This window comes from Balaenoptera musculus, chromosome X (genome assembly GCF_009873245.2).
Source record: "Balaenoptera musculus isolate JJ_BM4_2016_0621 chromosome X, mBalMus1.pri.v3, whole genome shotgun sequence".
NCBI classification, from domain to species: Eukaryota; Metazoa; Chordata; class Mammalia; order Artiodactyla; family Balaenopteridae; genus Balaenoptera; species Balaenoptera musculus.
In genome coordinates, this window is record NC_045806.1 from 126760153 (window position 1) to 126823515 (window position 63363).

Consider the following 63363-nt stretch of genomic DNA (forward strand, 5'->3'; position numbering starts at 1 on the left):
AGTTTCAATCACCTCTCAATCCCCTCCAACCTGCCATGTTGGTCTCCATGTCCCAGTGATGACTCAGACAGGGCCCTACCCTCCCCGAGCTCACCATCTAGAACAATAAAAGGTGACAGCCACTATGCTTGATTGATGTAGTCAGAGGGAACTGGGGGAGCACACAGAAGGAAGTGATCTTCCCCCCCGCCCCACCCCGGGTGGCCTGTAGAGTCAGGAGAGGATTTACAGACACTTGAGTAAAGTTTTGAAGAATGACTATGAGTTCACTAACCAGACAAGGGGACAAAGGACATTCTAGGGAGTCTGAGTGGTGCCAAGAGCAAAAGTCTCAAGGAGACAGGATGCATTCAGAAGGCGGAAGGAGGTGAGCGTGGCTGGAACGTATTGAACCGAGGGAGAGAGTGGCTGGGTCTGCAGAGAGAGGCCGGCACAGCCGAATCCTTGAGCCCCTTAAAGAGTTTCCTTTTATCTCCAGAGCAATGGGAAGCCACGTGTAAAGTCTTAAAGTGACTTCCGTGTGGAGACTGGATGGGGAGGAAGGCAAGACCGGAGGCAGGGAAACCACGGAGGACGCTGATCCTGGAGCCCAGGCCTGGACTAGGGTGATGGCAGTGGGCATGGAGAGAAGTGGATGGATTGGAGGGCCCTTTGGGACATCGATTTGGCAGGGATCGATGAAGAAGAACCTGTTGGTCCATCGTTTTGATCCTGTCATCCTCATAGGCCAACTCTGTGCGGTCTCTTGGACAAGCCCCACAGGTAGGGTTAGGGGCTTCTTCTGACGCTCCCTCCATCCTAGCCCCCAGCCCAGTGCCTTAACCGTCACAAGTACTCCACAAGCATGACAATGACACAAGTACTCCAAAAGCAGGACTGAATGACACTTATCAAACTGCACTGGCCCTCGGGGTCTGCCTGTGTCTCCCCACCCAGCTTGTGGGGGTGGCCTGGCTGGCTGACAGGGTGTTCACTGCAGTGCCTTGGGAACCCCAAGTCCCCCCAGGATGGTTTTCCAGGGTGAGAACTTCTCAGGCGCGGCCGGGGAGCAGGCTCTCTCACTTTCTTCTCCTTCCCGGCCTCCGGGACTTCCTGCATGATCTCAGCCGACAGCCCCCAGCCCCCCTCCCCGACCCTGTCTGGGATCTCCATCTGTAAAATGGATCTAGGAACAGTAGTTCTCGACAGAATTAACCCGCAGCATCTGTGCAAGTCATCGCCCCGAGCGGGGGCCAGATCGCGTCGGGCGCGGGCAGGGGCGCAGTTGGGCAGCCCGGGCCCTTCACGTGGCGGAGGCCTCCCAGCCCGGGGCCGCGAGCCCGGAGGAATTTGCCTGGAAGTTTTCCACCGCTGCAGAGCCTTCTGGAGCTCGCTTTGGGCTCGGTGCGGGGAGCCCCGGCCTTGATTTCTCCAGCAGCTCCGCGGGGCGGGGCCGGGAAGGGGCGGGCGGGCCGAGGACACTGGCGGGAGAATGCGTGGAATGTGCCAGGCGCATCTACCTACCCCGGGAGAGGGCAGAGGAAGGGGGCCGGCCGAGGGGAGGGGCGAGGGGCGAGGCTCGGGCGCAGGAGAAAACCTGTTTGTTCTCCTGCGGGCGGAGGCCAGTCCGCGTCTCCTCGCCGCCCTGCGCGCTCCCCGCCGCGCCTCGCACCCCGCGTCCGCTGCCCGGCCCGGCCCGGCCTGGCCCGGCCGGCGCTGCCCACCTGAGGGAGCCCGCGCCCCGCGCCCGCCCGACCCTCCGCCCGCCCCGCGAGCCGGGCACCTGTGCCAGGTAGGGCTGTCGAGTCGCCGTTGGCGCGGACGGCAGAGTCAGCGGGGGGAACCCGGCCAGTGATGAGCCGGGTGACAGGGACAACTCGGGACCTCAGTTTCCCCATCCATAATCTTTACCCTCTCTAAGCATCCCTCCTGGGCTTCCGCCGGCTGAGGCAGGGTACTTAGTTTTCTGGTTTTCACTTTGAGCAAAGAGACTAAGGAGAGAGGCACCTAAGGCTGGCCTGGTCCCGGCGTCCTCACTCTTTCTGGAAGAGAGGGTTTGATTGTTAGTAAATGGCCTGGAGCCAGGGTGCTATCTCACATCAGCTAGTTCTCCCTGTGTCCATTTTATAGATGAGAACACTGAGACCCAGAATCCAGCTCACCCTGGAGCCCAGAGCAGGAGGCTCACTGGTTGCTTGTGGTGAGCATGTGCTGGGCACAGGGCAGTCCCTGAAGGGCCACTGGGAAGGTAGCTTCTCAGACAGAAGGCGCCGAATCAAGCGCCGCTGGGTGTTATCGACGGGATCTGCAGTGAGCAGGCTCTGTGGCTGGATTGTTTCATGGGGGCAGGGGAGCCAAGAGCCTCGTCCTCTTTGGAAAGGCAGAGTGATACCTCTGCCTTGGAAAGAGACTGAAAGCTCAGCTGCTCTGTCCACTCTGCTGCTTCTGAGCCGGGGGCGCCCAGGCAGCAGCTCCACGGTCCAAGGGGGTAAGACCCAGGGCTGCTGGGGTCTCAGATGAGGTCGGTGGTGGTTGTGCCTGGGGTTTGGGACATCTGAGGCACAATAGGAATTGTGTTCGCACTGGGCCATTTGCACTTAGTCTTGACATCGTGGAAGGCCGCATCTCAGGACCACTCAGCGAACCCTGAGAGAGAGAGCCCCTCACAACCCACCTAGCGGTGGTTCAGGCCTCTGGCACCTGGACCCAGTCGTGCCTGGGCCTCATGGCCTTTTGGACTTCTGATCGTGGTACCTGGCTGGGGACAGGGGGCAGGGCCCCATGTGCCAATAGGCCTGGACAGTGGGGAGGGGCTCTGGGTTCCCACTCCCTCCTCACCAGGTCACTTAGAGCTGTGGTGGAAGGTGGCGGAGGGTGGGGGAGAGTGTCCTACCTTCCCAGGGTCTCCACTGCCTCATCCAAAAAACCAGGGGCAGCTCAGAGGCCAGCTCAGAGGCCCTGCTCACCACTTAGAAGCAAGTGGCCGGGAGATGGATGCACAGACCAGGAGCCAGCTTGCAGGTTGGCCTTGGTACTTGGCCTGTTCACCTCATCACCCCTGGGCCACCCCAGGATGAGAAGGAGCAGATCCACCTCACCTGCCCTACCCCCACTTTCCATCAATTCCCAGCCCCAGCCCGTGTGCCTTCCTGGCCTGGCCTTCAGAAGCCGGGGCCAGGCTGGGGGCTCTGTACTCAGCTGTGGGGAGCTGATGAGAGGCACCCAGCACAGGGCCAGGCACACAGTAGGTGCTCTGGATCTGTTCATTTCCACCCTCTGGACACGCATAAGTCAGCGACAGAGGTGGCATCAGCACAAGGGGCTGTGGGCGTCTGGCGTAGGGGAGGATCAGAAAAAACTTCCTGGAGGAGGAGGACTTGGAAGCAGCAGGGGGCGCTCAGGAGCCGCCCTGTCAAGGCCCACGCGTTTTGTTTTGTTTTTTTTTTATAAATTTATTTATTTATTTATTTTTATTTTTGGCTGTGTTGGGTCTTCGTTTCTGTGCGAGGGCTTTCTCTAGTTGCGGCGAGCGGGGGCCACTCTTCATCGCGGTGCGCGGGCCTCTCACCATCGCGGCCTCTCTTGTTGCGGAGCACGGGCTCCAGACGCGCAGGCTCAGTAGTTGTGGCTCACGGGCCTAGTTGCTCCGCGGCATGTGGGATCTTCCCAGACCAGGGCTCGAACCCGTGTCCCCTGCATTGGCAGGCAGATTCTCAACCACTGCGTCACCAGGGAAGCCCCCCCGCCCGCGCATTCTTTGGGGCTGCTTGAGTCTAGCCTCCCCCTTGTTCCCGAAAGACCAAAGCCAGTTCTTCCTAAGCCCTCTGTGTTCCACCCAGAGCTAGGCAGCGGGGCCCTGGAGAGAAATCAGGTGCAAGCCTTGCCCCAAGGAGACAGGCCACTCAGTAAAGAAACTGTCCAACCTCCCTTCCTCGTCAACTCGAGTCCAGATTCCAGACGGAGTGCAGCGACCCCAGGAGCAGCCAATGCTTCACCTCAGCCTCCTTCAGCTTGCCTTGCGTTTCTGCTTAGCGCCCCTGTGGCCTTCTAAGACCAAGCAGAACAGAGACTCTGGGCCCCCAGCAGCGGGCCTGGGACCTGGCTACATAGACATTGGCACCTGGTCCCCAAACTGCCCTCAGTTGCATGTCCAAAAAAGTTTCAACTCTGGCCCAGTGCACTCTGGAAGCTGGAAGCCTGCCGTCTCGCATCCCCACTCAGCCTCCACGGCTGACTGATCCCTTTGGTCGGGATCTTGCTTCAAGCCACAGCTCATAAGGCGCCAGCTCATGCGTAACACCAGCTTGCTTTCTGCTTGCTGAGCAAGGCTGCCCCAACTGCCAGGCCCCCCTGGCATCGGACAGGACTGTGGCTGGGGGAGAGGAGAGCTGCTTTCCATGGCTCCAGAGTCCTGAGCAGCAACCCACATGGCGCCCCGGGTCTTTGGGCACCTAAGGTTGGGATCCATCAGGGATTCTGCATTCATTCCTGCTGCGCCCGCAGAGAACTGGCTGATGCCAGGACAAGAGCAGTCATGCAAGGACCCATGCGCCTGAGAGTGACACTCAGGAGAGGTTGGCATCATCGCTGCTGAGGGTTGTGAAGTGGCGATGGGAGATGGCTGGTCGTAGGGTATGAGATGGGACACAGAGGCGCCTTTACAGCCTAGCGGTAAGAACGCGGCTCGGAGGTCAGACTGGGTTAAGACACCAGCTCGGCCACAGTCTAGTTGTGCAAACCTGAGCGCATCACGAAAGCTCTGGAGGCCCCAGGTTGTCACCCGTATGCTGTCAGAGCTGTCCTCCTCCAGGAGCCGTGGTCGCCAGGGGTGAGGTTGAGGCCAGATTGGGAGGGTTGTGGCCTCCCCACCTGAGGAGAAACTGTTTGAAAATCCCTGGGTCATTTCTGGATGCCTACTAACACCTGATTTGATTTCTTTGACAATATTCAATGTTTTTGTTTTTAACTTTTATCTTGGATTAATCAAAAGCTCACAGAAAAGTGGTAAAAATGGTACCAAGAACTCCCTTATCTGCATCCCCCACGGTGAACATTTCTGATCGTTTTCTTCAGGAAGGGGGAAGTTGACGTGGGAGCACTTGTGTGACTGTCACCTTCCAGTGGTCATGGCAGGGTCAGGAGGTGGGCAGGGCTGGTGTCAGTTCATTTTTCCAAAGGGAAACTGAGGCACAGAGAGGCACTCAAAACTCATTTGAGGATTAGGAACAGAGCCAGGCCACCTTATCTCACAGCTACGCATGTCCGTATTTGGCGCTGGGGCCCAGGGCAGACTGAGGGCTGAGGAGGGCAGGGGTAGGGAAGCAGGAGGGGCAGGGCTGGGTGGAGAAGGGACTGGAAAATGAAACGACGAGAGGCCCTGTGGGTGTCATTCTCAAAGTCTAATGGGGGTGGGAGAGCAGGAATTCGCAACTTAAGCACACGTCCCGGGTGACCTGGATGCCAGAGGGACCCAGAGGCCACTCTCAGAAACACTGCCTAGGCTCACTTCCCATTTCAAGAGGGAGCCGGGAACTGGGGCTGCTGGTGGTGGCAGCCAAGGTGGCTGTGGGGCTCTGTGGCACACCCTGGGTCCAAGAGGAGGCCTGGCCTCCAGGGCCAACGGTGGGCAGGCCCCACGCTGCTGCTGGTTGTCTCTGGCAGTCCCTGGCCCCGGCCACGTCTGTGGGCACACCTCGGGTGCTCGGTCCAGTGGCCTTGATCTGGTCCCTGTGATCACTGGCTCAGCTCGCCACTTTCTGACGACTAGGTCAGTTTCCCACGGAGCTTGATGTGGCAGAGAGCAGGCCCGAGGATTCCCAGCAGCAGAACGGGTATCCCTGGTGTCAATGCTTACATCAGGCAGCGCCCGGTTTAAGACTGAAAAAAACAAAACAAAACAAAAAACCAGGACTTGCCTTATCACTTCTGCCCAGCGAGCTCCTACTCATTCTTTCATTCTTTCAGAAGGGCCCGAGCCACGGCACCTTCCTGGGAAACGCAGTGCTGCTCTAGGCTCCCGCCTGTCTGTCTGCCCAGCACCTAGCCTGGCTTCCACTTTGTCTAAAGGCTTATGGAATAAATGAATATGCAGCCTTGGGCAAACACTTTCTCCTCTCTGGGTCTCCATATTCTCATCCAAAAGTGAGGACAGCGATAAGAGGTGGGGGTGGAGCTCAGGGAACTCTGGGTGAGAAAGGAGGGGACGGGGAAGGGAGAGGGCAGCGTCACTCGCGAGCACCTGTGACTAGGACAGAAGGAATCAGCCTTGGCCAATGTCAGTCAGGGGCAAATGGAGGGGACTTCGCTGTCACTGGGCCTGCTCTGGCAAAGGCTGAATGGGTGGCAGTAGTGAGGGTGCAGGGGTATTCCTGGGGTGGGAAGAGTTGTTTGGGGTGGAAGTGGGCTCCAATGACCCCTGGGTCCCTTTCAACCCCCTTCACTGTCTGTGTGCAGATGTGGACAGCATCTCTGCCCCACTGGGATGAGCTTAAGACCACCTTGGTTCCGGGCTGCAGAGACAACTGGGATGTGTGGTGGGAGGGACAGAGCTGGCCCAGGCCCCACAATACGGCTCCCGGGCTTTGTCTGGGCCCCTTCTCCTGGCACAGCAGGGGAGGTCGCGGCCCTGGGAATAACTCATGTACGTGGCTCCGGCGAAGGGTCCTGTTTAGGGTGAGGCCCATGCATTGGCCCTGCTGTCTCCAGCATGTTGGCCCCGCCCAGCCCCCTGGCCTCCACAGAGACATCTCAGAGGGTCCTGCCAGAAACCCTTGCTGGACCTTGAGGCCAAGCCACCTCTGAAATGGCCCAGTTGCCCAAAGCAGTTGCTTGTATCTGGCCGGCTGAGAGCTAGCAAATGGGCACAGGAGTGATGTGTGGCTGGGTGGCTGTGGCTCCTTTTGTCCTCTTGGGGCTCAAGCTCCCCACCGCCTGGAGGGAGCCAACCAGCCTCAGATGTCTGCCTCCCAGGGCCCCTCTGGTGCTGACGCCGAGAAGTGTAGATTCTGGGGTGTTGGGGGTGGGATGAGGGGAGGTGAAATTCCAGACTTTCATGCAGAAGTCATTTACCTGTAAAGCACATTTACAAATACTCCCCCCAGTCAAGGCATTTTTTTTCCATATTACATTTTCCCTCTCTGCAACCCAAGTCTCCTCCAGCTCTTTTTTCCATGTGGTACGCCTCCTTCCTGCCACCCCTTGGCTTCCAGGCAGGAGGCCTGGGACTGGAGCATCGCGGGCCGGCAAGATGCTCCACTCTGTCGCTCGCACAGGCCAGAGAGGCCGGCCAGGGCTCCTGGGAGCTGTGTGCTGTGCAGCCAACTGAGGGGCTTGGACATGACCCAGCTGCTCAGCCATCGATCTGGAAGGCCTCTGAAGGGCCCCTTCCCCCTGGACTGCTGCTGAGAATCTCTGGATCCCAGGAACCCCTGGAGGAAAGCAACCCGTCTGCTGGCTGTCCTCTTGCCAGCTGCTGAGACTGGGAATCAGGATGTCCTCATTCATGAGACTTGGTCTCAGGAGACTGCCTCATAAAATGGGACGTTTGATCGTTCCAGCCCTTTTGGCCTGGGGAATCAGGTCAGCTGACCCAGTGCTGGCTTAAGTCAGTCTGGGTCCAAACTTTGACACTCGGCCAAGTGTGTGCCTTGAGAAAGGACTGGACGAGGACACCAAAACAGGGGTCCCCAGCCCCCTCATACATCCTGCCTGGGGCCTCAGCATCGTTCATCTGGGTCCAGGCCTTTCTTAGCCCAGCGCCACCTGGGCCCTCCCTACGATGCTAGGCCTCTGACCTCCGGGGATGTTGCCGAGGAAGGACAGGAGGCTGTGGCCCTGGTGACGAGCTGCAGTGAAGCCTGTGCCTTCCCTCTACGGCCAGGTGCAGGGGTCAGGGAGCGCTTTGAAACTGGGGCTCCCTCCTCAGCCAGAGGGGGCAAGTGACATGTCCAGTGACCTTTTCTGACAGAACAGGACTTGGACTCCGTGTCTCTTGCTCTTTCCTTTGCGCCTGAGTTGGAAGAAACGGCATGTGTGCCCCTCCTGTGAAGTGACAGATGATGGGCCTGGCGGGCTCATCTCTGAGCAAGCAGTGTCCCCACTGCCTTGTCAGCTTTTGTTTCTCCTGCCCCCTTCAGGCTCAAGGGGCTGCCAGGCCAACTGCGGAGGGAAGCTCTCTAAGGAAGGCACCTGCTGCCCGTTGGGTAGAGGCAGGGCTCTCCAGCAGGTGGGCTTTGACCACCTTGGTGTCACCCGTCCCCTGGTAATGCAGACTGCCCCAATTCTGGGACACCTCATTACCCTGAAGGACCTTGAGAGGGGCCTCTCACGGGCACTTACACACTAGGGAGGACCCTTATGTTGAAGCTTAAAGGCATTTGCTTGAAACACACCCAAAGAGGACCCAGGTGTCTATTCTGGGAGGTGGCCACCATCGGCGGGGCAAGTCTTCCGGTGGGTCGAGCTGTTGGACAGGTGAGGAGGGGCACGGCCTGGGAGGTCATGCACAGGTGTCCTCACTCCCTCCCTCCCACCCACTTCTCGCTGAGGGTGGCAGCCCCCAGGCTGAATTGGGCCAGGAGGGAGGCATGGAGGGACTCTGGCCAGGGGAGCAACGCAGGCTCTGGCAGCCTGGAGCCTCAGGCTATTTGTCATAAGAGGGCCAGAGGGGACAGGTGTGACGGCTGAGGTCCCCCTTGCAGGTTTTGTCTTTTCATGGTTTAGTCATGACACCCTCATCCAATGGTGGGGAGCCAAGGCCCTGTGGAAGGAAGGAGTCTCCTTCCTCCCAGGCCAGCTGTCTTCTCTGAGACCCCCCCGGCAGCATCCAGCTGAAGCATCAGAACTGGCTGGGTCCACCCGTCTCAGGAACAAGCTGCTGGGAAACAAGGGACTTTTCGCCACTTCACCTCTTCCCTCCCGCCCCAGATAGGAGTGCTGTGTCTCTCCTGAAGTGATGGGGGAGGCCATATTCGGGACCCTGCGGCTGTTAGCAGTCCCTGCCCCAGAGCCGCATAAAAATGCTCGCAGACACAGCTTTACTGAAACGTGGCCTAAAGTTGGCCCAGCAACCAGCCCCTGGGTGGCCCAAAGCCTCAACGACATCTTCCAGATGTCCTCGTCACATCGGTACTTGGTCACTGAGCTTGGCTGCATGCTTCCCCACTCTGACTCCTTAACCACACCTAATGAGTCTGCCCAGAGCTGAGCCGTGGGCTCTGGTGCCAAGAGACAGAATTGCGTCTGATCCCTGCCAGCCAGAGATGGGGTCCCGCAGAAGGTCGATACATGTGAGGAAACACAGCGGGCTTCCTGTGAACTCCCCGGGTGCAGAGTGTCACAGCTCACCTCTGGGGAAGAAGCCCTGCCCCTCGCTCTTCTGCCAGGGGCGCGCCCACGCCTGCCTGCTCACAGTGGCCGGCGCCCAGCATACACACATGCAGACAAGCCCCAACACCCGTGCCCTCTGGCTGCAGCTCCTGCGTGTGAAACGATGTTCTGTGCTCCTGGAAAGCACGGCTAAAGGTCTTTTGTTCCTCTTCCCTCCCAGTTTACCTAGGGGGTCCCTGCCGTCTCCTTTCACACAAGCCCTTGCCACAGGGATCCTGGGCAGGGACCTGGGGGCTGGGCTGCCTGTGGTCTCAGGCCCGGCCACCTCGCCCCGACCTTGGTGTCCTTCCCGTTGTCCGGAAGAAGCCAGCCCGTCCCAGCTGTGCCGGGAAAGGTGTGGGGACAGCAGCACCAGAGGGAGGGCCCCAGGGGAACTTGAGGGCGCCTCTGGGAGACGCCTCCTGGGCTGAAGCTCGAGGCCATTTGTCAAGTTGGTAGCTGCAAGGGGAGACACACAGAGGCCTGCTTGGGAAAGTGGATGTGCACGACGTGGGGAGTCAGGCAGGTGGGCGATTCTAGAAAACTTTCTGTGAGTTAGTTTTCTCATTTTGGAGGCACAGCACGTCCTTGCGGGGTGACAGGGTGAGCCCTCCTCGCTGTCTCTCTCTCCATCTCTGTCTCCTCACACATCAGCCAAGCATTTGCATCACTGTCTGCCAGCATCAGCTCTGTTGGCCTCTGATGCCACCAGGCTCGCTGTGGCCGGGACCACAGGCTCCGTGCATGCCCCTCATTGGCTCCTTGCTTCTGTCTATCCAATCAGGGCTGGAAGCCCTTTCCCTGGGACTTAGCACGGGAAGGGGTCCTGCCTAGTGGGGCTACATCTAGTGAGGATCCAGGGGTGTGCCATGAGGGATAGCTGGGGTAGAAGGTGGCACATAAGCCACCCGTTCCTTTGGTGGCCCAGGCCAGGCCCTTGGGCAGGGCAATGTGGGAATTCCTAAGGAGTCAGAAGACTTCTCCCTCTCAAGGTAGAAGTGGGGCCACAGTCCTGAAACGGTGCACAGAGTGGCTGCCCTGACTAGACCGGTGCTCACATGGGCCATTTGGGAGGTGAGGACACCCACCAGCATCCAGACACCAAGCCATGGCATGGGACAGAACTGGCACCAGATGCCAGCGAGTGGCACATGCTCTGACTTGGAGGCGTCCTGCCAAGAGGAGACCCGGCGAGTAGGTTCACAGGCCTGGTGGCTCAGCACCGCTTCACAGATGCAGCCTGTGAGGCCCCTTAGGGACGAGGAGCAGAGCTGTGAGCCTGGGGGGGGGCGGTGTTTGCTCTCAGGCTGGGTGGCCCTTCCTCATGGCAGGCCTCGTGGGCCAGGAGGGCCTAGGACGGTTTGGGAGAAGCCCAAGTGCCCAGACGAAGAGGAAGACTGGAAGGCCTGGGCAGGCGGGAGGCCTCCTGCCCCACTTTTGAAGGCAGCTGGAGATGGAACGTTCCAGTGATGTAGCGTCCATCTCGCCTCTTTCGCCACCTTCTGCGTGGGGTGAGTGGGGAGGTGCAGAACAGTTTCTCTCTTCCCATGTCTTCTTGAATTTTGCATCCTGCATCTCAGGTGCAAGCCCTGGGCATAAGAGACCTTGGCGTGTTGGACGTGGAGAGGGTAGAGTCTGGGGCTGCAGGGTGAGGGCTGCCCACCTGGAGAGGATGCTGGGGTCTGGAGCTCGGAGTTGGTAGTGAAGCTGAGAGTCCAGGCAGGCACCGTGTGCATGGCTGGCCTGAGTCCAAGAGTCTCCTCCCTGCAGCAGGTGTGAGCCAGCTGCTGGGGCCAAGTGCCTTGCTTTGCAGGAACCATACTGGTGCTGAGCTGCCTGGACCACAGGATTTTGCTCCAAGGAGCACTCCGTGACGTCATGTGTGGGGTCAGCAGGGCTACTGTGCAGCCACAGCTGGGGCTCAGATTCTAGCTGGGCCCACCACCCTCTGAAAGTGTTGGAAGTGTGGCCTGGGGCCAGTTGCCCAACCTCCCGGATCCCAGTTTGCTCACGGTGAAGCAGGACGATGGTATACTTACCGCTGGTGGGTTGCCCTGATGCCTGGACTGGATGCTGGCAGCCCACATCCCAAGGCCCCACGGATGGGCCGGGCCAAGGCTACAGTCAGCCAGGCTGGAGGGGGGTGGTGTGGCTCCTCGATGCCTGGTCAGTTCTCCCCAAGTGAGGGAGGGAGCAGAGAGCCTGCACGTGCAAAGTGCGTTCATTCTCTGCTACTGTGTCTCTTGTGTTTTTCAGCCTGCCCCCAAGGGTGCTTCTGCAAAATATTTTTGTATATGTCCTTTCAGTTGTTTCTTTTCCTGTGCATCTTTATGTAAATGTATTTTTAAGGAAATGGAAACGTCCTACACATCTGGTTTCAAAAGCTGCCTTTCATTTAATGATATATGGAAACCAATATACCTGAAGGCTCGTTAAATATCGCATATATCATTATCATTTGTAATGGGCGCATATTATTTGCTTGAACAGTAGATCATAATATGTTTAAATACAACTATTGGGAATTTAGATTATTGCCAAATTTGCACCATCATATTCTACACTGGGATGACACCCTCTTGTATACTGTGTTCTACTTATGCACTTGAATCCTTAGGAGAGGTTACTGTGAGGGGAACTGTTGGATCAATGGGCTTGCCCTCTCTAAAGCTTTCGACACACACGGAGACTTGTCCTCCAAAAAGATGCCCTGACTGACCTGCCCGCCAACAGTGTTTGAGAGCCGCCCAGGAAATGCCCTCCTGAGTGGTCCACCCCCCATCCTCCAAAGCTGCTCTTGTCTGCAGTGAGGGTTTTCTGATTGCCCACTGATTGGGCGGCTACTTTGCCCTGCTCTCTGAGAAGGGTCAGACGAGGGGAGTGGATGGTGGGTCTGAGAGGAGACCTGGCTCAAAGGAGTGGTGGCGCTATTGGGTAAGTCAGGAGCACGGCCCACGCCAGCCTCCAGCCCAGCGGCATAAGCAAAGGCGCAGGGATTGACTTGGCAGGGCCACCTTCCAGGGATGCTGAGGCATGGGGTCCGCTTGGAGCACACTGTTGACATTGAGGTGTGAAAAGTGGCTGGGTCAGGGGACTGGGGAGTTTGCCCCCAGCCTTGGAGACAGTAGGGGACCAGCAGAAGCTGAGTGAGAAGCACGGGTTGATGTGGGCCAGGAGGGATCAGGGGCCGATGAGTGCTGCCAGAAGGAGGCACAGATGGAAACCGGTGGACCAAGGAGGAGGGCAGAAGTCACTGCAGCCTGAACCATGGCTGTTGGGGGGAGGGAAGGCAGGCGGTGAAGTGGAGGGAGAAGCCAGCTGTCCAGCTGGGACATAGATTCAAGTGTCATGGTGCATCCGTCTGGCTGGGACTCACTACCTTAAAGTCTCCTTGTCCTAAAGCGCTGCCTTCTTCTTCAGTCCCATGAGAAGACTCTACTTCCTGACTCAGATTTCTTGTTCCATGAAAAAAGACATTTGACTTCTGAGATGAAGCATCAGTCCTGGTCTTTGTCTGGCGAGGCGGGACAAGAAGCTGTAAAGCCACCCCTTGCTGTGGGCTCTTGGGTGCGTCCCTGCCCCTTTGGCTTGGGAGTCCCCAGTGGCCCCTCTGCCTCTGTCATTCTGCATGTTCATGCATCTACCCTGATTTTGGAAGTAAGTGGTTTATTTGCTTCTGATCTGACAGAAAATTTCTAGGCAACGTGGCCAACAGGCTTGTTGAGGGGAAACTGATGAACCAAGGCCCAGAGGAGGCGAGGGACTCCCCCAAGGCCACACAGTCAGTCAGCAGCACCAGGAGACGGAGGGACCAAGATCTCAGGCGGCCCGGTGGGGCCATTCCGGGGGCTGCTGGGATGGGACAGTTGGGCAGTGTGGTCCGAGGATCACCTACGGGGTGAGCTCTGCTCAACAGAACTCTGACGTGGCATCCTTGGTGCAGGGCTAGGCACGCGGGGCTCCCATTCGCAGTGATGAGGTGCCGTTCCTGGCACTCAGAGGGCTCGGGCCTGCTGGGCTGCTCATTCGGTGCAGTTTATGGGAAATCCAGCTCTTGCTGACGTGGCAAATTGGGTTTCCTCTTGGCCCCCTGCCCTGCCCGTTTTAGTGTGCCCATGACCTCCATGAAAACATGCCCGGGACTTGCCAGCTGGCAGCATGGCCCGGCTGCTCAGGGCCTGGCCCTGGAGGGGCCCAGAGGGTGGCAGGCCCCTAAGAGGGAGGTCGCTGTGCCTTAGGACTGTGTGGGCAGAGCCAGGGCCCCTGCTTCCTGTCACGCCCCCTCGCTTGAGCCTCCAGCCCCTCTCCTGAGGCCCAAGGGGCCGGCGGTGGCGGGTCAGTGCTTTGACTAGACCCGTGCTGGGCCAGTCCCATCCTGGAGAGCCGGCTTCCTCACCCCAGCGCCTCCTGGAGCTGGAAGGTGTCGGGGACCATGACGGCCCACCCTTCACGGGCCACAGAAGGGCAGCACCTGGCTCAAGGGCAGAGAGGAGACCACAGGGGAGGGCAGGGCGAAAAGACAGAGAGAGGAAGAGAAAGCAGAGCACAGGACGCTCCCTGCTTTCCCAACATCACCTGGTGCCCGAGGGCCACTAGGAGTTGGCAGTGGGGCCCCAGGCTTTCCCCACCAGAGATGGACCCAACCCCCGAACCACATGGGGCTGACACCCTCGGGCCGTGCTTGTGCTGATTAAGGACCCCCGACGGTCCCCTCTCCCAACAAGGACAGGTTGACAGTCACTGCGATCTTTGCTGTGCTGGGTAGTGCTGGGCAGTTGCAAGAACATTGGTGCCTTCTGTCCTCACAGCAGTCCTGAAGGGTAGACTTCTTTTTCAACTCCCATTTTATAAATGAGGACACTGAGGAGGCTGGAGAGGTTAGATGACCCGTTCAAGGTCTGTCAGATGGCGACTAAGGAGTGAGAGAGATGGTCCCCCAAAGCGACCGTCCCCCAGCCTGTACCCTTCCTTCCCCCATCCCTCCTCCTGGGTCCACCAGTGTCGGCCACTGCTGCCACCCCTCCCCTACGCTCGCTGGGCGGGAGTCTGGCCATCAGAGGTCTCTCTCTAAGTGGGTTGGTGGTCATGTTTCCCAGCGGCGGCCTCTGCCCAGACTCCACCCAAAGGACAGTCGGCACAGTCTCAGTTTGCCAAGGACCGTACGGTGAGCCACGAGCCATTATAAATGCATGAAGTGACAAGCCGTGTGCTTGCCTTTGCCCCCAGGAGCCCTGTTGAATCCACCGAGAAGGGACGTTCAGAGCAAACACCATGAGTATCTCAGCTCTCGGAGGAAGCAGCAAAGGTGAGGCCCGGATGCCCTCTTGTCCTGGGCTTGGCACGCGGCTGCCTCCTTCCAGGCCTGCCCTGCGAGGCCACAGCGCTGCCTGGGCAGCAGAGTGACAGCAGTGTATTGGGAGGGCTGGAAAGGAGGCCTCGGGGCCCGGGGGCTGGGCTCCGCTTCTGACGCTGCCTGGCCTTGCCGCCACCAGGGAAGCCTCTCCCACCGGGCGAGGAGGAACGCAATAATGTCCTCAAGCAGATGAAGGTTCGGACCACGCTGAAGGGGGACAAGAGCTGGATCACCAAGCAGGATGAATCAGAGAGCCACACCCTGTAAGTCCAGGAGGCCAGGAGGGCCGGCAGCGAGAGGCCGGGCGTGGGGTGGCGCTCCACGGGCCGCACTCAGCCTAAGTCAGGGGGTGAGAAAGGCCCGGCTGCCAGGGCGTGCGTGGGCACACGTGCCTCTGCAGTGTGGACACAGGCCGGGGAAGGAGAAGGTGAGACGGGAACGGCAGGCCGAGTTCCTGGGGTACACGTAGTGCCCGCCCTCTTTTGTGTCCCCTCTTTCCTCAGTGAGCTGCCCTCAGGCCGGAGTCGTGCCATATCTTTTTCTTCAGCTGGGGAGGTCCCGAAGGCCAGGTAAGAAGTGGCGCCCAGATGGCTGGTGGGTGGGCCCTGTACTGCAGCCTTTGGCGGACACTGAGTCATTTGAACTCCACAGGAAGGATGGCTTTTCCACTTTGCTCCTTCTTGGGAAAAGGAGTGCAGGAGTCACTGGGTCCAGGTCCATGGCTCCAGCTGTCAACTGGGATCAAAACTGTCACTGAGCATAATAAAGTCTTAGCTCCAAAATGCTAAGTTTTGCCAGAGCATATGGGATTATAAAAGCAAATGCGTATTCTGCATAATACACATTATCAGGCACATTTTTTTTTGTACATAAATGTTCACAGCAGCTTTATTTGTAATACCCAAAAGCTGAAAAAAAAAAAAACCCCTCAAAACGTCCATCAACTTGTGAATGGATAAACATAACATTGTGGTATATTCATACTCAGCAATACAACAGAATTTCAATACATGAAGTCAATTAAAATATGAAACACCGTGGGTGGAAAACTGCAAAATGAAAGCAGTCAGAGACAAAAGCAACTTATACGATTCTATTCATATAAATTCTGGCTGGAAAAGGCAAAACTATGGTTCCAGAAAAATCTGTAATCACCTAAGTCTATGGATTAAAGGAGGACAGGTTTCAAAGATGCATGAGGAAACTTTTTTTTTTTAGAAATTATATTACATTTTATTATATTATATTAATTATCACACATTACATTACAGGATGCTATATTACATACATATCTCACTAGGGCAATTCATTCACCTGTAACATTCTTTTTTTTTTTTTTCACACACACACACACACACTGTATTTTATTTTTACAAGAGATAAATAGACTGACACCAAGCATTGTACATGGATGACCACAACAAAAGCAACAATGATTGCAATTACCAAACACGAAACACACTCATACTATGTCATAATATTGACATTCAGTCCAGTAATCCTCCACTGTAACAGCTCCTTTACTTTGCAGTGAAAATTGATTTGTATATTCTTTGCCTCTGAGTCCTTGTAGGATTTTTTCTTTTTTTTTAATTCAAACAGAAAGTCACAAAAATTATACTCATCCTCATCAGTTCACTCAGTCCCATGTAATTAATTATTTTTTCATCTTGATCTTTTGTTAGCACTTTTATGAGCTCATCAGTTTTTCATTAGAGTTCTGAAAATGCTTATTCATTCAGTTCAGCAGTACAGTCAGTTACCAGAAACCTGTACTTGTCAGAGTCTTTTCCATGAATTTCCTGAAGATGAAACCCTTTTATAGGAACATATTTGCAAAAGCATCAGAGTACACCCAGAACTGTCTGTAAATGACAAAAGACTTAAAAATGACCACGGTTAAAGATTTGATGAAAGTTCATAATAATGCAGTTGACAAGAAAATTAGTTATTTCTGAGATATACATTCTAAAGTAATAACTAGGATTATGACTTATAACATTATACCAGAACATATAAGATTTATCAGGCACATTTTTAAAAAGGCAATACTCACAGGTCTGGACAACTTCGGTTTTATGCAAATTCTGCAAGCTCTAAGACGTGCTTACTTGTCACTTTTTTGTTGTATCAGGACAGCGTCCCAAGTGCCAGGGGAGACTCACACACTTGCTCCAACTGTCTCCCAAGTTCAAGATGACATATTTTGACAGCTGGCCGAAGGGAACCAGCTCTTCTCTCTATTTCAAGGACTTTTGCATAATGGCGTCCAGGGAGGCTCTGAAGGGTGGGCACATCCTGCCCTTATGGGGAGGAACTACTCCTGAGAAGTACGGGGTTTAGGGTTAGGGGGACCACTAAATTCAGGCTTGATCCTTGCTTCAAAGAGCCAGCAGTTGGCAGTTGAGTGCAGGGCCAGTGCCTTCCTGGGGTGGTGGTACAGGCAGTGGCAGCAGCTGGAAGGCAGGGGTCCAAGTTCACTGCTAGCCACAGGGGCTCCCTCCGGTAACTATGCCCTTGCCCGTAATCTCTCAATGGCTCAGCCCCTGTTACCTGCCAGGTCCTGTGTTGGGCACAGAGGACACAACCCTCTCCTCGGGGAACTGACATCCTAGTCGGGAACGCGGGCACGTCCTGAGTAGAGAGATGACCGTAAAGGAGAGAATTGCCGATTGTGATAAAGGCAGTTGGCCAGAGCCCGAGCACAGTTCAAAGATAATCTATTCGTTGGGGAGTATGTTTACTTTGGGGGTGCAGTTCTCAGCCTGGGCTTTGGTTTGGGAGTATATTTGGAAAACACGTGGGATAAGTGACCTTTCTTTCTCGGGTTCCACTCCAAGTGTTCCTGTAACTTGGTCACCTCCAGGAGGCGATGCCCTGTTAAGGACAGGTTCCATGGGGATGGAGAACACTGGGGCTCTGCACTGCCCCTCCCAGCTGCCTGTGAGGGGTCCCTTTAAGACCCTCTCACGCTGCTCCAGCCCCAAGCTCCTCTATTCCTGGACAGAAGAGCCATCTGCCGAGTCTTTGTCTCCTGCCTCTGATCCCAGAACTCACAGCCCTGCTTCCCCAGCACTCCCAGCTCTTGCCTGCCCACAGCCCTCACCCGAGTCCTCTGAGCCCCCTCCCAGGCGGAAGGTGCCCAGCACATGGAGTCTAATGTTTTCCAGGCACTGACCAAGCCCTGGCCGTGCCCTCCAGTCCCAAACTTGCATCAAGACTTGTGATGTGGGCATCGCACGGGCTGGGGGAGGGAGGCTCAAGCAGAGCGGGAAGGAAAGGGCAGCTGGCTCCTGCCTGGGCTCTGCCCCTTGGGCCCTCGTGAGTCTTCCTGGAGGGGGCTGGGCAGAGTAGGGGGTCAGATCAGGTTAGGGGCTCTGCCTGACATCGCTTCAGCCCCAGACCTCTGAGCACAGAGCCTCCAGCCTGAGCTGGGTCAGCTCTGAGAGTGGAGGTGAGGAGGGCTGTCAGAACAGGGAGAAACCGGACTTTGGAGGGGACACCTCTGTATAAATGCCCAGCCGTGGAACATGCCTTCCTGGGCACCTGCTGTGGGCCAGGGCCCAGAAGAATCGGCCTGGGGTACCTTTCTCGGGGAGCATGAGGGAGACAGGCAGAGCAGGACAGGCATCCCGGCTAGGGGTGCAGGCGTGGCTGGATTTCTTGGGAAGCACCTGGCCACTGTTGCTCCGCTTGTTCTGCCTGCGCTGGGACACCCAGCAGCCAACCCGCTCTGCCGTCATTGGGCAGCCTGGCTTCACATCATACCTTCTTCTCCCTTGGCAGGCCCCCGAGCACGAGGGCTCCCACTGGCTATATCATCCGGTAGGTGACCACAGGACCCTGCCCACCTCCCCATGCCCGCCCGCACCGCCCCCAGCTTCTCCCAGGGGGGCTCACGGCACTGCTTCTCCCGGGCTCTCTTTTAGGGGTGTGTTCACCAAGCCTGTAGACAGCTCGTCTCAGCCCCAGCAGCACTTCTCCAAGGCCAATGGAGCTCCAAAAAGGTGTGTTCGCAGGGTGCTGGCCAGTTGGCCCGTGGGAGGTGTGAGGGCCCAGGCCACGCTCAGGCCAGAGAGAGTCCTCTGCCTGTCACTGAGGGGGTGGTGGGTGGCAGGTCTCTTCCTGTGTAAGGCAAGGCCCTGGACCACTACCAGTGCCCTTGTCCTTGGGCCAGTCCTGACTGGCCCTGGTCACTGAGACAGAGGCACTGGGAGGAGGCTGGGCGGGAGCCCTGACTTGCTGATCAACTGCACTGAGCTGTGTGCTTTAGGCCACCTTCTTCCCAACAGGCTGCGCTGGCACCAGGCTGAACCTGGGCTTCATCAGAAAAGCAGGACCAAGGTGGCTGAGTCTGTCTGTGGCAAGAGGGCTGCCCTGCGCAGATGTTCTGGGTATCTGGCAGGGCTGAGAGCAGAGAGGAAAGGGCACCAGCACCCCTTTGTCCACCTGCCCGCTGGGCCACGTAGGCAAATCTGGAAGCAAGAGGGGCCCTGCAGGTAGACTCACAGAAATTCCTTGCCTCTGCAGCGCTGCCGGTCTGGGGAAAGCAGCTCCTGCTGGGCCTCCCCGCCCCTCCTCCTCTGGCTACAGGATGACCACAGAGGATTACAAGAAGCTGTGAGTATGCAATCACAGACGCAACTTGGTTCCCTCCTCCAAGGACGAGGCCAAACACTGGGCCCGCTGAGGGTGCTAGTCCTGTCGCCCTGACATCACTGCCAGTTGCCACTGTGGCCTGGAACCCACCAGAGGTTGACAAGCTCCAGAAAATTGGACAGTGTGCACATCGTACTTCCGATCTGAAGCAAAGCAGGGGCCGTAGGAAGCTTGTAGAAGGAGCTAGTGGGTCTGGAGAAAGTGTCATGGGTCATGGCCCTAGCTGTTTCCCGGGCTGGGCCGAGCTGGGCTGGCACCTGGTGAGCCCAAGCATGCTGCTGGCCCTGGCAGCCTATCACCTATGGGCACTTTGTGCCTAACTCTGGCCTGCTTCTTGGATATCAATCTTTGGGACTCCCTCTGGAGCTCCCCTTGTGGCCCCTGTGCAAGCCCCTCTCCTGTGTGCCCAGGCCCTGCGAATGCAGGGCCCCACATCTTTATATTGTTTGTCCCTTGTCACCATCATCCAGTGACACAGAGCAGCTAGGAAATCTTTCTGGAGAAGGGGTGAGGCTTGAACTGGGTCCTGGGGTACAGTAAGGGTTGGAACCGGGACAGATAGCAGCCTGTGACAGGGAGCAGGGGCAGACGTAGAGGGAGGAGGGCCCATGACTGCCAACTTCTTCAACCCCCCCCTCCCCAGGGCACCCTACAACGTCAGGCGCAGCTCAGCGTCAGGGGCTGCTGAAGAGGAGGAGGTGCCCTTCTCTTCTGATGAGCAGAAACGGAGGTAACGGTGCCTGCTGGGCGTCCCATGGCCAGGGCGGGGCCCACGTCTCTGGTGAGACAGGAATTGTGCACAGCGCGTGGAGCATCAGTGCTGGTCTGTTGGCTGGAGGGTCGCTGCCAGCACGGGTGGCACTCCTGGAATCCCAGAACTACCCGCTCAGTGCTGGGCCAGCCCAGGGGACCCTCTTATGAACCTTCTAAGAGGGCAGAACCTAGGTAATGAGGAATTTCTATAGTTTGTTAAAAAGGTTCCTGAGCAAGTTGGACCAAAATAGGCAGTGCATGGTGCCCTGGGAGAAGCCTCCTGTGTGTGCCTGGGGGCAGGGCCGGGCTCCAGAGGTGCCCATGCCCCTTGTCCCAAAGTGAGGGTTGGATGCTTGGGCAGCAGCTAGGCCCCGAGCTCAGCCTGCCCTCACTCCCAACATCTGCTGGCCCCTCCGTGACTTAGGAAACACACCAAAGCCCCCCACGCTGAAGGCCCAGCAGACAGGCAGTCCTAAGGGCAGAGTCAACAGTAGCAGGGGTCCCCAGGCCTCGGAGGTACCGGGGAAGGGCCGAGAGCTCCAGAGCCAGGCTGCCGGGCGTTGACTGCCCGCTCTGCCGCCCTCTAGGTGTGGGGTCTCGGGCAGCTCCCTAAAGCTCCCCCTGCCTCCCGAGTAGCTGCCTGGCTAGGCTGGCAGAGCAAGCCCCTCCTCATGCCATCAGATGCCCCCTCCCTGTGCCACCCCAGGTCAGAGGCTGCCAGCAGCGTGGTGAGGAAGACAGCTCCCCGGGAGCACTCCTACGTCCTGTCGGCGGCCAAGAAGAGTGCCAGGTGAGCTGCACAGCAGGAGACCCGTCAGGGCCTGGTCTCAGGCCGGCTCAGCCACCAACCCGCTCCCTGCTCTGGACCAGTTCCTTTCCCCTCAGGGCTCTGGTCTTCCTCTGGCTGGTGATGGGTGGGTTGAGAGGGCCCTCCTGACCACACCTTCTGGGACTCTCAGATCTACTTTCTGGAAACCTGAGAGGTCTGGCTGCTGCCATCAGGGTAGGCAAGGTGCTGGGAGTGATGTCACCTGTCTGCGGGTTCTGCCCAACTCGTCACCTTTCTGCCTTCTTCCAGCAGCCTTGCCCAGGAGACACAGGCCCCGTTCATCGCAAAGAGGTAAGTGTCGGCACAGGGAAGGTCTTCCATTGGCAGGGGTGGAGTGTGGGGAGAGCAGGCGCAGGGTGGGGTGCAGTCACCGTCCCTGAGTAGAGGGAGTCATGAGGGGCTGGTGGCTTCTGTTTGGAAGCCAAGGAAGCACGTGGGTGGCTGTGGTGGCACATAAGACCCTGGCAACCAAAGCTGCATAAGCAGGAGCCTGGCTGAGAGAACCCGGCCCCCGACCCAAGATGGAGCTTTAGTGTTTCCACGGCCTCTGGGGTTTTGCAGCAAAAGTAGCTACTGGGCTACAGAGAAGTTGTTCCTTTGCCCTCTTGCCCACCCTACCAGGGGTGGGCTGGACAGTGCCTTGGTAGGACGGATCATTGGGCTGGAGTCCAGAGGCTTGTCATTGGGAGCCCCTGCCTGACCAGGCCCTTGGAAGTGACCGTGACACTGGAGATGGGCCCTAAAGGGTGAACAGGGTTCAATGGGCCATGATCAGGATATCAAGACACTCCAGCTGAATGAGGGAAGGGTGGCACCATTAGTTGACAGGACGTCTTCTGGGAAAGGGGAGTATTTGGGGAGGACAGGGAAGAAACTTCTGGCCAGTTGAGAGTTAGGGGTATTCTGTTGGGTAGAGAGGGAAGACATCCATGACGAGGTGAGGACTGGAGACCAAGGAGGACTCGGCATGCCAAGTGTTCCAGGCAGAGGGCCCAGCTGTGCGAAGGCACGGAGGGGGGAGGACCAAAAAGGCTGCCTAGAATACAGCCGGCAGAGGGTGGTGGCAGCGTGATGTCTGCATGAGGCTCCTGGGACTGCGATATCAAAGTACCACAAACCGGCACTTTGTGGGAACTGGCACAAAGTCCAGGAACAGATTGTCTCCCGGTCCTGGAGGCTCCAAGTCTGAGACCGAGGTGTGGGCAGGCTTGGTTCCTTCTGGGAGCTGCGAGGGAGAAGGCATCTCGGGCCTCTCTCGGCATCTGCTCTTGCTGGCAGTCCTTGACTTGTAGACACATCACTCCTATCTCTGCCCCCATCATCACATGACCTTCTTTTCTCTGTGTGTCTGTGTCCAAATTTCCCTCTTATAAGGACAACAGTCATTGGATTTAGGGCTCACCCTACCCCGGTGTGACCTCATTGTAACTTGATGACAAATTGATTGCAAAGACTCTATTTCCAAATAAGATCACATTCCCAGGTTCCGGGAAGACATGAATTCTGGTGGGGTGCTATTCAACCCAGTGTTCTGTCCTTATCCCAAGCTGGAGTTGCTAAGCCATAAACACCACTGAAAGAAAGCATGTCCTTCAGGGGCAGCAAGCTCCAGGGCAGCTTCGCAGGCCAAAGGTGCCCTGAGGACAGCGGTGCATCTGTTTCTCTTCTTGCCCAAAGGGTTGAGGTGGTGGATGAGGACGGGCCTTCCAAGAAAAGCCAGGACCCACCTGCTCTGGCACGATCCCCTCCCGGCTCGAGCAGGTAATCAATTGCTCATCTCTGCCCAGGGCTGGTGACTGCCAGGTCACCTCCCTACAGGACCTCAGGGTCAGTGTCCCTGTATGCCCAGTGACAGGATGGGGCACAGAAATCAGTAAGGGCCTCTCTGGCTGGATGTCCTGGGGTTGAAAGGAGCAAAACAGCCTGGTCTCCTGGGAGAGAGTGCTTCAGTCTTGTCTGTTTAGTGCTTATCTGTGTCAACTTAACCCTTCCACCACCGAGTCCAGTGGCAGCCACAACATCCCGAGGAAAAGTACCAATTGTGGGATGTGAGAGGGTCTGTGGCCAGGGCACTAGCCGTGCTATTCTTAGGTTTGTTCAAGGCTCTCCTGTAAGTTGGTCAAGTTCAACCTGCGAATGCTGTCCTCCGCCTCCTTCTTTGCCAGTGCGGACGGGGGCAGAGCCAAACTGTCTGGGTGCCAAGAACTGGCTCTGGCCTGTGAGGCCATCAGATGGGAGGGTCTGGCAGCGGGGTGACAGGGCAGGGACAGGCTGAGCGTGGTGATCTCACTCCAGGTGGGGCTCTGATTTGCCCTGATTTCTGAGCCCCAGAGTGTCCGGGCAGATAATGGCTCTCTCTTGTCTGCAGGCAAAAGGCAATCAATACCTCCTTGTACTTTGAGCTGAATCATGCTAAGTCCTGCCGACAGTGCCACTGCCTCTGGGGCTGTTACAGGTCTTGGAATTGCCACTGCATGTCCTACACGCCCCTCCCCAACTCAAGCCCCACAACCATTTGTATGTGACCTCGGTCCTTGGGGCCACCTCTTCTGTGCCAGGAGGGAGACAGGACACCCTAAGAACTTTTGAACAAGTAGGAAAATTTGAGAGCTCTTCACGAGGTAGCATTGATGGGACATGGTGATTGATGGAATATGGGGGCTTAGTTTGCCAGAGCTGCTGTAACAAAGTACCACAAACTGGGTGACTCAAATAACCCAGTTATTGTCTCCCAGTTATGGAGGCTGCAAGTCCAAGCTCAAGGTGTTGGCAGGGTTTCTCCTAAGACCTCTCTCCTTGGCGTGTAGATGCCTGTCTTCTCCCTGCGTCTCTTCACAAGGTCTTGCACTGTGCGTCTGTGTCCTGACCTCCTCTTCTTATAAGGATATTAGTCATATTAGATTAGGGGCTACCCTACTCAAGAACGACCTCATCTTAATTATATCTGCAACGACCTTATTGCAAATAAGCTCACGTTCTGAGGTGCCGGGGATTAGGACTTAAATATATAAATTTTGGAGGGGACACAATTCAGCAAAAACAATGCACATCTCTGAATTCTCCTTAATTTCTCTTTTGAATAAAAAAAAAAGCAAGGTTGGTTTCAGATGCCTTCTGAAAGAACGTAGGAGGAGAAGTAGGTTGTGCTATATTATCATTTGAGAGGCATTTTAACATTTATTCCAGAAAGTTCCTTTGGATGTTTACTACCCATCACCTGGCTGTTATAGCAAGATGGCTGTCTGTCTTGCTCAGGCTGCCGTAACGAAGTCCCCCAAACTGGTGGCTCAGACAATGGAAATGTATTGTCTCACAGTTCTGGAGGCTGGTTTATGGCAAAGTAGGAAAGGAGAACTTCACAGCGTGGTCCCCAGGCCCCTCCCCAAGCGTGTCCCTGCCCCATCCCCCTTGGCTTGGGTCTGAAGGTCAGCTTCTCAGCCAACTAGGAGGGGCGCCCCTGTCTAGGCACCAAACCCTTTAGGGACTTCAGAGAGGAACAGAAGGAGTGCCACACAAGGATGCCCCGTCTTCCTCTGGACTCCTGACTTGCCTGGGTGCCTCAAAGGCTCCTCAGCACCAAGTGTACAAATTTGAGCTCCTGTCTCCACCATCAGCCCCCTCCCCTCCCCCCTCCACTGCTCACCTGTGGCAATGGCCCTCCCTCCATGCACCATGGGGCTGGTTTCTTGGGTTCATCTCATTTCCCCACCTTCCAAACTGAGCTCACTCAGATACCTTCTCTCAGAGAAACTGGCCTGTGTGAGAGCCCCGGGCCTGGCTGCTGGCCCCATCACAGCGCCGCTCAAGCTTTCTTGGCTCTCTGCCTCACCTGATCAAGGTGGGGCCTGGAGGCTGGGCCCCAGCATGCTGCCTGGCAGAGGGGCTGGGGAGCAGTGAGTAAGAGCACAGCTTCTGGCACAAGGCAAAACCCTGGCATTGCCCTGTACTGGCTGTGTGACCTTGAGCAAGTCACTTTACCTCTCTGTGCCCCAGTGTCCTCATGTGTAAAAGAGGGAGCAGTGATACGTACCTACAGAGGCTGTCCCAAGTACACATAAAGCCCTTTGCGCATTGCCTGGGTGCTGGTATGGTTGGGCGCTTCCTGATTTGCTGGGCCCTTCAACAAATGGAGAGACCAACGTCGGCACCTGCTGGTCTCAGAGGGAAATGCCGCTGTGGGCGCCTGAGAAGGAGCTACTGCCTCTGTGTGAATTTGCTGGGGCTTCCGTGACAAGGTAGCAGAAACTGGGTGGATTAAACAGCAGAAAGTTGTCCTTCCACAGCTCTAGAGGCCAGAAGTTAAATGAAGGAAGGTGTCAGCAGGGCTGTGTGCTCCTCCGAAGGCTCTGGGGTAGAATCGGTTCCAGGCCTTTCTCTCAGCTTCTGGTAGTGCAGTCAGCCCTTGGCGCCTCTTAGCTTGTAGATGCAGCCCTCCAACCTCTGCTTCTATCATCACGTGGCTGTCTTCCCTCTGTGTGTCTGTGTTCAAATGTCCCCTCTCTGTAAGACCCCTGGATGAGGTGCCATTTGAGCTGGGCCTTTAAGAAGAAATCGCTCAGGAGCAAGGCGTTGAGGGACAGGCGCCAGCTGGGGTCCCTATTTTCTCTCTGACATAGCTAGAAACGCCAGGGAGAAGGTATGCTTTACTCGCCTGTGACGTCCCCAAGTGGGACGTGTCCTTGCTCCCTGGCACCATGTGCTTTAGATGGGACAGAGTAGCGACAGCGGCCCGGGGCTTTCTGCTGTCTTCGTGGTTATCGTGGAGACAGGCGGAGATCAGAGCTACCTGCGTGCACCAGGCCCTCGCTGGTCTTTCATGTGCAGAGAGGCCCTGTCTCTGGCAGCGCTTCCATTTCCTCTGGTCATCTGCAGTGTCCAGGAGGGACACAGAGGCGCCGCCCACTGACCTGGCCCCCACGAGCTCCCAGTCTAGGTTGGAGCCAGATGCCACGGTCAACTCCAAGGTGACTGAGAGCAGCTGAGCCGTCTGGGCTCACTCAAATCGGGGACTACTCGGGCTACTCAAGTCCCTGCCCCCCCCCACCCCTCCTCCTCCTGGGACCCCGGAGTGTCCTTTCTAACGTGCCAGGCTGATCATCTCAAGACCCACCCCCCAATCCCCACTTCAAGCCCATCTTGTGGCTTCCCTTTGCCACACTCAATCTGGTCTCTGCTTTTAAGACCCCCGCCAGCTTCCACCTCCTCCCCTTATATGCCCCCAGTTGCCCGGGGCTGGCCTACTCCTCCATGGAGCTTTTCGGGTGCCTTTGGGGCTGGATTTGTGCACAGCCCATGCCACTCGGCCCTCATCCTGCCCCCTGCTGGGCTGGGGCTTCACCAAGGCAGACCTGTGGCTCACCCCCATCTGTAGCCCAGTGGCCAGGTGCAACAAAAGGAAAGAGTGAGTGGCTGTGATGTGGACCTGGGTAGATGTGGTTTGGAGTGAAGGGGAACCCCAGAAAGCCAGGGAGTTCTAGATTCTCTCCGGCCCTAGCCATCACCACGGCCCGATCCTGCTGGGTGTCAGGACCTGCAGTGGGGGCAAAAAATACACTGGAACTGGAGGGCTGTGTACAGTCACCCTCGGACCAGCCTCTGAGCGCAGGAACCCTCAAAGGGACCCTCTGAGGGCTGAGACTGTCTGATCCTCCCTGGTCTCAAGCTCACAGGCACCTTCTCTCCGACCTTCATCGCCTGAGTCTCCCACATGCCCCATTCCACTGGCTCTCACTCCAAATTCGGTCTGTAGGTTTCCTGGGCATCTTGTTCATCACCCGTTCCCATCAGCCCCTGAACTCACAAATAGCCACTTTGGATGCTGCAGTGCGGCCACGGGCAGGGCGCACCTCTGCAAGTGATTAGCAGCACCGTCTGAAGGGGGCTGGGGTCGAGGATGGGAGACTGGTGAGGGGGTCCTTCAATCCCTTTCCTCTGGGACGTGGAGGTCAGTGGCCCGAGCTCAGCCCAAAGAGGAGACAAGAGAGAAAAAACAAGGGGGAGGGGGGAAGGCAGTGGGTCTGGGTGTCCCACCGCACTAGCCAGGAGGCTCCTGAGAGAGGACACCCTTGGATCCCCAGCACAGATGGAGAAGCGGAGGCCTTTCTTACCACCGACTCTCTGACTCTCTCCTTTGGTCGCAGTGCAAGAGGCGAGGAGACTGCCCGCCTGCGGATCACGACACCCGGGGCGGGACTCCGCCTGGTGGCCCCAGACCTGGAAGAAACGAGGTGCAGGGCCTGCTGCTGCCGGGGCTTCTTACACACGGTTCTAGAGTTGGGGGCAGCAGGGTCAGGGTGCAAGTGATGAGGCCTGGGGGCTGGTTGATGGGAGACATGAGCCACCTGGGTTCTCTGCCCCCATCCCATTTCACTCCACAACTCCTGGGGAGCGAGCACTTGGTCCATGGGAGGCCAGACCCGGCCCTGGGGACCCAGTGGCGACCACCCCCCGCTGAAGTTGCTTACTGTCTGCCTGGTGGGGGAGGCAGACGCAGACACGAGTGAGATGCTGAGCGTGTGCCAGGAGCCCCTGGAGGTGATGGTTCACCCTGCTGGGCCCTGTGGATGGGATCTGGCTTTGCAGAGCCCCGTGAAGCCACTGAAGCAGCTGTGGCGGGGGGAGGCACCAGGAACAGGGCGGGGTCACTAGGTCAGCCTTGACAGTTCAAGGGACAGGGGAGGGGGTCGGGGGGGGCACAACCAGCAGGGAGCACGGCAGGCCCAGCCCCTGCCCCGAGGTAGGGGGCAGACAGTCAGGTAACATGCAGGCAGGGTTTGGGGGGGCTGGGAGCTGGGCCCCAGGGAAGCTTGGGTGGGGGCAAAGGGGGATGTGAGCAGGGAGGGGCCGCTTCTCCCCAGAGGGGCTCTGACTGCTGCTCATTTAGCTACTCACCCAGCTCACAGCAGTGAAGCCGACAGACTGGGACCCCACCTTGTGAAGCCAGAGTCTGGGGAGGGAGGCCAGGGCACAAGCCCAGGCTAATCCTTGGGGCAGTGGGAGCCCCGATCTCTGGGGCCCTTGACTGTCTGCATTGGCTCCTCCGTCTCTACACCCTCGCCGCAGTCGGGCACTGAGTCCTATCCATTCTAGTTTAGAGATATCTCTGTCCCTAGTGCCTTTCCCCTGGGGCCAGGCCTCCTTCCTCACTCGCTCCATCCCAGAATCTCCTCCATATTTCTACCTGTGTGCCATTTCTAAAGGGCAGCGGTGGTCCTATGCCAGTCCCTGGGGAAAAACCCTGCAGTGCCCCCTCCCCTTTAGGCTCTGCAGCCTGAACTCTCTACCTTGCCTGGTGGGGCTCATCCACCCCCTCCCCAGGCTCCCCTCATACACCCTTCCTCCCTGGGCCCTCCCCCCCCAGCCTCCCCCAGCCCCATTCGTCTGTGCAGACTGTAGGCTCTGCCGGGGATGCTCTTTCCCATCTGCATTTTTCAGTCTCAGCTCAGATGTCTCCCCTTTGTAGCACCTCCTTTGCTTGTGTTTCTTTCTGAGGCAGCTTCTGTGAGGGGCTTTCCGCGCTGAGCTCACACAGCGCTGTGTTCATCCCTCCACCAGAGTCTTCCACACGGAGTCACAGTTGTCCACTCACAGATGGCTCTGCCCCAAGGACTCCAAGCTCCTGGAGCGCTCAAGGCCTGGCTGGCCCAGAACAGGACTGCAGGAGCATTTATTGCTGGAATGACTGAGAATCACCCAGTGTGACAACGTCTTTAATAAGGCAACACTGGAAGCTGCTTCATTGGTTTCCCTAAGGTGACCAGTCCCTGAGAAACAGGGGCAAAATGACCCTGAGAGATGCAGGAGGAAGCCAGGCTGTCTCTCAGGAAGGTCTGTGCTGTGTGCCCCATAAGGCCTCCACAACCCATAAGGCCTCTGGCATTTTGTCTGGGAGTGACAAAGCTATAACAGCCCTTGGAGATCCTCTGGAGCACCCCTCCCCCACTTTCCAACAGGAAAGTCAAGTTGGAGAAAAGGAAGAAAGAGGGAAAGCTAGAATTCACTAAGCCCTGCCCTGTCCCAAACAGCCTAACACGTGTCCCCACGCAGGATGTAGATGCAATCACTATGTCCATTTTACAGATGAGGAAACTGAGACCATGAATGCTTAAGTAACTTCCTCAAAGCCACACGGCCAAGAGCAGGCAGATCCATGACTCCCACCCCACTGCCTGACTCCCCCCCTGTAGTGACTTATGGAGCAAAAAGCGCAGGGAGGGGGCAGGAAGGGGTGCTATAAATACTTAGTACTTTACAAATGACTATATGATGAGTTTATTTGTAGGCATCCAAATGCAAATTACCACGAGGCTTTTGAGGGTTTCTGGTTGAGCTTTGGGAGAGAGATCAGGGCTCAAGAGATTTCCATGCTCTATGCAGAGGGATGAGAGCAGAAATAATGGGGTTCAACGTCGATATTTACATGGGGTACAAAGTCAAGGGACTCGAGGAGAGAGGAGCCAGCAAACTGAGCACAGATAGTATCGTGGAGGTGGCAGCTGCCTGGTCATTCCCCTGAGGGCAGCTGGTGAGGGTGGTTCAGTTCTGGCCACGTTGAGGGTGAGGTGCCTGAGGGCCAGTCCCGGAAGCAGGGAGGGTACGGGTCAGAGCACAGAGGAGAGCTGGGAACAGGCAGACGTCACTGGCTTAAGAATGACAGTTGATGCCATGGGAGCAGACGAGGTGACCAAGGTAGGTGGCAGAGCATGCAGGTGGAGAGGGATGCCAGGAACACCAACATTTAAGCCAGTGACACAGAGTCATGATGGACGGACGGGGGAGAGAAGGCGGGAGTGGCCCACTGGGTCAGTGGTCCTGAATGGTGAGAGTGATGGCAGTGTCTCTGCTGGGTTTGACACCGTGAGGCTCCCTGATGACCTCAGAGACAATGGAGGGAGGTTGAATCAGGAGTTAGGATCAGTCTTACACCATAGAAGATTATAGTCTGGAACTCTGAAGTCAGACTGCTTGGGTTCAAATCTCAGCTTCTCCCCTTGTTACTTGTGGAACTCGGGGCAAGTCACTCCAGGCTCTCTGTGCCTCAGTTTGCTCATCTGGAAAGTGGGCATGGATAAGAACAGTGACCGTGTTGTGGGGTTGATGTGGAGAGCTAATGCATTCAGAGTCATGAGAATGGGGTCTGACCCTCAGTCAACAGCAGCTGTCAGTAGATTTTGATAATTTGCCAATCCTGCAATATCAGGATTTGCGCTCTTTGGAGAAAGCTGGCATTTGGGGATGGGGTAACTGCCCCCACCTAAGTATGGTTGGCTGATGGGTAGTTAACTTATGTTTCTTTCCACCATAGGTCTTCCCCAGGCTCCAAAGACAACGAAGCCCCCAACCCCAGAGAGCCCAAGAGAGACTTGACTGGTGAAAGGGCCTTCAAGGGCCTTGATGCAGACTCTGAAAGGTAACTCAGTGCAGGGACACGGAGCCCATGTGGCCCCCCCATCCAAGGTCAGTGGATGGAGCTGGGACCAGGACTGTCCCATTCTTCACTGTGTCCCCAGTGTCGGGGGCAGTGCAGGTCCTCAATGAATATCTGCCGAAAGAATGAATGAAGGAATGCATGAGGCCTGGAGAAGGGCAGGCCCCTGCCAAGATTCCTCAGGGAGCCAGCTGCAGAGGAGGACAAAACTCTAGGCCAGCAAGGCCGCCAAGCTGGAGGTTTCGGGAAGTCAGTGACCAAAGGATTCATGGACCCCAGCAGAGCATCTAACAGGGCCTTCCAGGGTGGCCTGTAGACGAAGGGAGACGTGGAGGGGGTGCAGGGATAGGAGGCAGAACGATAGCAGGGGATGCTGAGTCCAGAGGGGCTGGTTGTGCCCCAGCCATCCCGCAACCATCCCACTGACCTGTCCTTCAAGCCAGACCAGGGGAGCCTGGGTATGGTGAGCAGTCGCTCACAGTTGGGCACTTCCTGAACAGGAAGTAATGGATAAGAGCCCACAGCCTTGTCTACCTGCCATTGTCTTCTTAGTGCGCAGCCCTAGACCCTGTGGAGCCCCAGCACTGGAATGGGGGAAGGGGACCCAGGATTGTTTGGGGAGCCTTGTCTCTGCCCTGGGCTGTGTTGGTTTATTAGTGGCCCCAGATGCCTTGTCTCTTGTTCCATTGGTCATTGGCCCCCCATTGTGCCACCTTGCTCTGTTTCTTGGCTCCACCTTGCTCCCAGCCCATCAAGTTTGGAAAAAAGGCAGAAATATTGTTGATATCAGCTTGGCTTCAGTTGGAGCAGTGCAGGGTGGCAGCTGAAGGCCTGGGCTTCTGGTCCTTGAGGCCCACTCTCAGGACATATGAGTTAAATTAAATCAAAACCCAATCAGTCAGCAAATGTTTCTCTTCCCATAACAGATCAAGTGCACAGTCAAGTGACGGCAACGTAGGATCCAGACCCACGGGCTCCACACCTGAAGGCTTGGCTGGAGCAGACATCAGCTCTGGGAGAGGAGGGTGAGCTACCTGGGGGAGGCCCGTGGCCCCAAGTTGTTGATTCTCTCCTGTTCCTGGTCAAGTCGCCACAGCTGCTTGGGCTGCTGGGGGCGGGGCCCTGGTCATTTCCCATAGTCCCGTCTACTGCTTCTCCCATCTCCAGCACTCCCGCCGCCGCCACATCCTTTGTCCCCGGACTTCCCACTTCTGAGATTTACCTCTGCTTCAATCTTGCTCCTTCTCCTACCCTCTTCCACTGGCTCTCAGGCTCCTCCCAAGTAGGCATAAGGGCGGGCCTGGGCGGGTAGGATGAACGTGTGGAGAAGGAGGGAATGATGGCTGAATCGCTGCCTTCCTGCTTCTTGGCTGAGCTGGAAGGAGGTCCCGCATCCCTCCCAGAAGCCCCAGAGCCTCCTCCACCTTCCTCCTCTGGCCAGCTCTGCCCTCAAGTTCAGTGAGCGGAAAAGCAGTGGCCCCAATGAGACAAAGTAGGAGACAAGCGTGTCTAGCTGGGCTCTGACTTCTTGGACCTGGGTGGAGTCAGGGGCCATTTTCTCAGGTGATTTGGGGAGTGGCAAGGTCCCACTTGTCCCCAGGTGGTTCCAAACCAAGCATGACTCATCCTTGGGGACAAAGGTTAGGTGTACAGATGTTGGCACAGATAGTTCAGCTCCAAGCTGTTCTAGAGCCCTTATGGTTCAGAACAGATGGCCAGAGAGGAATGGTGAAGCCGGTGTCTACAGAGAGCCACCAAGGCACGCTGCCAGCCGGCACCCCTGCCCTACAGCAGTCTGGCCAAGGAGGGAATCTCCGCTTTCCCAACTGGCCCTCTCAGCTGCCTCTACTTGCCCAAGCCCACCGGGAGCCTCTTGCCCTGACTAACTTTACTAGTTTGCAACTGATGCCTGGACCGCCAAGGCCTGACTTCCAAATCAGTAGCACAAGCCAACATGGGAAGAGGATGACAGGCCCCAGCGTCTGCCCACTGTGCCTCAGCCGGTGCCAGGAAACGCCACGGGTCCGGGGCCTCGGTTCTCTGAGCTCCTGCTAGTGGGGAGGACTGTGCAAGAGCCCGACACGCGCAGCCTACATCACGGTGCTGGCCAGCACGGTCCTGCAGGTTGACTCCATTCTCTGGTCCAACATGACTGGGCTTGGTTCTTGACTGCTTCGTCTTCGAATATTCATCCAGAACATCCTTCTTGCCTATGTCCCCCTCGCGAAATGAAGTCTTTGCTTTCTGCTTTCAGTTTCCTTAAAATGAAGCCAAAGCTCATATTAAGTTGCAAAATTATCTGAATATCTTCTAGACTTTTATGACTTTTAACAGTCTTTTACATTGTCTCTTCTATAGACAATGATTTTTAAGAGACTTGCTTTTATGGTCTTTGCAAAGAAAAGGTTGTTTGTCATGAAAAAAACACCCACTCTCCTTTTCCATTCATTTTTTAAAAAATTATTTATTTTTGGCTGTGTTGGGTCTTCGTTTCTGTGCGAGGGCTCTCTAGTTGCGGCGAGCAGGGGCCACTCTTCATCGCGGTGCGCGGGCCTCTCACTATCGCAGCCTCTCTTGTTGCGGAGCACAGGCTCCAGATGCGCAGGCTCAGCAGCTGTGGCTCACGGGCCCAGTTGCTCCACGGCATGTGGGATCTTCACAGACCAGGGCTCGAACCCCTGTCCCCTGCATTGGCAGGCGGATTCTCAACCACTGCGCCACCAGGGAAGCCCTTCCATTCATTTTTATGAGTTTACTTAATAATTGAATTCAGTGATTATGGTTGCAAGTACAACTGGCGTAAGTGGGTGTGGAAACAAACATGAGGAACTCTTAGCATGCTACTCAAGTGGAGGGTGCAGGCTCGCACAGGTAACTGCTCGGCATGCTGTGAGTCACAGAGAGACATAGAACTCAGCCTATACCTGGGAAGGCTGCATAAGACAGCACCCACTGAATCTGTATCAAGTTGATGGGCACAGACGGACTGCAAAGGGTTGCTGCTCCTACAAATGGCCACAGGGCCCAGTAATAATCACAGGAGAACTTTAGCACATGTTGGGGCCCAGGCATTTTTCTAAGTACTTGGCATCTATTGACTCATTTACTCTTCTCAGAAAATGTATGAGGCATACACAGTTGTCACCCCATTTCACTGATGATCCAACTGAGGCCCAAAGAGGTCAGTTGATGTGCCCAAGGTCACACAGCCAGAAGCTTAATAAAGCTGTGATTTGAAACAGAGTCATGTGCCCCCCCCAGGGAGTGTGCCCTTCACCACGAGGCCACGCTGTCCTGGTGTCAGTCAGCTGTAGGATGTGAGTGAGTACTGTGCTCCAAGCATCCATCTGAGGAACTCCTTAGTGCCCATCATCTGTTGGGAACAGAAGCCACCCTCTCGGGGGGAGCAGACATAAAGACGCAAAGTCCTGAACCAAGACCGGGCTTGGCCTCCTTCCACAGGCTGTCCTCACCTGCTGTCTTTACCCCTCTCCTGGATGATCAGGAGGTGCCCAGTGCCAACTCACAGCCTCATAAGCCTGGACCAGCAGCCACCAGGTAAGGGTGGGGCAACTGCCCAATGACCAATCCCATTGCCAGACGGCCTTAGGGTTCATCCTCACGTCCAGCACCCCAGGGTCCCCCTTGAACCTCTCAGCTCCATGCCTTCTTCACATCAGGTGATCACTGCAGGACAGAGAAGGCTGGGAGGTGAACCCACCCACCGGGGGCAGTGCAGGAGTGGGTACAGGTGATAAGTCAGGGGACCCAAGCTGAGGTGGCAGAGAAGAGGGCATTGAGAAGTGTAGCTTGGGAAGAGACCCTGCTAGGAGAAGTCAGTGGGAAGAATCCCAGGGACAGCCAGCCAGCAGTAGAGGGCTCAGTCCCAGGGAGCATGTGGAGGTGGCTAGGGAGGTGCAAAGGTGCAATGGGAAGAGGTTGTGCATTCCCACGCTGCAGGCTTCTGCCCTGTTTCATCTACCAACCCACCAGTGGGAAGTGGCCATTTTGCTGTGGGTGTGTGCAACATTTAGTAAGGAACGATCGTTCTAGATTCCCACAGAGCCCTGGGAGGTGTAGGTCATGCAAGGATGCTGGAACCCCAAACTAGGAGGACACTTCCCCAGGAATTCCAAGCCGGTCACGGCCAGATGTAGGTCCTCCTTTCCTGTGAGAATGCAGCTGGGAAGGGGAAGACCTGGGCCCCAGGTCTCCTTTGGTCTGAGGCTTCAGAAGGTCTGTGTGTTTCCTCCTTCAGCTCTGGTGCCACTTCTGCCTCTGCTGTCCTGGCTAACAGGAAGAGCAACAGCCCAGCACACCTGGAGGACATGGAGACGGACCCAAAGGGGTAAGGCATCAGCCAACAGCGCTGAGCTTGTGCGGTGGAGAGAGGCGACTCAAGTGTACATTAGCCTTTGGCTGGGAAGGTGAGGCCAGTGAGCTGGCCCAAGGGACGTGGCGAGGGCTGAAGCCCCAGCTGGAAACCTCTGGCCTCCTCCAGGAAGTCCTCCATAGTCAGGAATTCACCCACTCTGTCAGTCAGCAACCACTTGGAAGGCACCTGCTCTGTGCTGGAGACTGGAGCACACAGACAAATCGGACAGGGCTAATGGGGGGCAAAACCTGGTCCAGACTGGAACAGGGGAAGGGGGCCCCAGGACAGCCTCATGGGAGAGGTGACTTTTGAGCTGAATCTTGAAAGGTGAGTAGGAGTCCTCCAAGCAAAGGGTACAGGATGTACAAAGGACTCCAAATAACCTGGTGTTTACTGGCGTGGCACATGAGGTTTGTCAAGGTAGGCAGGGGCTGATTGGCCTTTTGTATCAGATATCGTTAATAATCACAGCAGCTACTTCACTTTGGGGCACCTACTGTGTGCACAGGCCTGTACTCAGTGTCTCATACGGCCCTCCCCACAATCATGTGAGCTTTGTGCCTAACTATAATGAATAACAAAGGACTGGAAGTCAGGTCTCTGTGACTCCTGGGAAGAACAGTGCTTTGAAAGAAATAGCCGGGGTGCTAAGATAGAGAGTAATGGTGGTGAGGAGGGTACTACTTAGATGAGTGGAGGAACGAACAACTCTAGGAAAGCAAGGAGTAAAGACCTGCAGATAGGGAAACACAAACTTAAAACCCTGCTTTGGGAACACGCTTAGCAGGTTCCAAAGCATAAAGTAGCCTACCCGGTGAGGGGGACCATAGATGGAACCGTGCCCTGCTAAGCCATGAGAGGGAGATTGGATCTTCTTTCAAGTTTTAAGCCAGAGAGGAACACGGTCTGATTTAGGTGTTTAAAAAGTGAGTGAATTTTTGCAATTTCACACCACATTACAGCTACTTTTTTACATTTGTCACCCCTACATAAACTGATGCTGGGGGTGGGGTGGGTAACGGATCTCTAAGGTATGAGGCCCTATTATGTGACTTTTTTGTTTCAAATTGCCCTGACAATTAACAGAGTGAAAACAAAAACTGACACCTATAGTGCGCTCTGCCACGTGCTTTACTCTTGCCAGCAACCCTGTGAAATGGATAAGATGGGGAAACTGAGGCATAGAAAGGTTACCTGACTTGTCAAGGGATTCCAAATGGCAGAGCTGAGTCGCAACTGAAGAGGCTCTAAGAAAAACCCCAGGAAAAACTTTGAAAAGCTAGTTTATGAACTCTGTTCTTTGCAGCCTATTCTCAAGACCCAGAACCAGTAACTGTCAGATGGTTAATGTGTACAGCATGCCATCTGCACAATCGCATGTAATATTCCCCAAACCCGGGGAAGGATCTGGCTTCTTATTATGCAATTTGACAGTGGAGGAAACGGAGGGCTCCTATGAAGAGCAAAGCTAGAAATAGAGCTCAGATCTGGTAACTGTAGAGCCCAGGCTTACAACTAATTTTCTCTGATTAAAAGTTTGCAAAATCAAAACAAACTTTCTTGATCAGTGTTTCACAACTCTGGCTGCACTTGATAATCACCTGAGAAGTGGTTTGTTTTTTTTTTTAAAGTATCCTGTGACCCACGCGGAGAGATTTAGATTCAATTGTTCTAGGGTAGTGGTTCTGAAACAGGGGCATCTCCCCCACCTCCAATCCCCCAAGAGTCACTTGGCAATGTCTGAAAACACTGTTGATTGCCACAACTGGGAAGAGGGTACTACTGGCAAATGGTGGAGACCAGGGATGCTGCCCAACGTCCTACAGTGCAGAGGACAGCTCCCACCACAGTTATCGAGTCCAAAATGTCAATAATGGTGAGGCTGACAAACTCTGTCCTAGAGCTGTCACGATGTCATGGGAGGCCAGGAGATTCTACAATGGGAAGAAAAAAAGGCGGACAGAGTCGCCACCTGCTCTGCAGGGAACTGCGCAGCCGGCACAGAACGTGTACGCCTGCGCACGCGCGCCGGCACAGAACGTATGCGCCTGCGCACACGCGCCGGCACGCAACGTGTGTGCCTGCACGTGCGTGCCCCGGGAGGGTGTGCCTTTGCGTTCGGCGAGTGTGCGCCTGCGCGCACCGCCATTTTCTGCAGTCCCGAGCTTGTGTCCGGTGCCTATCGGGAAACGCGACCGTCCACACAGCGAAATGGCTACCGTGGGCGTGAGCGGCCTCGGCGGCGCTTCTCCCGCGGTCGTGCCCGCGCCTGCCGCTAGATGGCGCGCGAGGATCACACTTGGGCCGGGCTGCCCTTCCCCCGTGGCCTGGAGGACATGGGTGGTTCCACCGTCCTCGGGGCTGAAGCAGCCCCCCCGACCACGTGTGCACCCTCGCCGCAGTGCCGGCGGAGGCGGGAGAGAGGAAGGGAGCTGGGTGCCCGCAAGGAGTCAAAGGGGCCGTTTGGCGGGGTGCCCTGGTGTCGGCGGTATCTGGGCACTGGGCGCTGGTCTTCAGAGCTGGCTGGGGCCGGGAGCTGTGGACACGCGGGGAGGGCGGCTCGACCCTCCAACCACGAGGGCCCGCGGGCGGAGATGCCTGCTCTGGGCGCTGGGGCTCCGTGGGGAAGCGGCTTGTTCCTAAGCGGCGGGGGAAGGAGGGGAGTGGGGTGGGCAGGGACCTCCTGCAGAGCGGTGGAGCTGTCCCAAACTTGAGGAGCTCTACCCTACTCTAACTTGGTTTGCTTCATCACAATACAGGTACAGGAAGAGGTGGTAGAGTATAGTGAGCACGGACTCCTGTGCCTGGGCTCAAACCTAAGCTCTGTCAGTTACTTGCTCTGCGGTTTTGGGTATCGTACTCATCTATGTGCTTCAGTTTCCTTACTTGTAGAATAGTGGCCGTAATAGATCCTACCACGCAGGGTTGTTGTGAGGGTTAAATGCGTTTGCATGTAGGACATTTCCTGGCACAGAGTACTACGTAAATGTTGGATTCTCCTTTTATAAGAAGTTACAGCCAAATAAACCAGTCCCAGAGGACTATCTCTTTCCACCAGAACTATTTAAGGACACTCAGAAAGGTGGCCTCTGGTCCCCTTTACCAGCCGTATTGGCCTGACTTCATTTAATAAGATAGATAAGCTCACCTTCTCCCCACTAAATTTGTGTTATTAGACTTTACATCTAAAGCATATGCTGTTTTCCTCTGTGTTGCAAGTCTGGGCTTTTCAGGTTTATGTTCTCTCTGCATTAGGAACAGGTGAACTTTAACCACACTTGTTCACCGTGGACAACTGCTGTCAACCATTGGAGGAGTGTAATGGAGGTAGCACAAGAGTCGAAGGGGCTGTTTTCTTCCACGTAGAGAGTGTGATTGTGTCCAGGCTTCTGGATGTTTGATCTGGTTACAGCCAGAAGTATTACCTTCCCTATCTCTAAACACTTGACTTCCAGGCAATTCATTAGGGGCCTGGAAGACCTCTGGGTTGTTACATTGCTCAGCAAGACTTCCTGTGACTGTTTTACTAAGATTTCCTTTTTATGGATTAGGTGGGTTATACCGCCTATGATTGTAGTGACTCTGCTCTGAGGCCTAGGGTGAAGGAGCCTTATTCATCCACTTGGCCCTGTGTCACAGTGGACATCCAAATTGCTCTTTGCTGAGAATCCTGGCTTTATTCACAAACTTGGTGAGGATAACTTCTATTACCGTAATTCTATAGGGGATAGGGGTTTGTACAGGACTCCGATTAAGTCCATGGTAAAGCTAGCTCAGGGCTTCCAGAGTCGGGAAACAAACTCTTTAGGCCTTCTTGGTTTGCCTTTAGCTCAAGCCTGTATGTCACAGGCAGAGGTGGGGCGGGTGTGTCAGGGCATTCTGCTGGCACTATCTGAGGAGAGCATACTGTCCAGAAGGTATGAGCTCCACTCCCCTTGTTATTCCAGATTGAAGGCAGCGAGCCTGCCTGCCTACTATGGGATTAACTTCCATGAATAGAGTCCCAGGGCTGGAGGTAGCTGGTGGTGTGGTCTTCTCGTCCTAAGATAGCCCCACCATCCGGAGGCAGGCTGCTAATTTGGGGAGGCTTGAGTTCGGGATGGGCCAGGATCAAGGTGATGGTGAACGAGATATTCATCTTTTGGAATGCTAGGCTCATGTTCTCAATAATCTCACTCAGTCTTGGCCCCGGCCAGTGTACATGTGACATCTTTGGTGCTTGAGGCCACCAGGCAGCAGCACCATCACACGGGATGTGGAGGAGGCACCGGCACTGAGAACAAGGCCCTCCGAAGCACCTCAGGATGGGGATGGTGATGGGAGGGATGTGCAAGGGTAGCCGTGATGTGAGGCTAGGACGGAAGGAAGGTCTCCCAAAGAGCTTGATGCCGAGGACAGCAGGGAAGGCACTCCCTCCTTGCTGGACTGAGGGGGTGACAAAAGCATCTGGGCTCACGCTTCATGTAATACACGTGGGGACAGCCTTTGTTGGTGGGAGAGGAGCAGTGGTGCTGGGGTCCCCCTGAGGAAGACACGAGCTCTCCCCGAGGTGGGGGCCATGCCGGGCTCCTGTCTGCCCCACCTCCCGGGAGAGGAGCCCGCTATGGCCACGGGAGAGGATATCGGTGTGTAGTCGGTAACCAAGGGCTTATTCTTCCTCAGCACCTTGGCTGATTTTGAGGACGAGAATGTGGTCACCAAGGTGGGAGACTCCTGGCAGGGGAGGCCTGGAGCCCAGCAAGATGACCGGGGAGACCCAGCTGCACCCACCCAGAAGCTGGCAGACCCCAGCAGCCCCGAGCAGCAGAGCAGCCCCAGAAATCCTGAGCAGCACCTGGAAGTGGACAGCCAGGCCAGCAGGTAAGGGCCACTCTGTGCTGGACTCCTGCCTGCCTGAACCTGACTTTTGTCAGGGCCCATAGCCCAGAACAAACCCTAACACGCTAGGCATGCCAGCTACTTTCTGCAGGTGTGATGGGCTAGGAGCCCATCGGAGGCTGACAAGCAATGAGTATTCCAGGGGTAGATCTCTGTGGGCTTGGGTTTGGAGCCACAGCACCAAATCTGTTACACCAAACCTGGCAGAGAGAAGGTGCCCAGAGAACCGTGCTGTCTGACAGCCACATGGAGCATGGAGACCTGGCTTGGCAGAAGGATGCGGGGTGCCTTTGCCATTCATGGGGCTGGAAGATTTCTAAGCTGTGCCTTGTATGGCAGCATTTCAGTGTTCTCTTAGCTCTCCAGAGATCTTTGCCCAAAGTGGTCATGAGTTTGGGAATAACCTAGAGACGATATACAAGTCCTTCATATGAACCAGTTGTAGGTTGCCGCCATACACACGCTGAACAGGATGGCCAGGCCCCCCAGCACGCCCTCAGGAAGCACACAAATAGCCCAGCAGTAACACCACGGTAGCAACCACTAGCATTTGCTGCGTGCTGAGAATGTGCAGGCGTCCTTCTCATGCTTTATGTGTCCTCACTCGTTTAGTTCTCACGCCAACCCTATGAGAGAGGTGCTATTATTACATCTGTTCTATAGTTGAGAGGCTGAGGCGGAGGGAGGTTGCATGGCTGGCCAGTAGCCACCCAGCCAGGCAGTGGCCTGACAGGGCTTAGAAGGCCGGCAGGCAGCCCAGAGCCTGCATTGCGACCCCTGTGCTGTGCCCGCTGCCTCTCCATTTTGGTAAGCCGGCTCCTCCTTGTGCTTCAGGCCTCCTTGCCCCCCAGAGGATGCCAGACACTTGCTAGCTGTTCAGTCAGAAGTGGATGCTGTTTCCCTCCCCTCGTACTCAGTCCTCTTCTGACTAGCTGCTTCTGTACTTTATCCCCCGCCTGTCTCTCCAGGTTCCCATTGGGCCTCCCCTCCCAGCCACTCCACCTCCTTCAGTCTGCATCGTGCATTCCTGTGTCCTAGAGTGACATAGGACTAGGCACAGGGTGACTGGGCACATTGAGGCAGGGTACCTCACCCAGCCTGGGGTGAGAGGGCAGGTGCTCTGGGAATGGCTTCCCAGAGGAGAAAGCGGTGTCATGTGCAAAGGTACGAGAGAGATCAGGTACACGTGACATAGTCTGGGAAGATGAGGCTGGGGAGCTGGGCAGGTGCTATCATGCTTGTTCTCTACCCTCCCCACTCTTAAACTAGTTGAAGTCCTGGGCACTGGATTCCAGACCAGGGGCTGTGTGCTACACCAAGGGGTGGAGATTCAGAAAAACCATTATACCTGTCAGTCTCCTGCTTCTTCTTATGGTAGGTGACTTCCAGAATGAGGTCCATCCACATCTCTTCCTTGGTGACACCTAAATTCATTTGTCCCTCTCTCCCTCAGCCTTGTGTTCTCCAGAAACTTCACTGGAGGATGGGGGCAGGGAGCTCATTCCAGGAAGGGGCTGCCCCACCCATTGAGGAGGTGAGCGGGGCTGTGTCTGTCAAGTCCTTGCTAGCCCCATAGCTCTGCTGTAACCAAGTGAGTCATAGGCCAAGACCCTTGGCTGCAGGGGTAGTTCTGGGCACACACTGGAAGGTTGGGGTCTTGCCACCAACTTACAATGTAACCTGGGTTTTCTCATCTATAAAATGAGTACTTCTATCCATTGATCTCAGGAGCCTCAAGGAACAAACAGCTCAGTGATTTTCAAGGGTTGTTTAAAAAACGTCAGCGTTCTTTTAAACTCTTTGAAGTGGCGGTCTCGGCATTAGCCCCTGCTTGACCCTGGAAGACATCAGCTCTCAGTGTTGACACGGCGGCTCCTCCCTCCGCTTCTTTCAGGATGAGGAACCCCTCAAGGTGTACGGTCACTGTTGCTGTCACTGCCACCTCTGAGCAGCCTCGTGTTTATGTGCCAGCCTCCCCGAGTGAATTGGAGTCTAACTCAACCGGGTAAGAAGGGACAATCGGGAGATGTTCTGTGAGCTATTTCCTCCCTGGAGCTAAAGGACTCGGCTTTTGGCCCACGTTACTTCCCTGATATTAGCTCTAGTACCTACTCCAGTTCTCAGCAGCCCGTTGATCAAGGGGCCACAGAGTGTAGCCCAAGTTCCCCTAATATAAACTCCTGTGTGTGGGCCTGAACAGAGTCTCCCAATGAGAAGCTGAGGTGGCACTTCTAGGACTCTGCCATCCTTCGGACCTTGCTAATGTTTCTTGGGGAACATGCTTGCAGAGTCCAAAGAAATCCCTTTGAGGCCAGGGCCTGTGTCTGTCTCTCTCACGTTATCTGTTGTGAGAAGAGGCGCATAACCACTGCCTCACCTGAGTTCCTGTCCTCACCTGCCATCGTACAGGGCAGGAAGGGAGCCGTTGCAAGGAGGCTGAGTGAACTGTGTGTGTGTGTGTGTGTGTGTGTGTGTGTGTGTGTGTGTGTGTGTGGAGGAGAGATCAGAGGAGCGTCTGGTACCATCAAGCCAGCAGGCTGGAGTGCAGAGCATGTAAATGGGGCCAAATTTGGTGTCATGGTGAGCCCATCGTGAGGTAGACCTTGTTTCCAAAGTTGCCAGGGGCTTGTCCAGGGTGAGGCAACTACCTGAGCTCACCCTGGAGCTCCAAGAGTGGGAAGGGAGAGGTTAGATTGCTGATGGAGATTTGACAGTGTAAGATGAGGCTTAGGGGTGATCTCGGTCCCAGGCAGAAGGGAAACAAAATGTGGTCAGAGAGGAGAATGGAAAGTCCACTGGACTGAAGTCTCTGGAGGGTAGCGTCCCACCACTGGCTGCAAGGAGCGTCTTTCTAGCGCTCTCAAATCCACACACACCAGGCTGTACTCATGGGCTTTGATTTCAGCCCGAGTCCACAGTGGGCTCAGCAGCCTAGCAGCTCGTGTTTCCTGCTTTTGTTGCCCGGCGGGGGGTAGAGGACCAGCACCTCTGCCCCCAGGCATTCCCATGAGCTCCTTCACTTCCTTCAAACAAAATAGGGGTCCTTCCTGTCCTGGACCCCTGCCTTAGGTCAGGCCCAGTCCCCTGGAATCTTCCAGCATACCTCTTTCTGTTCTGCTATGCTTTTTCTACAGCAAAGGGATTCTCTTTATGAAGGAGTACGTGAATGCTCGTGAGGTATCTTCCGGGAAGCCACTGTCTTCATTCTACAGCAGGTGAGAAGTCCCAGATCTTTCCATGTCACGGCCTTCTCCTGCCAGGCCCTGTGTTGTCCTCATTCCTGCATCCCCAGTACCTCATCAAGTACTTCGCCCAGAGTACCTTCTGTGTAACCATGTATTGAATAGGTAGACGATTTAATTGCTCACGGACATGATTTATGCCTTTCCAGATGTTCTACCTGACTCGGTGCCTTTGCGCTCCCCTTTTGTCGTTAATTCATCCTACACTCCACTTCCAGCACCATCCGTTTCTGCCTGTATTTGTTTCTTGGTAGACTTGGTAGACAAGCTTGCTTTTGTGAAATCCTGAGAGCATCACTCTTGATAGAGCTGGTGAGGCCCTTAAGAACCATCTAGTTAATTCCATCCTGTTCCAGAACTCAGGGCTCCTCTCTTCAGCTCCCATGCTCCTTCCAACATGCCAGGTTGCCTCATTTGAACACACATTTCACTCATCATCTCTTTGGCTGCTTGCTTCCAGATGCCATATTGAAGGGTACCTCCATGCCACCTCAGCTAAAAACTAACCCACACTGAGACAGTGTATTCCTGGGATTTTTTTTTTTTATGACACATCCATCACCCCACTGCTAGGGTGAGGATTTTAGTAACAGAGAGGTGCATCCTGGCCTTATTTCAGGATTGGGCCTCTGGGGACTCCAGACCAGCTTTCACTGCTGCTGTGGAATGATGATCGTGGGCGTAGGGGTCAAGTTCAAGTGCCTGCTCAACCCCCATTTATTGGGTCATTTTGGAGAAGATGCTCAACCTTTATGAGCCTCCGTTTCTTCACTTGTAACTCCTCAGAGTGATTTTTCCTAGTAGCTTTGTTGAGATATAATTAATATATCATAAAATTCACTCTTTAAAGTATACAGTCCAGTGGTTTTTGGTACATTATACAACGTTGTGCAATCATCACCACCATCCAGTTCCAGGACACTTTTATCACACAAAAAGGGAACCCCAGACCCATTAGCAGTGCCCCCAGCACCACAAGGCACAGCCCCTGGCCACTACTATTTTCTGTCTCTATAGCTTTTTTCAGGGAGGTGGTTTTTTGTTTTTGTTTGTTTCTTTGGGGTTTTTTTGACATGCCACGCAGCATGTGGGATCTTAGTTCCCTAGCCAAGGATCGAACCTCTGGCCCCTGCAGTGGAAGCTCGGAGTCTTAACCACTGGACCGCCAGGGAAGTCCCCTCTTTGTGGTGCCATCTGGTGTTTGCCTCTCTGAACTCTGTCCATCTCCCGGTTTTTCTTCTTCCGGTCCCAGCAGTATTTTGTTTAATGGGACACTTAGAGTTGTGTAGTCCAGTGTTTTCACCTTTTGCTTTACCTTCCAGGAGGCTTAGAGGTAAGCTTAAATCTCAAAAGAAATCAGAAGCTGGGCTGAAATTCTGGCTCACCCCTTACTCCAAGCATGACCTTAGGCAGGTCACTTAACCTCAGGAGGTCATCACACAGCTCCTGTTAGCATGACAGCTTCACTAAACCATATCCCAGAGCTTGTAGCTAGTTGCCCTTCCCTGGAAATAGTTTTTTTGATCATTATTTTTTATCATAAAAAGTCATATTATTGAAAACTGAAGATGCGAAAAGGAAAAAAAAAAGTCACCCCTAATTCCACTGTGTAACCCAGCACGGTATTATGTTGGAATGTTTCCTTGTTTTTTTTTGTTCCCATTCTTAGTTGATTCCTGCTGTGAGTGGGCTCCTGGCGATTGTCACATTATAACCGAGGCGCATATGTGGGGAGAAAAGCCATGGACCTTTCCCCCTGGTCCGTGAAACTGACAGTTCTCCAGAATCCTAGCCACCCCCTTCTCATCTTCCTCACCACAGCAGGTCTTCTTTGCCCCCAGTGTAAGAGCTCTTCTCTGAGAGAATTATGCCTCGTTGGCACCAAGTTCATTTAGCATAACAGATGATGGCTGGTCATGCAGAGTCCTGTGTTAATCAGAAAAGCCTTCTCCACTCATGACTGCTCTCCTCTCTCCCATCACACTCACTGCAGCGTCGGCAGCACTGAGGACTCAGGCCACATGGAGAAGAAACTCCCACGTGACAGCACTCCATACTCTGAGAGGTAAGTCTGCTGTGTTACCAGGGAGCTCACAGGTCTCCAGGAGGAGAAGCAGGTGAGGGAGATTTACACGCTAAGTCCATTTGCTTTTGTCTGCCGCTTTGCTACTTCTGGCCCATTTCCAGATGGGATGTGTCACACCACAGCATAGGGCACTGCTTCCCTCATTGGGCTGTCACACTTGTGGCAATGAAAGCCTTTGAATCCAGCTAAGACCAAAGGGCAAAAGCAGTGAGTTAGTGGCAGAGCCAGGGCTAAACCCCAGGGCCCTGAGTACTCCGAGGTAAGGGACGTTTCCACTCTGCTATCTGACTAACTGTGAGCTGGGGCTGGTGGTGGTAAAATAGGAGGGAGGAACAGGGCTGTGACGAGGGCAACACTGTCAAGAGACTGAGCCCCGGGCCAGCAGCAAGGCAGGCAGGGGCTTTTGACAGGTTCTCTCTGAGGAGGAAAACCAGGGGGTGACTTGAGGAACAAAGGCAGGGATCCTGGAACTGGGGAGATACTCAGTCTACAAGTCGGTATCTAGGACTTCAGTCTGAGGTCCCAGCAGGCTCTACAGCCACACTGACTTTGTGATAGTCCTTGGACCCATGCTGCCTCTGTGATACTCCAGGTAGGACTCAGTGCTCCCAGGCATGAAGAGAAGGGCCATCAAGACAAGGGGCCAGGTAGGGCACACAGAGACGTGTCTCCTGTAGGAGAAGACGTATGTCTTCCTGTTCTAGGTGGGAACAGCCCCCCGTGCAGACACGCTAGGCCAAGGGACAGAGACAAGCAAGCTGCCTGGAATAAGAATCAGATCGCGGTGTCCAGACATACGATAGAGAGTAGGGTGAAGATACAGGACTGGTTTCTGGAAACAATGTGAGGGTCTACAGTGGGCTGCGGTCCAGTCTGGCCCAAGGCTACATGGCCAGTTCACACCACAGGAAACGATGGCAGGCTGGGAGTCCTGGCTGCATCACATCAATAGTCTGCATACCAGCCTGACCGTGGATCCTTGTTTTTCATTTCCCAGAACAAGTGGAGGGATCTGTACTTACTGCAACCAGGAGATCGGAGACTGTCCAAAGATTACCTTAGAACATCTTGGCCTTTGCTGCCATGACTATTGCTTTAAGGTAAGGAAGACAGGTGGTGTTGCTGAGAGCATCATCCACAGCTGGGGAGCCTTTATGGGTTCAGAGAGTGTGGAGAAGGCTTTATCTCTGTATGAATGTGCTCCATGTCAAAGGCTTTGCAGAACTGGGAGCTGAATGGACTCCCAAGTCGAAAGGAGTACTATGTGCTTAATACTGTGAGGGAAACAAAAGCAGTCTTCTGGGGAAAGACTATTCCCAGCAGACAGCCAACAAGTGCAAAGGCCCTGGGGCAGCAGCATGGAGTATCTTAGCTCACGTGGCTGGAATGACATGAGTGAGGGGTGAGTGGCTGGAGATAAAGTCTTAAGGATGGCTAAGAACTGGATCATGTAGGCCTTTCAGGATACAGAGAGACTTTGGGTTTTATTCTAAATGCAGTTGGAACCTACTGGACGGTTTGGGTGGTGGAGAGACAGGGTCTGACTCATGCTTTTCAAAGGATCCCTCTGACTGCTAGGTGAAGGAGTGACTGTAGAGGGGCAGGAATGGGAAAAGGGAGATCAGTTAGGAAACTGCTGCAGTACATCAAGCTAGAGAAAGCAGTCACTTGATTAGGGAGTTGGCAGGGGACATGTCAAGATGGTGCCTGGATCGGGGATACTGTTTGAAAATAGAGCTGGCAGGTTGTGGCTATGAGGAAATGCGAGGAGTCAAAGGAGATTGCAAAGTTTGGGGCCCAAGCCATTAGCTGAAAGGATGGTGGCGCCTTTTAGGGAGAAGGGAAGGACTAGAGGGGAGCAGGTTTGAGCAGAGGCAAGGCGGAGATGAGTGAAATTGAAGATGCCTCAGTGAGAGCTACGTGAGGAGCTCACATGGTCGTTTGGATATGTGAGTTTGTGTTCCAGGGTAAGGCTGGAGCTGGGAGTCCTCAGGGCATGCTTTTTCCCTGAGCCATCCCTGACCTGATGAAATCACCTAAGGTGTGGGTGGGTGGAGAGGGGGGCTGACGCTGAGCCTTGTGTCTCTCTGTCATTTGGGAAGAGGAGGGGGTCCACAGAGGAGGGTGAGAAGTAACACGGAGTGTGATGCCCCAAGTGACACAGTTTCTCCAAAGACTGCATTGGTCACCCTGTCAGTGGTTGCTGGGAGATCAAATGGGATGAAGCCTGAGAATTGACCTTGAATTTTGCAGCATGGTGGTCATCTGTGACCTCAGTTGGAGCAGTTTTGCTGGAGTGACGGGGATAGAAGCTTGACTGGAGTGGGCTCATGTGGAAATGGACAGAGTGAGTCTGGAAGACTGTCCTGATGGGTTGGCTTTGTAAGGGAGCAGTGCAAGCAGACAGTGGGGCAGAGGTGCCAGGCATGGGTTTATGCTGATGGGAGCGATGCAGTAGTGAGCAGACACTGATGACGCAGGAGAAAGAGACGTTGATGGTGATCATGATGTACGTCTGTAGGAGAGAAAGATGGGTACCAGTTGACACATGGCAGGAATAGGAAAGGCCAAATCTCTGGGTCACACACAGAGAGGTTCCCAAGTTGGCTGGTGGAAGAATGAAGAACTTCAGTACTTGCTTCTGTTTTCTCAGTCGATTAGAAAACATGATCATCTATGAGTGAGGGTGGGCAAGGGGTGTTGGACACTTGAGAAGAAAAGGGAGTCTGTGAAATATTGTCTCAGAGACAGGGAGGGTGGATGGGCTGTGCAGAGCCCGCTTGAAGGGAGGGCTCGTTCATTGCTATGGAGACCGGTCAGCATGTACTGTGTTGTTCCCTAGCCAGGCTCAGCCACAAGGGTGAAGCAGGGGCAGTTGCATTTACTGGGGCGGAGATTATGCCAGGTGAGTTGGCAGGGTTTGGTCTGTGTGCAACGGAACAATAACAGTGAGGTGGTGAGCTGGTCCAGTAATGGAGGTTCCAGCAGTGGCAGAGACCAGCCAAGTAAGCTGGAGGACATGGAAGTCAAGCAGTGGGGTGTATGACTTATTGGTTGTAACGAGGTCTAGAGCAGCAGTTCTCGCTCTGGAGTGTGCATCTCACACTTGACCATCCCCTGAAGGGCTTGTTGAGACACAGAGTGCTGGGCCCCAGCCCAGTATCTTAACTCAGTACGTCTGGGTGGGACCTGAGAATTGGCCTCTCTAACAAGTTTCCAGGCAATGCTGAGGCTGCTTGTCCACATAGAGTCTGGCCAGAGCAGTGGCCGAGGTAGAGAGGGGCCCAGAACATTGGAGGAAAGGAACAAAAGGCCACGTGGTAGGAAGCTCTTCCATCTGCATGGATCCAGAATTGACTCAGGAGTGCTGCAGGGAGAGACTGTGACATGTCATTTGGCAAAGAACATTCTGTTTTCCTGATTCCTGGACTTACTACGTGAAAACTTCTTAGAAACTATTATGAACAATTATATACCAATAAATTGGTATATAATTAGAAACATACAACCTTAGAAACATACAACCTACCAAGACAGAACATACAACCTACCAAGACAGAACCAAGAAGAAATTGGAAGCTTGAACAGACGAATAATAAATAAGAAGAGTGACTCAGTAACCAAACACCTCTCAACAAAGAAAAACTCAAGGCTGGGTCTTCACAGGCAACTCTACCAAACATTGAAAGAAAAATTAATACCAATCCTTTTTATACTCTTCCAGAAATGGAAGAAAGAACACTTCCAAACTCATTTTATGAAGTTAGCATTATCCTGACACCAAAGCAGGCAAAAAATTAGAAATAGAGCTACCAGATGATCCAGCAATCCCACTTCTGTGTATATACACAAAGGAATTGAAATCAGCATCTCAAAGAGGTATCTGTATTCTCTGTCCATTGCAGCATTGTTAACAATAGCCAAAACATGAAAGCAACCTAATTGTGCATTGCCTGATGAATGGCTGAAGAAAATGTGGTATATAGGGACTTCCCTGGTGGCACAGTGGTTAAGAATCCGACTGCCAATGCAGGGGACACGGGTTCGAGCCCTGATCCGGGGAGGTCCCACGTGCCACGGAACCACTAAGCCCATGCGCCACAACTACTGAGCCTGTGCCCTAGAGCCCACAAGCCACAACTACTGAGCCCACGCGCCACAACTACTGAAGCCCACGCACCTAGAGCCCTTGCTCTGCAGCAAGAGAGGCCACCGCAATGAGAAGCCTGCACACCACAACGAAGAGCAGCCCCCGCCTGCCACAACTAGAGAAAGCCCACGCGCAGCAACGAAGACCCAACGCAGCCAAAAATACATCAAAAAAAGAGAAAATGTGGTATATACACAAAATGGGATATTATTCAGCCTTTAAAGAAAGAAGGAAATCCTGCCATTTGCAACAACATGGATGAACGTGGTGGACATTATGCTAAGTGAAGTAAGCCAGACACAGAAGGACAAATACTACCTAGTACCACTTACGTGAGGAATCTAAAACAGCCAAACCCATAGAAGAGAGTAGAAGGGTGGTTGTCAGGGGCTGGGGAGGGGGGAAATGGGGAGGTGATGGTCAAAGGGTACAACGTGTCAGGTACCCAAGATAAGTAAGTTCTAGAGATCTAGAATATTTTGTCAACTTTTGGTTGTATACTTTAATTACAGGGCACCCCTGTTAAACAGAGAGCAAAATTACGGGAGTCTCAGACCTAAGCAACTCTGGGCACATTTGGTCTCACAGAGCCAAGTGTTGGGTGAAGGGTGCAGTTGGAGTGGGTTGGAGTCCCAGGAAGGCTTTGTGAGGGAGGTGGGTCCAGAGTCAGAGGTGAAGAGGTGTCCAAGGGTATTTTCCAGGTGGCTAAACAGGTCTCCATCGTGCGTGCAGAGGGAATAGGGATGAAGAGGCAGGCAGGAGGCTGGCAGGCCTGGGAGGAGGAGGCACAGAGCGGCAGGGATTTTAAACTTGCCTGATTGGCGCTCACACAGGGCTGGGGAACTTGGAATTGTGGCAAAATAGGCCTGATATTCTTGGGGAATTCTTGGAATGTGGGCAGGGTGCCTGAGAGCCACCCCTGGGGTCCATGAGCACAGAGGTGAAGAGGATATTATTTTCATAAGATCACACAGCTGCTCAGAACCGAGGGTGGAAATCCCGGTTCCGACATCAGAGCCAGTGTTGTCTCAGCTACACCCTGCAGCCTCCCAGGAAATGCCATTCCATTGCTCAAGTTCATTTGTATAAACTAATCTGTCACTATCCTTAATTGTAGGTTTATCTTATCTTTGTTAGATTGACATAACATTTTAAAATACTAGTTTGTAGGGGACTTCCCTGGTGGTCCAGTGGGTAAGACAACACGCTCCCAATGCAGGGGGCCCAGGTCCAATCCCTGATCAGGGAACTAGATCCCTCATGCATGCCTCAACTAAGAGTCCACATGCCACAACTAAGAGTCCGCATGCCGCAACTAAAGATCCCGCGTGCCGCAACAAAGATCCTGCATACTGCAACTAAGACCGGGTGCAGCCAAAATAAATAAATAAATGGACATTAAAATAAGTAAATAAATAAATACTAAAATAAATAAACAAAATGGAATACTGGTTTGTATTGTTATATTTAGGAAGAAAGAGAAGACACTTATGGCCACAGCATCACAAAAACCTTTTAGGGTCCCTGTTCTCCACAGTGTGAGGCATGTTGCAAGCCCAGATTGTTGATTTTTTTCCTGTGTTCCCAGAGGTGACCCCCTAAATGGATCAGCACCATTAGCTGGCTAAGTTGAGGTTCAAGTCCTGGTGTACAGTAACTAGAATCACAGAGGGCTGATAAATTCACAGTGAAAAAATGGCCAGGAGGATAGCCTCATCCACCAGAGGGCAGACAGCAGGAGCAAGAAGAACTACAGTCCTGCAGCCTGGGGGACAGAAACCACATTCACAGAAAGATAGACAAGATGAAAAGGCAGACGGCTATGTACCAGATGAAGGAACAAGATAAAACCCCAGAAAAACAACTAAATGAAGTGGAGATAGGCAACCATCCAGAAAAAGAATTCAGAATAATGATAGTGAAGATGATCCAGGACCTCGGAATAAGAATGGAGGCAAAGATCGAGAAGATGCAAGAAATGTTTAACAAAGACCTAGAAGAGTTAAAGAACAAACAAACAGAGATGAACATTACAGTAACTGAAATGAAAAATACACTAGAAGGAATCAGTAGCAGAATAACTGAGGCAGAAGAACGGATAAGTGACCTGGAAGACAGAATGGTGGAATTCACTGCTGCAGAACAGAATAAAGAAAAAAGAATGAAAAGAAATGAAGACAGCCTAAGAGACCGCTGGAACAACATTAAACGCAACAACATTCGCATTATAGGGGTCCCAGAAGGAGAAGAGAGAGAGAAAGGACCGGAGAAAATATTTGAAGAGATTATAGTCGAAAACTTCCCTAACATGGGAAAGGAAATAGCCACCCAAGTCCAAGAAGTGCAGAGAGTCCCATACAGGATGAACCCAAGGAGAAACACGCCGAGACACACAGTAATCAAATTGGCAAAAATTAAAGGCAAAGAAAAATTATTGAAAGCAGCAAGGGAAAAATGACAAATAACATACAAGGGAACTCCCATAAGGTTAACAGCTGATTTCACAGCAGAAACCCTACAAGCCAGAAGGGAGTGGCATGATATACTTAAAGTGATGAAAGGGAAGAACCTACAACCAAGATTACTCTACCCAGCAAGGATCTCATTCAGATTCGATGGAGAAATCAAAAGCTTTACAGACAAGCAAAAGCTAAGAGCAGTCAGCACCACCAAACCAGCTCTACAACAAATGCTAAAGGAACTTCTCTAAGTGGGAAACACAAGAGAAGAAAAGGACCTACAAGAACAAACCCAAAACAAAAAAATGGTAAAAGGAACATACATATCGCTAATTACCTTAAACGTGAATGGATTAAATGCTCCAGCCAAAAGACACAGGCTTGCTGAATGGATACAAAAACAAGACCCATATATATGCTGTCTACCAGAGACACACTTCAGACCTAGGGACACATTCAGACTGAAAGTGAGGGGATGGAAAAAGATATTCTATGCAAATGGAAATCAGAAGAAAGCTGGAGTAGCAATACTCATACCAGATAAAATAGACTTTAAAATAAAGAATGTCACAAGAGACAAGGAAGGACACTACATAATGATCAAGGGATCAATCCAAGAAGAAGATATAACAATTAAAAATATATATGCACCCAACATAGCATCTCAGTACATAAGGCAACTGCTAACAGCTCTAAAAGAGGAAATCGACAGTAACACAATAATAGTGGGGGACTCCAACACCTCACTTACACCAGTGGACAGATCATCCAAACCGAAAATTAATAAGGAAACACAAGCTTTAAATGACACAATAGACCAGATAGATTTAATTGATATTTATAGGACATTCCATCCAAAAACCGCAGATTACACTTTCTTCTCAAGTGTGCACGGAACATTCTCCAGGATAGATCACATGTTGGGTCACAAATCAAGCCTCAGTAAATTGAAGAAAACTGAAGTCATATCAAGCATGTTTTCTGACCACAACGCTGTGAGATTAGAAATCAATTACAGGGAAAACAACGTAAAAAGCACAAACACCTGGAGGCTAAACCATACGTTACTAAATAACCAAGAGATGACTGAAGAAATCAAAGATGAAATCAAAAAATACCTAGAGACAAATGACAATGAACACACGACGATCCAAAACCTATGGGATGCAGCAAAAGCAGTTCTAAGAGGGAAGTTTATAGCTATACAAGCCTACCTCAAGAAGCAAGAAAAATCTCAAATAAACAATCTAACGTTACACCTGAAGGAACTAGAGAAAGAAGAACAACCAAAACCCAAAGTTAGCAGAAAGAGAGAAATCATAAAGGTCAGAGCAGAAATAAATGAAATAGAAACAAAGAAAACAGTAGCAAAGATCGATAAAAGTAAAATCTGGTTCTTTGAGAAGATAAACAAAATTGTTAAACCATTAGCCAGACTCATCAAGAAAAAGAGGGAGAGGACTCACATCAATAAAATTAGAAATGAAAAAGGAGAAATCACAACTGACACTGCAGAAATACAAAGGATTATAAGAGATTACTACAGACAACTATATGCCAATAAAATGGACAACCTGGAAGAAATGGACAAATTCTTAGAAAGGTATAACCTTCCAAGGCTGAACCAGGAAGAAATAGAAAATATGAACAGACCACTCACAAGTACTGAAACTGTGATTAAAAATCTTCCAACAAACAAAAGTCCAGGACCAGATGGCTTCACAGGTGAATTCTATCAAACAATTAGAGAAGAGCTAACACCCATCCTTCTCAAACTCTTCCAAAAAACTGCAGAGGAAGGAACACTCCCAAACTCATTCTATGAGGCCACCATCACCCTGATACCAAAACCAGCCAAAGATACTACAAAAAAAGAAAATTACAGGCCAATATCACTGATGAATATAGATGCAAAAATCCTCAACAAAATACTAGCAAACAGAATCCAACAACAGATTAAAAAGATCATACACCATGATCAAGTGGGATTTATCCCAGGGGTGCAAGGATTGTTCAGTATACACAAATCAATCAATATGATACACCATATTAACAAACTGAAGAAGAAAAACCATATGATCATCTCAATAGATGCAGAAAAAGCTTTTGACAGAATTCAACACACATTTATGATAAGAAACCCTCCAGAAAGTGGGCATAGAGGGAACCTACCTCAACATAATAAAGGCCACATATGACAAACCCACAGCAAACATTTTTCTCAATGGTGAAAAACTGAAAGCATTTCCTCTTAAGATCAGGAACAAGACAAGGATGTCCACTCTCGCCACTATTATTCAACATAGTTTTGGAAGTTCTAGCCACGGCAGTCAGAGAAGAAAAAGAAATAAAAGGAATACAAATTGGAAAAGAAGAAGTAAAACTGTCACTGATTGCAGATGACATGATACTATACATAGAAAATCCTAAAGATGCCACCAGGAAACTACTAGAGCTAATCAATGAATTTGCTACAGTTGCAGGATACAAAATCAATGCACAGAAATCTCTTGCATTCCTATACACTAATGATGAAAAATCTGAAAGAGAAATTAAGGAAACACTCCCATTTACCATTGCAACAAAAAGAATAAGATATGTAGGAATAAACCCACTTAGGGAGACAAAAGACCTGTATGCAGAAAACTATGAGACACTGTTGAAAGAAATTAAAGGTGATACCAACAGATGGAGAGATATACCATGTTCTTGGATTGGAAGAATCAATATTGTGAAAATGACTATACTCCCCAAAGCAGTCTACAGATTCCATGCAATCCCTATCAAACTACCACTGGCATTTTTCACAGAACTAGAACAAAAAATTTCACAATTTGTATGGAAACGCAAAAGACCCCAAATAGCCAAAGCAATCTTGAGAAAGAAAAACGGAACTGGAGGAACCAGGCACCCTGACTTCAGACTATACTACAAAGCTACAGTAATCCAGACAGTATGGTACTGGCACAAAAACAGAAATATAGATCAATGGAACAGGATAGAAAGCCCAGAGATAAACCCACGCACATATGGTCACCTTATCTTTGATAAAGGAGGCAAGAATAGACAATGGAGAAAAGAAAGCCTCTTCAATAAGTGGTGCCGGGAAAACTGGAGAGCTACATGTAAAAGAATGAAATTAGAACACTCCCTAACACCATACACAAAAATAAACTCAAAATGGATCAGAGACCTAAATGTAAGACTGGACACTATAAAACTCTTAGAGGAAAACATAGGAAGAACACTCTTTGACATAAATCACAACAAGATCTTTTTTGATCCACCTCCTAGAGTAATGGAAATCAAAACAAAAATAAACAAATGGGACCTAATGAAACTAAAAGCTTTTGCACAGCAAAGGAAAACATAAACAACACAAAAAGACAACCCTCAGAATGGGAGAAAATATTTGCAAATGAAGCAACTGACAAAGGATTAATCTCCAAAATACATAAACAGCTCATGCAGCTCAATATTGAAAAAAACAGACAACCCAATCCAAAAATGGGCAGAAGACCTAAATAGACATTTCTCCAAAGAAGACATACAGATGGCCAAGAAGCACATGAAAAGCTGCTCAACATCAGTAATTATTAGAGAAATGCAAATCAAACCTACAAGGAGATATCACCTCACACCAGTAAGAATGGGCATCAGCAGAAAATCTACAAACAACAAATGCTGGAGAGGGTGTGGAGAAAAGGGAACCCTCTTGCACTGTTGGTGGGAATGTAGATTGATACAGCCACTATGGAGAACAGTATGGAGTCTCCTTAAAGAACTAAAAATAGAATGACCATATGACCCAGCAATCACACTACTGGGCATATACCATGAGAAAACTATAATTCAAAAAGACACATGCACCCCAATGTTCATTGCAGCACGATTTACAATAGCCAGGTCATGGAAGCAACCTAAATGCCCATCGACAGATGAATGGATAAAGAAGTTGTGGTACATATACACAATGGAATATTACCCAGCCATAAAAAGGAACGAAATTGGGTCATTTGTAGAGACGTGGATGAATGTAGAGACTGTCATACAGAGTGAATTAAGTCAGAAAGAGAAAAACAAATATCGTATATTAATGGACATATGTGGAACCTAGAAAAATGGTACAGATGAACCGGTTTGCAGGGCAGAAGTAGAGACACAGACGTAGAGAACAAACGTATGGACACCAAGCGGGGAAAGGAGCGGGGGTGGGCGTGGTGGTGGGATGAATTGGGCGATTGGGATTGACATGTATACACTGATGTGTATAAAATGGATGACTAATAAGAACCTGCCGTATAAAAAAATACATAAAATAAAATTCAAAAAATAAACAATAAATGGCCAGGAGATAGGAACTGAGAAACAGAAGAAAGAGCCATCAGAGAGGTGCTTGGTGAGAATGAGCAGAGGGAGTTGGGGATCCTAGCAGCTGTTCGCCACTGCTTTCAGCTGGAAGCCAGAAGGCTTAGTCCAGGGTGGGCCTGGAGACAGCTGGAGCCCCAGAAATATGGGGACTCTTGGTCTCCTCTTATTTGAGACTGTCTGCAGGCCGCCCTGCTCTGACTCCTAGTACCAGGAGGGTCCGCTGCAGATGGCTGGCGGTTCTCATCCTTTAGACGTTCGCTGGAGAGACACGCCGGAGCGGCTGGACTGCTGAAATAGCTTTACCTTTCAGTGGGCCTTCATGTCACCTTCTTTTGGACTTTAAATGTCACAATTAAAGCCCTTCTATAGATGAGGAAATGGAGGCTCAGGGAGCCTCAGTAACTTACCCAAGCTCACCTAGCTAATAAGTAGTGGATTGAGGGCTCAAACCCAGGCCCAATTCTGAAACCTGGGCTCCTAACCACTGTGCAATCATTCTGCCTGTTAGGTTTTTTTTGTTTTTGTTTGGGTTTTGTCTCTGTTCGCCATTTTTAAATTGCCTGCTTCGACATCCAGGATGTGCCATCAGCTTGGAGCCTGCCCACTCCACTCGTTTATATTGCTTCACTTGTGTATTGACCTCCAGCTTGTTTTCTCTTTCAGTGTGGGATTTGCAGTAAACCGATGGGTGAGCTTCTGGATCAGATCTTCATTCACCGTGACACCATCCACTGTGGGAAATGCTATGAGAAGCTCTTCTAGGTGGGTGCTGGAAAGTTACTAGAGGGAAGAAATGTGCTCTGGTCTCTCCCTGAGTCTTGACCTGGGACACTGCTATCTCTCTTAGCCTTTGTGTTCGGGGGACCCCGAGTCCTTGTGTCCCTATGCCCTGTGATACTTGGAAGTCTTAGGTGGCACAGATAAAGACCCTCCCCATGGACATTTCCAAGTTGCAGGAGTCATTGTCTCTTCCTCTCAAGAAGCGCCTTCCGTGCAGCACCTCAGCTAAGCCCTCTAGCTGCCCTGGGCTGCTGGCCAGGCCTGTGTTGTTAGCCTCATTTGGAAACAAGGAAGTAAAGACCTAGAAAGGAAAAGGACATGGGAAAACACCTGGCTTGTAGATGGCAGAATCAGGACCTCAACCCAGGACTTCAGATTCAGGTCCGGGGCTCTCTGCCACAGTCCCTTGAGTCGCCTCCACCATTGCTCATATAGCATCAGATCAGGACTCAGCCAAGGTATTCAGTAAAACAAGATATATAGCTGGGGACCAGCAGCAGGTGAAGGCCAGGATACGTAGGCATGTGTGGGAAGTGATGGTGCTGTCCTGGTGCCTGGGCAGCCTCTGGGCCACATTGTGAGCTCTGCCTGAAGACAGGTTGGCATGCTAAAAGCCAGTGGAATTGACCCCAGTGTCTGAGCTTCATGGGGCCCAGTGATCCTCCTCAACTAGAAGCACAGAGCAGAATATCTCCCTTGAAGGCAACGGGAATCGGTAGCAGCCAGGCCCTCCACCAGCTACAAGCCTGTCCTGCCTTTTCTCCAGAAGACACACTGACCTGGACTGTTACTCCTGATGCCTGGAGCAGTCACCCTCCCCAGGGGCTTCTGACGGCTCATTGGATCGGGTGTGTATTTCCAATCTCACGGGTACTTCTATTTTCTTTTAGCTCCTCCAGGCTAACAAGAAGCTGATAACTCCTGGACAAGTTTGACTGTCCCCACTTGCCCCAAGTTGCTGACTTCTTCCCTCACTTCCTCTCGCCTCCATTTGATTGCTTCATGTTTTTGCTCTTCCTAAGTTGAACTTGCTTACATCCAGTAGCATGTCTTAATGATGTTATGATAATTACTTGTGTGTGTAGCTCTTCATAGCTTAGAAAGCACTTCCCATCCATTATCTTACTTCAGGCTCAAGCAAAGAGGATTGAACAATAATTCCATTTTGGCTTCCCTCAGACTGGTCAGCTTCCTGATGAGTTTAGGTGGCCTGGTACAATAGGCATGGACAAGAGCGTGGGGTTCGGTGTATCCTGACTCTAGGGACAGAGAGCAAATCACATTCTGGTTCACAGCTCTGAGTGTACCTTTGGAACTTGACAGAAGAAGGAGACCTCCTGAAGCTTCTGAGGGGTTAAAGACTGTTGACGATCCCTGGTGGGTAAATTGCAGACATTGAATGCTAGGGATTGACATAGGCTAATGTTTAGCTTGTCTATTTGCCATATATATTTTTTAAACTTTCCATATACTTTTACAACTAGTTAGTGCTTTTGATTGAGTTATATAGCAGATTTTAATGACCTCCTACCTACCTACCTTTCAATATAGTTGCGTTTTGTCCTGCAGGCATGTGGACATGTATTAGAAAGTTTACATGTTAGGTTTAAATTCTATAGGATGTGATTCCTAAGAGGCTACTGACCAAAGGGGCATCTGTGTCTGAATCTTGCTAGCTAATTAATACCTTTGCCCTCAATTTCCGATCCCTAAACTTTACACAGAAATCCCCTAAAGCAAGTTTTAGGGTCTATAGACTCCAGCAGGATTATGAAGGGAGAAAATCAGTCAACGTTTCTTGAGGCCTTACTGCATACCAGGCATTATCACAAAGTGGTGGCATTAATCCCCATGCTAATCTTGTACAGAGGGTATTCTTCTCCGCAGTTTGCAAATGAGGGTGTTGAGGCCCAGAGAGGTGGTCATTGCATTGTGCAGAACCATTGCTGTCTCTCTCCAGAGCGCATGCTCTCTCCAGTGACAGTCAGGACAAACATGAGCATCGATTTAATGCTGAGTAGATGCCAAGCACTGTGTGGAGGTGACACCGCCCCCTCAAGCCTCCCCTGAGGCACACTTTTACAAAGAGGGGAAGGTGGGGGATTGCACTCCTCCTCTGGGCATCCTGGGTCCCCATAAAATACCAGAAGGGCCAAACTGGCCCTCTCACCTCCGTTTTCCATGAAAACACTTCTGAACTGAAGTACTCTCAGCTGGGAACAGATTTGACTCCCAGACCTTCCCAAAGAAGAGCTTGTCAACCCAGGAGAAGCTCCAGTAGACTAGCCGATCTGGGCACGGGGCCCTCAGTGACCTCCCATTTTCCAGTCCAGACTCTGTCCCAAGCTAGTGGCAACTACTGAGACCCCAGGTACTTGGAACAGGGATACCTGTTGCCCAGCTGGACAGATGCAGGCCCGTTCATGCAGTCAGCTGATGCTCTGCTCAGGTTCGACTGGGCGCCTCTGCCTTTGGGACCAGCATCACTGTGTCAGTTCCTCGAAAGGACAACCTGACAGTTTTTCTGATGAAAAATGAGGGCCTTTTCTCTTGGTTTAATTAGAAAATGCCTCTCCATCTCTCTCCAGTTTCTGAGCCCTATGCACATTGGCTGGTGGACTTGTTCTTCCTGCCAAATGATCAGAGAGGAATGTTCCATTTATTTCCATAGATGTGCATCAGCTTTGCTCTGGAGTGGAAAACTGGCCATGTACTCGAACAAAATATGAGCTGGTTTTCCTCAAGACTAGCCCTCAGCCTGGGACTTGGCAGATGGTAGGGACTGACACATAGGTGCTGAATGAATGAGTGAAAGGGAAAGAAAGGTCGTGCCTTTGGGTGGGAGGTAGCACCCCTGAGTCTTGGCAGGATAAAGAGGTCCAAGATAGGCTGGCTTCCCCACCTTCTAGATACACTCTGCCTTTAAGAGAGTTTCAGAACCAACATGCAAGATATTGACTCCAATCTGAAAAAAATCTCTTTCATGTTTAAATGGCACAGAATTCTCCGGACTTAAGGAAGAGGGGTGGTTGCATTGCACTTTCGCTTCTTTTTATTTGCCTAGAATTTTGAATCATACTTGCTTAACTCCTTAATGTACACAATTACAATAAATGGTAAGATACTTCATGTGTAAATGTTAAGGTTTCCTTTTATAAGTGTAATAACTTGGTGTATTTGGCTGTGTGATTTATTTTCTCCTATTACCCGAAGCCACTCTCTTTACAAAAGCAAATAAATACTTTAAGGAGTATCAAAGTTTTCTCTACAGAAGCAAATACTTTTAAGAAGTATCAAATCTAAAGAGAAAAAAACAGCGTTATCTAGAAACTGTGCATGCACAGCAAGTGTGCAATTCTAGACCTGTCAGATCTTAATGAAGAATATTTTATTCTTTTGGGCCCATCCTTCCTTTCATTGTCGACAGGTGGCCGCCTCGTCCTTATTGAACACTTGCAATGACCAAGAGCTCAGTCCCTTACAAGCCCATTCTGTCTGTGGAAATGCGTTCCTCAGCTGAGTTACAACCTGTTCCCCTTTAACTATCACCCACTGGTAATCTGTAATCCCTCTTTTATATGCCAGCCCCTAAAATCGGTAAATACGCTCGTTGGGTTCTTCCTCTATCAACTCTTCTCCCATTTAAACACACCTGGTCCCATCAACTCTGACAGGAATTCTGAATATGCATCTCTTACCCTCAAAGGTGCCCCCCCAACCGCACAGCCGAACCCATTCCTCCAGATGTGTACCGACAGGCAAGACTTTGATCTTGCTCGTTAAGGCTGGTGCCCCAAGCTGTCAGAATCCTGTTGAATAGTCATTCTGCCTGTCACGTGATCCATGCTTCCAGGTTTTGTATCGGAAAATATAATTTGCATGTCATCGATGTCTTGATCCAGCCTGGGGCCAAAAAGGGTGGTCAAGAAGTCAGTCCAAAGATAGAAGACATGACAGAGAAATCCCTCTACTACTGAGCAGGGACGTTGGGACCCAGTATTCAGTAGGTATTGAACTAGTGTCCCTGTAGCTACTTTCTCACCCCAACCTCAGCCACCATCTTGGCTACATGAGTACATTTGGGAAAGGAAGAAGAAGTTTTACCACTTCAAAGGCAAGAACTATAACAGTAGTTCCTAACCAGGACTAGGGCTCTCTGTTGGTGATAGCATGTGACACAAAGACCTAGAAAACAAATAGGGTAGGCTTATTTTGAAAAATGACTTAGCAGACCAGGTTCCCAGCAAGCCGGTTGATCCCCAGTACCCAGCCTCCCCTATTCCTCCTTCCCCTCTATAGATCCACACCTGTGAGGGCCCCCAACCCATACACACCCATGTGGGGTCCTCTGGGGGACTCTGCTTATGAATGTATTCCGCCTGTGAATTTCCACACAACACATTTCTCTTGTGATGTTTCTCTGCACAATATCCTTTTCCCATGAACTTCCCAAGGGAGGAAAGCTTCCACCAGGGGACCCAACACTGGGTTACATTGAATTCAAAGTTGAGATCGCTACCTGGCCATTTGGGGCCCCTCTTGCCACTGAATCAACCAGAAGGCTGTTATTTTACCTGCTGGCTGACTGCTCCTGATTATCGAGGGGAAAAAGGGTCGCTGCAAGGACCACATCTGAAACCTAGGAGAAAAGTCTTCTGGGAGTTTCTCTTAGTGTTCCCATGTCCAATAATGTAAGATAATGGATGACTGTAATGACTCACGCAGGCAGGACCACTAAGGGATCAGATTGGTTAGGGATAAAGGTTTGTATCTGACTGCCAGGTAGACAACCACAACCAGCTAGATGAGGTCATAGGGAACTGAAATGCTAGTGGAAAAGGAAGTTACAAATACTATGACCTCATGGCCAGTTGCAAAAATAACAGCTATAGAAGCTAGGCATACTTCGTCTTGCTTTGCTATTATATATTTAAATCTGCCCCATTACTTTTCTTTCTCCCATTTCCAAATCTTGCGTTTAAATTGTGTGGGTGGTGCTTAATCATATAATTTAACCTATAGATTACAGCATGTCAAAGTGTAATTATGACAGAACTAGAGAAGGAACAGACATCCCCCAGAGAATGAGAGTGTATCTAATGGGACTTTTGACGTCCCCCCTTCTTGAAGAAGGCAAAGGCATATTCATGTATATGAGGTATGGTTGCATCATGCTAAGCAGAAGCGTAGTGTCACTGTTGTTATCATTTGGAAGAAAAATATGGGGTGTCAAAAAGAGGGTACACCTGGCTTTTTTCCCGGTGGCTTCTGGGAAACCTCCTGCGAATTATCCATGACAGTCCTGCAGGTGGAACTGCTGGGGGCTTTTTCCTCGTGTACCAGGTCTCCCTGACCTTCACTGCTCCAGCCTTCTGCTGCTTGTGTAAGCCACTGATTCCTTGTTCTCAACCCTTCCTGCTAGGGAAAGAGTGGCACTGCTTTCCTGAGGGGCTTCCCTGTTAATGCTGTCTCCACCCGACCTTCTTCTGTACCGCATGCGCTGCCTGTGAATGTTTCCTACCATGCCATCTGTCCCATGAGGAATCCCTGCTCCAGGCCTTCCTCGCTGTACACTCTGTCTCTGAACAGCTTCTGCACAGTGCCGTCGCCCAAGGAGCACTTTGTGTGCCACGCCCGTAATCTAATGCCATCTGCAGGATCCCTTTCCTCTTGAACATCCTCTGAACACGGAGCCCTGCTCATGAATGCTGCCCGTGTTCCCTCCCCATCCCACCCCCAACTGCCCAGGAACTCCTGTCTGCTGCACTCTTCATAACGTCATCAGCGCGATCTCCTCCTCTGGGTGCCTTCTGCATCTAACTCTCTGCTTGGGAATGTGTGGGTCTCTTCCTAAAGTCCTCTGGCTGTGAGGGATTGCTACAGGCCATTCTAGTGAAGATTGTCTGCACACTCATATTTTTAACAGCTTTACTGAGATCTATTTAACACACAAGAAACTGCACACATTAAAAGTGTTCACTCTTTTAAATTAGTTTTGACACATGTATGTATCTGTGGACTCATCACCCCATTAAAATAGTGAATATATACATCACTCTCAAAACTTTCCTCCTGCTTCTTTGTAATCCTTCTATCCTGCAGCCACCTATCTGCTTTCTGCTACTATGGATTACTCTGTATTTTGAAGCATTTTATATAAAAAGTTTTGTATAAAGAGTTTTACATAAATGGAATCATACAGTATGCACCCTTTGATGGAGGGATGGAAACATCCTAAATCTTGATTGGGATGGTGAGTATATACGAATGTATACATTTGTCAAAACTCATCATATGTACACTTAAAATGGATGTGTTTTATTGTCTGTTAAGTATTGTCAAATAAAAAACAAATACAGAGGGCTTCCCTGGTGGTGCAGTGGTTGAGATTCTGCCTGCCAATGCAGGGGACACGGGTTCGAGCCCTGGTCTGGGAAGATCCCACATGCCGCGGAGCAACTGGGCCCGTGAGCCACAACTACTGAGCCTGCGCGTCTGGAGCCTGTGCTCCGCAAAAGAGAGGCCGCGATAGTGAGAGGCCCGCGCACCGCAATGAAGAGTGGTCCCCGCTCGCCACAACTAGAGAAAGCCCTCGCACAGAAACGAAGACCCAACACAGCCATAAATAAATAAATAAATAAATAAATAAATAAATA

At 52.5% G+C, this 63363-nt stretch overlaps 1 protein-coding gene across 5 annotated transcripts; it reads left to right on the forward strand.

The window, feature by feature from the left end:
• The first annotated feature begins 1623 nt into the window (after positions 1–1623).
• Positions 1624–59836, forward strand: ZNF185 (zinc finger protein 185 with LIM domain). Of its 5 annotated transcripts, none has more exons than XM_036839993.1 (24): positions 1624–1771; positions 14572–14650; positions 14838–14961; positions 15202–15267; positions 18485–18523; positions 18628–18705; positions 19229–19318; positions 20001–20087; positions 20817–20900; positions 21189–21230; positions 22617–22700; positions 27074–27166; positions 30244–30348; positions 31293–31391; positions 33829–33924; positions 34625–34714; positions 39404–39601; positions 41073–41153; positions 41514–41624; positions 42754–42834; positions 44855–44926; positions 45945–46047; positions 56591–56689; positions 57598–59836. In XM_036839993.1, exons 2-23 carry the CDS (start codon positions 14617–14619, stop codon positions 56687–56689), a joined length of 1956 nt encoding a protein of 651 aa, XP_036695888.1. In that variant the 5' UTR covers positions 1624–1771; positions 14572–14616; the 3' UTR covers positions 57598–59836. The 5 variants fall into 5 exon arrangements, with proteins under 5 accessions (XP_036695888.1, XP_036695890.1, XP_036695891.1 ...); XM_036839995.1 differs by having other exon boundaries at positions 21192–21230; XM_036839996.1 differs by lacking the exon at positions 41073–41153.
• The last annotated feature ends 3527 nt before the right edge of the window (positions 59837–63363 follow it).

Bases quoted from the DNA above. Each gene is read 5' to 3' on its own strand.
- ZNF185 (XM_036839993.1), top strand. From the start codon at position 14,617: ATGAGTATCTCAGCTCTCGGAGGAAGCAGCAAAG. The intron at 20,088-20,816 runs GTAACGGTGCCT...GTGCCACCCCAG, and splicing joins TCTGATGAGCAGAAACGGAG to GTCAGAGGCTGCCAGCAGCG. The intron at 27,167-30,243 runs GTGCAGGGCCTG...TTTCCACCATAG, and splicing joins CCAGACCTGGAAGAAACGAG to GTCTTCCCCAGGCTCCAAAG.